This window comes from Paroedura picta, chromosome 5 (assembly GCF_049243985.1).
Source record: "Paroedura picta isolate Pp20150507F chromosome 5, Ppicta_v3.0, whole genome shotgun sequence".
Classification (NCBI taxonomy): domain Eukaryota; kingdom Metazoa; phylum Chordata; class Lepidosauria; order Squamata; family Gekkonidae; genus Paroedura; species Paroedura picta.
Window position 1 is genome coordinate 123127738 of NC_135373.1, and position 70908 is coordinate 123198645.

General features: G+C 48.0%; 1 protein-coding gene across 2 annotated transcripts; it reads left to right on the forward strand.

The window, feature by feature from the left end:
* Nucleotides 1-2845: 2845 nt before the first annotated feature.
* SFMBT2 (Scm like with four mbt domains 2) lies at nt 2846-59383 on the forward strand. 2 transcript variants are annotated; one of them, XM_077340311.1, is made up of 21 exons: nt 2846-2970; nt 9026-9184; nt 9437-9531; nt 10493-10733; nt 21753-21841; nt 24666-24912; nt 28717-28814; nt 30448-30546; nt 32403-32550; nt 38043-38125; nt 39662-39788; nt 42020-42133; nt 45274-45316; nt 46130-46200; nt 47721-47860; nt 48556-48665; nt 51231-51406; nt 53598-53764; nt 53984-54232; nt 55533-55661; nt 57738-59383. In XM_077340311.1, exons 2-21 carry the CDS (start codon nt 9079-9081, stop codon nt 57876-57878), a joined length of 2673 nt encoding a protein of 890 aa, XP_077196426.1. In that variant the 5' UTR covers nt 2846-2970; nt 9026-9078; the 3' UTR covers nt 57879-59383. The 2 variants fall into 2 exon arrangements, with proteins under 2 accessions (XP_077196426.1, XP_077196427.1); XM_077340312.1 differs by lacking the exon at nt 2846-2970 and adding an exon at nt 3315-3396.
* The last annotated feature ends 11525 nt before the right edge of the window (nt 59384-70908 follow it).

Below are 70908 nucleotides of genomic sequence, written 5' to 3' on the forward strand. Positions count from 1 at the left end.
CTAAATCCAGCAGGGTTCTGATGTTCTTAGGAAGCTGGACTAGATGGACCCCTGGTCTGATCCAGCAGGGCTCTTCTGATGTTCTTAGGATGCTGGACTAGATGGACCCCTGGTCTGATCCAGCAGGGCTCTTCTGATGTTCTTAGGATGCTGGACTAGATGGACCCCTGGTCTGATCCAGCAGGGCTCTTCTGATGTTCTTAGGATGCTGGACTAGATGGACCCCTGGTCTGATCCAGCAGGGCTCTTCTGATGTTCTTAGGATGCTGGACTAGATGGACCCCTGGTCTGATCCAGCAGGGCTCTTCTGATGTTCTTAGGATGCTGGACTAGATGGACCCCTGGTCTGATCCAGCAGGGCTCGATGTTCTTAGGATGCTGGACTAGATGGACCCCTGGTCTGATCCAGCAGGGCTCTTCTTATGTTCTTAGGATGCTGGACTAGATGGACCCCTGGTCTGATCCAGCAGGGCTCTTCTGATGTTCTTAGGATGCTGGATTAGATGGACCCCTGGTCTGATCCAGCAGGGCTCTTCTTATGTTCTGAGGATGCTGGACTAGATGGACCCCTGGTCTGATCCAGCAGGGCTCTTCTTATGTTCTCAGGATGCTGGACTAGATGGACCCCTGGTCTGATCCAGCAGGGCTCTTCTGATGTTCTCAGGATGCTGGACTAGATGGACCCCTGGTCTGATCCAGCAGGGCTCTTCTTATGTTCTCAGGATGCTGGACTAGATGGACCCCTGGTCTGATCCAGCAGGGCTCTTCTGATGTTCTCAGGATGCTGGACTAGATGGACCCCTGGTCTGATCCAGCAGGGCTCTTCTTATGTTCTCAGGATGCTGGACTAGATGGACCACTGGTCTGACCCAGCAGGGCTCTTCTGATGTCCTCCGGATGCTGGACTAGATGGACTCCTGGTCTGACCCAGCAGGGCTCTTCTGATGTTCTCCGGATGCTGGACTAGATGGACCACTGGTCTGATCCAACAGGGCTCTTCTTATGTTCTCAGGATGCTGGACTAGATGGACCCCTGGTCTGATCCAGCAGGGCTCTTCTGATGTTCTTAGGATGCTGGACTAGATGGACCCCTGGTCTGATCCAGCAGGGCTCTTCTGATGTTCTTAGGATGCTGGACTAGATGGACCACTGGTGTGATCCAGCAGGGCTCTTCTGATGTCCTTCGGATGCTGGACTAGATGGACCTCTGGTCTGACCCAGCAGGGCTCTTCTGATGTTCTTAGGATGCTAGACTAGATGGACCCCTGGTCTGATCCAGCAGGGCTCTTCTTATGTTCTCAGGATGCTGGACTAGATGGACCTCTGGTCTGACCCAGCAGGGCTCTTCTGATGTTCTTAGGAAGCTGGACCAGATGGACCACTGCTCTGATCCAGCAGGGCTCTTAAATTCATATGTATCATTATGCTGTTTTTTTCTGTCAATCAATACAGTCACTAGTGTTATATTATTGTTCACAATTGTAGGGTTGTCACAATTTTTCATGTCAAATTTCCAGGTTGCCGACCTCCATGTGGTTCCTGGAGTCTCGGATCATTTTCCCTGGGGGAAATGGCTCCTTAAGAGGGTGGACGCTATGGATTTCCCTCCTCCGCAAATAGTTTTGCCACCTCTGGGTTGGGGGATTCCTGGAGCTTTTAGGGTTGGTTACAGTGTCATAGAGCAGGGGTAGTCAACCTGTGGTCCTCCAGATGTCCATGGACTACAATTCCCATGAGCCCCTGCCAGCGTTTGCTGGCAGGGGCTCATGGGAAATGTAGTCCATGGACATCTGGAGGACCACAGGTTGACTACCCCTGAGCATCCATGCTCCTTAGAGGAACTGAGTGTTACCTGGACGCAAGTTTAAATTCCAGGAGATCTGCTGGCACCACCTGGAGATTATACTCAAACCTTGCTCTTCCTAGCCCCCGCCCCCCAATCCCCAGGTACTTCCCTACAGGAAGTTGTGAACCCTGATTTACCCACCTGTTTGTTCCTGTATCCTTTGTTTTCAAAGACCTCGGACCAGGATGCTGGGATTTAAGAAATGCCACAACATCCCAAATCCGCTAGGGTAAACGCCATCAGGGCCTGCAACAAATGATGCTTGTGGGGCAGGAACAAGAATGTTGAGCGAATGTTCAAGGACCGCCAGGATGCCAACCTCGAGGTGGCATCTGGAGACCCAACCCTGTCTTAGAATTCATTTGCATTTTTAAGTCCACCCTTCTCTGCAGACAGGCTCTGGCTAGTTTAGAACCTACCAAAAACTCTGGTTAAAAATACCATTAAAAAGAAAAGCAATACATGTCCCATGGTGCTCTGCTTCTCAGCCATTTGTCCATCTCAAGGCAAGGAAGGACAATTCCCTTGGGGCAAATGCCTGCTTGGGAGGAGGGGCGATTGGGGCTGCCAGGTTCCCCCGGACAGAAGCAGGAATTGGGGGGGGGGGCGGAGGTAGGGTCGCCAGACCCAGCTGGGAACCACCTGGAGATTTGGGGAAGGAGCCTGGGGCAGACGTGGGGTGCTTTCCCTTAGAGCCCCCCCCCCCCAAAAGCAACCCTGTTCTCCAGGGGAGATGATCTGTGCAAGTCCGAAGGTGAGCTGTCATTCTGGGGGATCCCCAGGTTTCCCCTGGAGGCTGGCAACCCTCCCCCGACATCCCTCCCTCCTCCTTTCCCAAACCAGAGCCGGCCTCTCCAGCCGCCCTGCGCTTTTGCAAAGTCCGCCCCGCGAGGAGGGGGGGGGTCTTCCTCGGGCCAGGGCGGGGGGGGGGGCGACACCCACGTCCGCCCCGAGAGCGCGAGCGAGAAGAAAAAGTGAAATTGAGCCTCGTCGGGGCATGCGCACTGGGAGGATGCCATATTGGAAGCAGCGGGCAGTCCGCGGAGGCGAGCGGGTCGCTGGTTCGCGGCCGGGCGGGGCCGTTTCGCCGTCGGGGAGGGGAGGAAAAGGCCGATCCCGGGCAGGTGAGAGCGGGGCGCGCCCGGCAGGGAGGGTTCGAGCCCCGGGTTGGGCGTTGTCGCGCGGGGCGGCATGGAGAGGTTTGGGGGTCCTTCCCTCCTCCTCCCCCTCCTCTTTTTTTTTTGGCAGGTTTAATAGCGGACCGCGGGTGGGGGCGCTTTGGGCGAGACCCCTCCCTTGCCCCAATTTTTTTTGCAAGTTCATTGCAAAGAGCTTTTCTCCGGCGCAGAAATAATAATAATTGCGCGCCCCGATCCTGTGCGCGTTGAGTCGGCCACGCGGAGCGCAAAGGGGGCTTCCCGGACGGAGGGGGAAGGGGAGGGGAAGGGGAGGGGAGGGAGCGCGCCACCCGATCCTAGCGGAGTTCCGCTTGGCGAGGCTGACTCGCGAGGAGGACCACCACGACTGGCCAGCTCGGGCAAAGGCTCCTTGTGAGTAGAACGCCCGTGAACGGGATCGGGTGTGTGTTGCCCGTCTGCGCCTCTTGCATTGGCGGATCCGAATTAGCAGAAAGGGGAGACGAGCCATTGATGGCTTAATTGATTCGAATAGGCGGGGGAAGGGGGGGTCTCCTTGCAAGAAATAGAGAAGCGAGGCCGGATCTTTTGGGATGCGTCCCTCTTGGGATGCTAAATCTCGTGCGCTTTTGGATCCCAGTTGCGAAGGCTCATTTTTGAAGAGTTGACTTCAGACGGGGGCGGCGGGCAGAGGGAGCTTCTGGCCACGGGACGCGCTTCAGACAGCGGCTGCCTTACCAACGTGCTCGGATCCGGCCCTTCCCGGCCTCCCCCCTGAAATTGCGGGGGTTTGGCTGGCGGCGAATGGCGATTTGGAGAGCGTGTCAATTTCAACATGGCGGGTTGGGTGGGAAATTGACACGACGCGGCGGATCGGGGCAATGCCCAGCAATGCGCGCCGACTCGTGGGAAAGCCCCTCTGCAGGACGGACCTCGGCTTGCTTAGGGCGAACCGCAATAGCAGCTTGGCAAATTTATACGCAACCCCCAGACCATGTGCCTCGCCCCAAACTTACTGGAAGGTCAAGCCCGGCGGGACTTTTATGCAGTTTACTCGCGAGTAGGAAATAGATGGGGCGGGGTACAGCGGGTCTCACTGGGCTTATTTATTTACTCCTTTATTGTATTTAATTTGTAGGCCGCCCCTCTCTACCCAGCGGGCTCGAGGCGGCTTATAGCGTTAAAATTGCGTACAATGGTTGAAATAATAAAATCCCGGGCCGTTGCTTCTCGATGCCCAGGTTTGCAAGCGGTTTTCTCGGAAGTAAGCCTGCAGGACTACTTAAGTGGAATGTTGGGGGAGGGGATTAAAAGTAAAAAACAAACAAACCCGAAAACTACGGCTGGAGTCCTAAGAACACTTTCCTGGGAGTAAACCCTGGTAAATCAAACGGGACTAACTTCTGAGTAGTCCTTCCGGGGCTTGCTTTGTACGTTTTCTCTGCGAGATCCATGCTCCGTGTTGTCTTTGCGGAGGGGTGGAGGCGGACACGCTCCAAAGATGGTGCTGGCGCGTGCAAAAAGGGTTTTGTGGACTTCGGACTGCAAACCGGTTTTGTTCTGCAGCGCCGCAACCGGAGCCCGATGCGAATTGTGCAAGCCGCTGGTCTTGGATGCGGACCGAAGGCGCGTTTTGTTCCTTTTTTTATGTGGATTGGACCGAAGCGCGTTGCCTGCCTTTGGCCGAGGCCGTACAGACGTGTTCTTTTCCGCAAAGACACGTGTTCCCTAAATTAAATGAAACCTGGGTCAGTGTCGGGTTGAAATAGCGCGTCCCATTGCACGTGCCTTGAATACTGGGCAAGAATTCCGCGAGACGCGTTGTCTGCCCGTGGTAAATCCGGTTCATACGTCCGCGGGTGATCCGTGTACGCTTCTTTCTTGGTGGATCGAGTCGTTCTCGGTTTTTTCCCTTCCACGCATGCCCCGGTGGGCTTTTTTGGGTTTCATCTGTACGGTGAGGAAACATTGGCTCCTTCCAGCAAGCGGCTTGCTGCGGCTACGTGCACGCCCAAGGTGTGTTCGGCGTAACGTGTGCACAGGGATTGCGTGTCCAGGCGGTAGTGCGGGGGATGTCTGTTCGGCAGCCCGATCAAAGCCTGCCTATGGTTTTTATCACTGTTGTCCTGCCCTTTTTCCCAGGGAGTTCAGGATGGGGGGGGGGGGTTTCGACCTCTCCCCTACTCAGAAGTAAACCCTACAGCTGTTCCATGGGGTTTGCTTCCTGTTAAGCTCGCCTGCAATTGCAGCGTGAGCCTAATCCTAATTCAGAGGTACACCCTGGTGATGATAGTAAGATTTACTCAAGTGCAAACCTACTACCAAGTAAACCCCAAGTTTAATCCAACGCAGACATGTTCCTTGGTCTTGCAAGCAAATCTGAGCCCCATGTGGTTTGATCTTGGAGAAAGCTGGCCAGGATCAGAATTACTCCTGAGTCAGCATTCCCAGGACTGGGCCTGCCACTTTATACGAGGCAGTGCCTTATAAATTATGGCGAAAATTTAGCATCCTGCCGTCTTCCTTCATTGTCCTGATGTATGGTGACTTAGGAGTCAGCACTTATTTGGACTTCTGAGTTAGCATGTTTAGGAGGATCTGGATCCAAAAGTGGAGTTGGAACTCCACAAAGCTTTTAATAAAAAAATTGCAAGAAGAAAAGCTGGTTTTATACTCTGCCCGAAGGATTCTCAAAGCGCTGCCCGAAGGATTCTCAAAGCGGCTTACTTTCCTCTCCCCACAACAGGTAACTTGTGAGGTGAGACTGAATGAGCTCTGACAGAACAGCTGTTTGAGAACAGCTCTAACAGGACTGTGAGGGAGTGTTCCTTTCTAACACTGGAGTGGGTGGAAGGGCCTTTGAGATTTAGGGTCATCCTGAAATTGCAGATCAGCAGGTTTCAAGGCAGGGTACTTCTTCGGTCAGCTCCTAATTGGGCAGTGGAACTCACATGACTGCTGTTAACTTCCAGCTTAGCCAAAAGCACAGAGCCTCAGGTAGAAAGCCTGCTACCCCCCCCTCGCCACCTCCTGCCTAGGGTTGCCATCCTCCAGGTAGCAGCAGGAGCTCTCCTGCTATTGCAGTTGGCTCTCCAGATGACCTAGATCAGAGGTAGTCAAACTGCGGCTCTCCAGATGTCCATGGACTACAGTTCCCATGAGCCCCTGCCAGCAAATGCTGGCAGGGGCTCCTGGGAATTGTAGTCCATGGACATCTGGAGGGCCGCAGTTTGACTACCCCTGACCTAGATCAATTCCACTGGAGGGTGGACCTCCCAGGCCCAAACTCTTCCCCCCAGGCTTGTGCCCCCCTCCACCCCCAAATCTCCAGGTATTTCCCAACCCAGAGCTGGCAACCCTGACCCCGCCCCCCAAAACATAGGTAGGAAAACCCATCTCTTTGGAAGTACAGAATTGCTAGGGTTGCTTTATCCTTGAAATGGGCGTCTCTTGATTTCTCTGTTGACTGTATGAACGGCTCCTCTTTGTGAGTTGGCTTTTATACCCCACTTTTCACTACCCGAAGTAGTCTCAAAGTGGCTTACAGTCGCCTTCGCTTCCTCTCCCCACCGCAGACATCCCTGAGAGGTCGGTGGGGTTGAGAGAGCTCTGACAGAACTGCTCTGCAAGAACAGCTCTAAGAGAACTGGAGGTGGCCCAAGGTCACCCAGCTGGCTGCATGGGGAGAGTTGGGGAATCAAAGCCAGCTCTCCAGATAGAAGCTGCCGCTCTTAACCGCAACACTAGGCTGGCTCTCCAGTGATGTGAAACTGGTTTGGTGGGGCCATTGACAGGTGCGCAATGTTACTTGCTTGAGTAGGAAATATGGGAGGGCTGTGGCTCAGTGGTGCAGCCTGTGCTTGGCATCCAGAAGGTCTGCATTTCTCTTGTTTATATTATTTTTATTGTTGATTTATTATTAATTGCTGCCTTTTTACCTGCCCTTCCCCAGAGGCCCAGGGCAAGTCATAACAAAGTAAAATAATCCATGGAAGGTTTTCCATGACATTTAAAAGCGTAAAATCATGGCCAGAAATTAAAATGTTTGAAAGAGGTAAAATAAAAGACACATCTCAGTGAAACGTCCAAGTTTCTCAAGACGTATGCAATTATTGTCTTAATGCTTAAGCCAAAATTATAACAAGGTGACTTACTCTGAAATTATTTATTTATTATATTTATATACCGCCCTCTCCGAAGCCTCAGGGCGGTTCACATTAAACAGGAACAATACAGGTAACTTATTTTTACAGTAATAAAGTGATAACAACAAACAACATAGAAAAGAAGAAAAATATAGAGAACATTATATTAAGGCAAACTGATAGCCCAGTGGGTTGGGCGGAGTTGTAGTGGGTGCCACAGGAGGGAGGCTCAGGGGGTTAGGATTAGGGTTAGGGTCAGGGGAGGGCCCGTGGGAAATGGTGGTTCCGGTCGACCTCAACCAGATGCCTGGTGGAGGAGCTCCCTTTTGCAGGCCCTGCAGAACTGTTCAAGTTCCACCAGGGCCCTGATCTCTTCTGGGAGCTCGTTCCACCAGGTGGGGGCCAGGATGGAGAAAGCTCTGGCCCTGGTTGAGATCAAGTAGGCTTCCTTGGGGCCAGGGATTGCCAGGCAGTTGGAGGTGGTGGAGCATAAGTCTCTTTGAGGGGCAGTTGGATCTGAGTTACAGAAGGTCCCGGGTTCAATCCATGGCATTTTCCAGTTATGAGGACCAGGCAGTAGGTGACGTGAAAGACCTCAGTCTGAAGTCCCTGGAGAGCAGCTGGCGGTCTGAGTAGGCAATATTGACCTTGACGGACCAATAGTCTGATTCAGTATAAGGCAGCTTCCTCTGATCGTTCCATTCAGGTCAGAAGCTGTTGCCCAGTGGGAGAGCCTCTGCTTGGCATGCAGAAGGTCCCAGGTTCAATTCCCGGCATCTCCAGTGAAAAACAACCAGGCAGCATATGATGAAAAGCACCATTTCTTGGAGAGCGGCTGCCAGTCAGAGTACAGTATCGACCTTGAGGGACCAAGGGTCTGATTTGCCATAAGGCAGCATTGTGTGCGCAAACATATTCAAATATGCATTCGTTGTGGCTACAGAGATTTCTTTGGAGAGGCAGCTGTCGATATTTATGACATTTGTGCTCCGTTGCTGTGCAGCAAGAGTACAGCTTGATCTAGACCAGGGGTAGTCAAACTGCGGCCCTCCAGATGTCCATGGACTACAATTCCCAGGAGCCCCTGCCAGCGAACGCTGGGAATTGTAGTCCATGGACATCTGGAGGGCCGCAGTTTGACTACCCCTGGTCTAGACGCTGGAGCCAGTTTACACATTACGAAGTCCTTGCACCTGCAGAGAGTCAGCAGAGAGTGCCTTAATTTCCAGGCGCACAGGGGGCATTTGGACTGGGCTGCAGGCAGGGGGGTTTCATCCTGTACTGTTTTCCTGACTGGGTGGTTCAATTTGTGGGGTCCCACAGCTGTTCCTGGTTGGGAAGATGATGCAACAGAGGCTGTAGAGGCCACAGTTCCGATCTGAATCTGGCCTGTGTGTGTCTGAGGATTAACTTCTGAGCATGATGAAGTGGAGGAGAGAGTGCAGTAGTGTAGTAGTTAAAAGGGCCAAATGAGTATCTGGAGGGCCTGGGTTCGAATCCGCACTTGTGTCAGCAAAGATTGCTGGAGCAGCACCTTGGGGAGTTGCGCATACTCAGTCTGACCCGCCTTGCAGGGTTGTTGTGAGAATAAAATGGCAGATGAAGCAAGCCACTGTGGGCCTTCATTGGAGAGATGTCTTACTCTAGTAACTCTGGGCCTCTGGCCATGGCTTATGCGCACTGATTAATGCCCCCCCTCCCACTTTGCAACTGAGCTCTATTTACAGAGCGTGAAATTGCAAAATGATCACAAAAGTGCATTGGAGGAGGGTTGAAAGTGCATTATCTCACATGTGTCAAAGTGCCTGCTTTGTCTCAAACTAAAGTGACGTCAAAGAAAGTGGGGGGGAAACGTGCTCCTGCCGGTGAAACTCTTGGTTTCTTTTCTCTCTGCACAGGAAAATTGCGTCCAAGGATGTGTTAGAAACCAGAGACCCCCTTTGGCTGCGTGATGGAGACCAGGGCGTCTGTGATCTTCAGCATGCATGAAACTCCGAACTTTGCCGAGGAGAAGAATCCCAGCCCGGCCAATGGGAATGAAGAACAGTTTGCGTCAGGTGGGCTAAAGACAGGGTCTGCTTGGGCTGCCAGGGAGAGAGTGGTCAAAGTGACGGACAAGGAACATCTGGTCCAGGGGTAGTCAACCTGTGGTCCTCCAGATGTCCATGGACTACAATTCCCATGAGCCCCTGCCAGCAAATGCTGGCAGGACACTCACAAGAGCAGCCCTGGTCTCCCAGCTATTGCTACAGGAAACATTGTCATTTGCAGTAACCTGGGTTTTTTTCTTTCTTCTGTGCGGTTATCAGATGAGAGCTCCGGTTCGGAGGATGTGGATTTCAGCTGGGACGAATACTTGGAAGAATCGGGGTCAAGCGCTGCCCCACACACTTCGTTTAAGCATGTATGTAATCTGTTTCTTTTTTTAATGGACCTTTGCTATCCAAGAAACAGAATTTGAAAGCAGGGAAGGCAGATGCCTTGTCTTCTATGTGCTGGAGCCTAGGGAGGGTTTGGAAATTTGAAGAGGGGTAAATTTTGCAAGCCCCCCCCCCTTTCCACTGAATCAGGGGAACTTTTCCAGGGGGCTGTGGCAGAGTAGTGATTACACCCTACTGCCTCTAGTATAGCAAAGCAAAAGAAACAACGGATCAGTCGTGTGGCCAACGCAATGAAGAAAGGGTGAAAATAGTCTCTTTATTGTATTTCCTTTGAAATACAATAGATTTCAGAGTCAGGGTCCACTTTCTGTTTCAGATACAAGGTAGATCCTTGTTCCATTTGTATTTCAGCAGCAGCAAAAGCCTCTGCAGCAGAGAAAACAGCTCTAAGAAGGAGCCAACCTCAAAGGGTTAGCTTGTCTTGCTTGAGCGATCAATTGAGGTCCTGCAGCCTGTAGTTCATCCGTCCTCTAGAATCTACCAGAACCTTGTTCAGCTCAGCTTTCAGCATCAACAACTCTCGTAATTGTTCAAAGGAAATACAATAGATTATTTTCACCCTTTCTTCATTGTGCTCCTGAGATATAACCGCATGATTTGTTGTTTCTTTAGCTTTGCTGTATTGTTTTCATGTTCTCCTCTAGTGCTTCTGTTCTGTCTCTAGTCTAGTCTAGGCCACAGGCCCTAATAATTTATCCAAGTACCAAACTTTTCTGCAATGTTCCCTCCAGCTCAACTCTGTGGCTTGCACCGACCACGGCCTAGTCTGCACACAATAGATAAATGCACTTTCAACGCACTTTAGAAGTAGATTTTCCTCTTCCGCACAGGAAGATCCAGCTGCGAAAGCACATTGAAAGTGCATTATATATTGTGTGCAGAGCCCTCTGGAATAATCCGCTTTGGCTTTTCTCCTTGCCCAAGGTGGAAACCAGCCTGCAGAGCAGCTTCCAGCCGGGGATGAAGCTGGAAGTGGCGAATAAACGCAACCCGGACACCTACTGGGTGGCAACCATCATCACCACGTGCGGGCAGCTCTTGCTGCTGCGTTACTGCGGTTACGGGGACGACCGCCGGGCAGATTTCTGGTGCGACGTGATGACGGCCGACCTCCATCCGGTGGGCTGGTGCACCCAGAACAGCAAAGCCCTGATGCCTCCTAGTGGTGAGTGTGGTGCATTTCCCCAAAGAGGTGTCCACGTGCTTGAATTCTTCCGGTGGGAGTTCAGAGACTTCCTAGAGCAGGGGTAGTCAACCTGTGGTCCTCCAGATGCCCATGGACTACAATTCCCATGAGCCCCTGCCAGCAAACGCTGGCAGGGGCTCATGGGAATTGTAGTCCATGGGCATCTGGAGGACCACAGGTTGACTACCCCTGTCCTAGAGAATGGTGTGAGGGGATCAAAGAAGCGTTTGCACTGTGCTTCCTTATTGCTGTCTAGTTGCCGTGGGAGGGGCAATTCGGACCGTGGCTGCAAAATGGGTAGAGGTTGAAGTCTTTCCCCTGCAGCTGTTCTCCAATCACAAGTGACCACCTGGAGATCGGCATAGCAGCGTGGAAAAATGGGGGCTGGGAGAAGTGTGTTTAACCCTCCTTCCGCCACCAGCCCAGGTCCCAACGGAAGGGTTTTGGTGCTGCTGTTGAGTAAGAACAGCATTTGGGAGAATGAACTTGAGAGAAGCCACGTTGGACCGGGCCAGCGGTCCATCCAGCTCAACACAGAGGTCAAAACCCAGGAGCCATCAGGGGGTCCCCCAGCAGGGCCAGAATTTCCGAAGCCCTCCCACTGTTGCCCTCCAAGCACCAAGAATACAGGGCGTTGCTGCCCCAGAGGTCATAACACAATAGCCGAATAGATGGATGGATTGAATGTTACGTCTCTCTTAAGTTGGCTTTAATGGTTTGAATGATGCATGTTTGTTTTGTTGAATGTTTACAAGGTGTTTTTACGTTTTACGTCCTACGTGCCTTGGTGGCGCTGATGAGGGTGTGTACATTCTCTGAATAATCCTTATTGAAAAATACAGAAACCATTTCCTGTTGGCAACAATGGGCTCTCTGTAGTCTTGCAAAGCTGCTGATCGGCCATATTGGCTAACAAACTCCGCCTCCGTGCAAAATGGCCGTCCTATGCCTTGATGAATTCCAATATGGAAGCTTCACGTTGAACTTTCCCTTTGAAGCTCCTTTTTTTTTGCCAGAGAATGGTTTCTGTGGGGGTTTTATTAAGTCTCTGTGTTTTAATATGCTTAGGTGACAGCAGTTTCATAGAAGCAAAGCATCAGGGTGTGGGGAGGAGAGCAAGTTGTTGAGTGTTAATGGCCTTGGCAGTCATGAATTTGACTGATTTCATGTGAAGTCCTTTTTTTTAATTTTCCTTTTTATGGGCCTCCCAAACCGAGCTTTTATGATGTGGTTTCTAATTAATTCTATCAGACGAGAGGAAGCCTGGATGGCCAGAGATTACGCCATGCTGTAAACCGAGCCATTAACTGGTGGGGTCTAAGGTCAAGTGTTTTTTATCATGCTTCGTGCTAGAAACCAGTGGTTGGTTTATAGCCTGAGTCTTTGTGAAGATGCTGAACTCTACGTAGCTTCAACTAGTGGCCCATTTATGCAATTCTCCAAGGTGTAGCGTGTGAGCAACCCGCTACCAGGACGAGTTCCTTTGCAGGAAACCAGAGATGGTATGTACTCGGTGACTTGGTGGTTGACATTGGGAAGGACCCGGGTCTAATTGATTTGTCAAGTTTCCATTTGCGAAGAGGTGCAGAGCGCCAAGCTGCTTAAACGAATAAAATAGTTTTATTGTGGACAGAGAAGAGAGAGAGTCTCATACTCTGAATGTCACCACTAAGAACGTTAATATTACATATTTTGGGGATTAGATCCTAAGTGCTTTGCCACTGTGGCTCAGTGGTATAGCCTCCGCTTGGCATGCAGGAGGTCCCCAGTTCAATCCCCAGCTTCTCAAAGTGAAAGGTGATGTGAAGGACATAAGAATAGCCTTGTTGGATCAGTCCAATAGTCCATTTAGTCCAACATCCTGTCTCAGTCAGTAGCCAACCAGTTCCTACGGAAGGCCAACAATGGAATGTAGAGGCAGAGGCCTTTATGAGAACATCAGAAGAGCCCTGCTGGATCAGGCCAAGGGTCCAACTAGTCCAGCATCCTAAGAACACCAGAAGAGCCCTGCTGGATCAGACCGGGGGTCCATCTAGCCCAGCATCCTATGAACACAAGAATATCTGATGTTCTTAGGATGCTGGACTAGATGGACCCCTGGTCTGATCCAGCAGGGCTCTTCTGATATTCTTAGGATGCTGGTCTAGATGGACCCCTGGTCTGATCCAGCAGGGCTCTTCTGGTGTTCTTAGGATGCTGGACTAGATGGACCACTGGTCTGATCCAGCAGGGCTCTTCTTATGTTCTTAGGATGCTGGACTAGATGGACCCCTGGTCTGATCCAGCAGGGCTCTTCTGATGTTCTTAGGATGCTGGACTAGATGGACCACTGGCCTGATCCAGCAGGGCTCTTCTTAGGATGCTGGATGGACCCCTGGTCTGATCCAGCAGGGCTCTTCTGATGTTCTTAGGATGTCGGACTGGATGTGAAGTAGTGAAGTAGTTGTGTCTTCACAGCTATTGATATCCAAATCAAATGTTGTTGCATTTTACTCGGAGGGTTATACATATCCAGCAACTCTTCCAATCTTCACCCCCCAAAATCAAACCTTGTCAGCCATTAAAGAACCGGTTCATGTACATAACATAATTGAGTTTGTATAACTTCCCTTTGTAGCCGGAAAAATCACAGAAAGGAAAATGTACTTCTCTCCTGTCTCTTCCTTAATGATATACAGATACACTCAGAGTTGCTCATTTGCAAATTGCTGTAATTTGAATTGCAAAAACAAGCAACTCTGTTTGCCCTGCGGAGCAAAATGAACTTTATTTAAATGAGGGAATATGCTGTTTGTTTCCACGAATGGATGTTGGTCGTAAGGCTGAATGAGAAGTTGTCCGTCTGGGCTTGTGTAGGCAGAGGTGTAGGCCTACCGACTCCAGCTTTGGAAAATGCCAACAGATTTGGGGATTCTGCTTTGCATGGATAGAGTTTGAAAAGGGTAGGATGGGGTAAGCATGGGAAGGATGCCATCCTATTTCTTCCAAGATTATCAGGAGACTATGTATTTTATTTTATTTATTTATTTATTTATGTATTTATTTATGTATTTATTTATTTATTTATTTATTTATATTTATATACCACCCTCCCCGGGGGCTCAGGGCGGTTTACATAAGAACAACAACAGTACATAGAACAATCTATAAACATGTGAATACAATAATAACCGTATAACAATGTAATAGTATAAATAATATAGGCAATACAACAATGCAACAATACAAACAGGTCCAGAGCATGTTGGTGGAATTGTGAGGGGGGGCAGGGGGGGGGAGCAGGGGCCTTCCAGTTGTTGTTGATTGTGTCTGGTCTCAACCAAATGCCTGGTGGAGGAGCTCCTTTTTGCAGGCCCTGCGGAACTGTTTAAGCTCCGTCAGGGCCCTGATCTCCTCCCGGAGCTCATTCCACCAGGTGGGGGCCAGGACAGAGAAGGCTCTGGCCCTGGTTGAGGCCAGGCGGACTTCTTTAGGGCCAGGGATCCTTAACTGGTTGGGGGCATAGGAAGGGAGGCGATCCCTAAGGTACACTGGGCTTACAATGAGTTGTAATTCCAGGAGGATTCCAGCCCACAACTCTGTTTTGGCACCGCTAACCTTGCTGTTGGCAGTAGAAGTAGTTTCGAATAAGATTTACTTTCAGTAGAAACAGTTAATGTGGAACCTTCCTATTTAAACCTTAACCTGGACGTGAGTAAACTTTAATTCTTACAAAAGGAAGTCCAAACATTTATTTCACAAGAAGGAAAACATCCAAGGCAAAACCGCGAGTATCCTCAGGGTTACAGCCGCATTTTCTCACCTCCTTGCAAATTCTGCCTGGGATGTCAGTGCAGGCTTAACAGTTTTCACACAGATTTCATCATATCCCAACCAAGTTATTTATAGAAATCAGGAACCCGGAGCCTAATAACATTCACAGTGGAAAACGGGGTAGAAAATGGGAAGGAAGCAGTTCCGTTCGAAAGTGGTTCAACCATGCTTTGTGCTAACCTGATGCAAGCCGGTTTGTACAAATGAGCAAATAAATTCGGCTAGCGGCTAATTGCTAAAAAAATGGGTCTATTTGAAATGAGAGGAGGGAAAAAACATTAGCAACCAGTTACTAACCTTGAAAATGGCTCTAGAATCCACCTTCCAGAGGGACCATTTTCTCCAGTGGCGGAAAGCTCTACCCCCTGGAGTTCATTAGTCCCATGAATTTTGGGCACCCCAGTTGAAGAGGGATGTAGACAAACTGGAGCGTGTCCAGAGGAGGGCAATGAAGATGGTGAGGGGTTTGGAGACCAAGAGGTAGGAGGAAAGAGGGGACATGATAGCCCTCTTTCAGTGTTTGAAAGGTTGTCACTTGGAGGAGGGCAGGATGCTGTTTCCGTTGGCTGCAGAGGAAAGGACACGCAGTAATGGGTTTAAACTTCAAGTACAACGATATAGGCTAGATATCAGGAAAAGAATTTTCACAGTCAGAGTAGTTCAGCAGTGGAATAGGCTGCCTAAGGAGGTGGTGAGCTCCCCCTCACTGGCAGTCTTCAAGCAAAGGTTGGATACACACTTTTCTTGGATGCTTTAGGATGCTTAGGGCTGGTCCTGCGTTGAGCAGGGGGTTGGACTAGATGGCCTGTGTGGCCCCTTCCAACTCTATGATTCTATGATTCTAGGAAAGGTTGGGGGAGCTTGGTCTGGTTAGCCTAGAGAGGAGATGACTGAGAGGGGATTTGATAAGCATCTTCAAGTATTTAAAAGGCTGCCATGTAGAGGATGTAGCAGAGTTGTTCTCTCTTGCCCCAGAGGGACAGATCAGAACGAATGGGATGAAATTAATTCAACAGAAATTCCGTCTAAACATCCGGAAGAAGTTCCTGGCAGTCAGAGCAGTTCCTCGGTGGAACAGTCTTCCTCGGGAAGTGGTGGGTTCTCCCTCTTTGGAAATTTGTAAACGGAGGCTGGAGAGCCATCTGACGGAGAGGCTGATTCTGTGAAGGCTCAAGGGGGTGGAAGATTACATGTTTTATAAAAAAATATTTGAGATCCCATCAAGTCCAGGAACTTTATTCAATTTACTTCTTATACTCTCTATAATCTCATTTACTGTAATAGGCCCATTTAAAAGTCTTTTTTGATCAATGGGTATTACACTGTGTTGACTTAAATAACCTTCAGTTCCCTATAAAAAAAGGTAAAGGTATCCCCTGTGCAAGTACTGAGTCATGTCTGACCCTTGGGGTGACGCCCTCCAGCGTTTTCATGGCAAATTCAATACGGGGTGGTTTGCCAGTGCCTTCCCCAGTCATTACCATTTACCCCCCAGCAAGCTGGGTCCTCATTTTACCGACCTCGGAAGGATGGAAGGCTGAGTCAACCTTGAGCCGGCTGCTGGGATTGAACTCCCAGCCTCATGGGCAGAGCTTCAGACTGCATTTCTGCTGCCTTACCACTCTGCGCCACAAGAGGCTCCTCTGATCCCAATTTGAAAAAAAATTGTACAAATCTTTCTTGAATATTTTTCTCTCCTGTTAATACTCTCTGTCCAGGTGGCAGGTGACAGTGGATGAGCGATAGGGTTGTGGGTGTCCTGCATAGTGCAGGGGATTGGACTAGATGACCCAGGAGGTCCCTTCCAACTCTAGGATTCTATGATCTCCAGCTACCACCTTCAAGTTATTATTTTGATTATTATAATTATTATATAGATCATTGGCCGCCCCCCTGTGCAATGAGCCATCTTGGATGCCGATTAATTCTCCCTCTTTCATCCTGTGTGTCCGATTGTTGGTATAACTAGGATCTTGTTCCGTGATTTCCACGCTAACGCGTCGAAATCCGTGTTTGTAAATCATGTTTCGTGTTGGCAGTTCATTCTCTCGTGATGTATGCACCCATCAGCTGTCAGTTAGACGTTTGAGATTCTCATAATCTGTCAGGGCCTGTGAATGATCGGTCGTCCCTGTTCATTTAGAAGCAGCGCGAGTCCAGGTTTAGCTAACCAGAAGCACCCGTTCCTTCTTTCCGCTTGCAAATATGGCTTTAATTAACTTGCTGTCATGTTTTGGGGGTGTAGGAAAAACACATTTATCCCTCTTAAGCAGCCAGGCGAGCAGGCTTTGAGGAGACAGTACTGGTGGGATGAGAACAGTAAGGAAGAGGAGCCGTTTCCACACGCAACCCCTCCGGCTACTGCTGCTCTTTATTATAAGAGCCATAAATTTGTTAATTCCTCCAGAGACGTTATTCAAAGATAGCATTATGTAATACTCAGTGGTTAGTTATTTCGTTTTTTGTTTTCAGGAGCGGCTTCTTGGCCGCCTTTTAATTTTGCTAGTTTAAATAAATTTGCGCGAAGCTATAAAACCCAAGACGGAAGAACGTGCGCATTTCAGAGAAGGTGGGTTTAAATCGGGTGACGTTAGGTTAATCGTTGCTTGGAGCCCCAGATGCAGAAAGAAAAATGACAGTTGCCATTTCTGGACGGGAAATTCCTGGAGATTTTTTGTGGGGATGAATAGCATGGGGAGGGCAGAATTTTTGTGGAGGGAAAGGACATCAGTGGGAAAGGACATCACCTTCCAAAGTTGCCATTTTTCCCCGAGGGAGCAGATCTCTACTGACCAGAGATGAGTTGTAATGGCGAGAGACTTCCAGCCCCACCGTGTACCTGCGGGACTGCCTCCCTGTGTACACCTCTAAAAGAGTACGCTCCACCACCTCCAACTTGTTGGTAATCCCTGAACCCAAGGAAGCTCGCTTGACCTCAACCGCTTTCTCCATCCTGGCTCTCACCTGGTGGAACGAGCTCCCAGAGGAGATCAGGGCCCTGACGGATATAGAACAATTCCACAGGGCCTGCAAAAGGGAGCTCTTCCGCCATGCGTTCGGTTGAGGTCCTCTAGCTCCGACCTCTTCCACTGGGCCCCCGAGCCTCCCTCCCGTGAAACTGTGAAACTAATGCCTGTACCGACCATTCATTTTTCACATTCAGAGTAGTTCAGCAGTGGAATCGGCTGCCTAAGGAGGTGGTGAGCTCCCCCTCACTGGCAGTCTTCAAGCAAAGGTTGGATACACACTTTTCTTGGATGCTTAGGGCTGATCCTGCGTAGAGCAGGGGGTTGGACTAGATGGCCTGTATGGCCCCTTCCAACTCTATGATTCTATGATTCCATGGGCCCATGAACATGGGTTAGTTATGAATTAATTGTTCTGCTGTTTTCCATTTATTGTTCCTTTGTTCTTTGACTAATGATGGATGACTTATCTGTATTTTATTTATTTATTTATTTTATTAGATTTTTATACCACCTTTCCATATGGCTCAGGGCGGTTTACATATAACATCCCGGGGGGATACATGGAAGGGCCTAACCTATAACATAGTCAAATACAACAACAATAATCTAACAGTGGTTCTGAACAACAAAATTTCAGTGATCTTAAACAACGACAATATAACAACAATAATATTTTTCCTGTTCCCATGTTCCATGTAAAAACCGTCCTGAGCCTCTGGAGAGGGCAGTATATAAATGTAATAAATAAATCTACTTAACACAGCTAGGGTTGGAGAGGGCCTCTAACTTGTCCTTCTCCCTGATGTTCCAGGAATTCTACCTGAGCTTCTCTAATGATTTTTTTGTGGTTCTGGGAGGCACACCCTGCCTAGCAGCTCATCTCTTATCTCCTTGCCAAACAGTCTCTTGTGGTTTGGGAGGTGGCTGAGCTCTTGTTTTCTTACTTAATGGTTTTCTTGGGGCCCAACCTTCATGGTTGCTACACCTTGCACAGAGGCGAATTTCTTGTCCTTCTTCTTTTTCCATCAAAACCATCCATCTTAAATGAGAAAGAGTGCAAAACCAGGTTAAGAGAAAAGAAGCAATTCCGTTAATCCCGTATTAAAACCATAATGTATATATCTTACCTTTGTCGAAGCAGAATAATTTGTTTATGTTTCGGATTTATAACCCACCGTTCTCAAAACCGGCTCACGGTGGGTAACAACAATAATCCAACAATAAAACCCCATTAAAACCCCAATCGGCAATATTACAACCCCAAACAGATGGCAGAATGCCAAGATCAATACCACCTGCTCTAGCATTGGCCCCAACCACATACCTGGCTGTATATGGTGCAGGGGGTTGGACTAGATGACCTAGGAGGACCCTTCCAACTCTATGATTCTAAGATACCTGTTTTGCAGACTCTAACAAGCAGTAGCTAAGCCACTGAGGAAAGCTGTGGAAACGTGGCTTTTAAGCGGTCCACGTTTTGCCATTATGTACTGATCTTATACTTCATCGGGGCCATTTTATCAGCTTCTTCACTTACATCCTCTGCAGCTACTGCCAGGTCATTTTTTTTCCTCGTATTCCCCACCTGGAGGTTGGCATCCCCCGGTGGAATAGCGGGCGGCCTTTTCTCCTTGCGAACAGGAGGACTACGAGTTAATTAAAAAGCTAATTTATAAGCGTTACATTGTGCGGCTTCATTAGGTCTTGTCACAGCGCTGGGCTTCCCCTTGCCGAGCAAAGGAGCTGATCGATGGTTTTTTTTTTCTTTTCTTCGTTGGGGAACATTTTACAACCTTTGACAACTGCCGTTGGGTGGATGGATTGGCCAAAAAGAGCTGGTGCGTCACATTGCACTGTGGGTTGTAAATCTTTTTGTTCCTCTTTTTAAACACAAAAAACAAAAAAAAAACTCAATAATGCCCCGAAAACCCTTTCCCACGAGATTACCCATGCTCTTTAAAAAGGACATCCTGTTTTTACATGCAGTTCTGGGATATTTGGAGAGCTGGTGGGATGTTGTAGTTAAGTGCTGGGCTAGTATCTGGAGAAGACTCTTGCGACTCTTGCGAGTCCCTTGGACTGCAAGGCGAACAAACCGGTCAGTCCTAGAGGAGATCAGCCCTGACTGCTCCTTAGAAGGCCAGATCCTGAAGATGAAGCTCAAATACTTTGGCCACCTCATGAGAAGGAAGGACTCCCTGGAGAAGAGCCTAATGCTGGGAGCGATCGAGGGCAAAAGAAGAAGGGGACGACAGAGAATGAGGTGGCTGGATGAAGTCACTGAAGCAGTCAATGCAAACTTAAATGGACTCCGGGGAATGGTGGAGGACAGGAAGGCCTGGAGGATCATTGTCCATGGGGTCGCGATGGGTCGGACACGACTTCGCACATAACAACAGTATCTGGAAGACCCGGGTGCAAATTCTGGTCGTGGAATTTGAAACCGTCCCGAGACGGTGTTGTGAATGAATGAATGAATGAATGAATGAATGAATGAATGAATGAATGAATGAATGAATGAATGAATGAATTTTGCTGGGTGACCTTGGGCTAGTTGCATCATCATTATCATCATAATTATTTAATTTCTAAACTGCCCTCCTGAGACCAGCTCAGGGCGATGTACCTATGTAGATAATAAATGACAGCAATTACAGCAGTTAAAACAATAAAACATGAAGACAATCCAACAATTAAAAACCTATTAGCAAGGTTGTAGCATCTGATTAACAGCACCCATTGTCTTTCCATCCGAAAGACTGGTCACTACTGGTGGGTCTTCCCAAAATGGGTCTTTGGGGGGGGGGGCGTCTTTTTTATTAGATGTTTTGTAGTCATTGGGGTCACCTTTCGCTTCCTCTCCCCACAATAGATACCCTGCAAGTCTGGTGGGGGGAAGAAAGGAAAAACCCAGACGTGACATCAGCAAGCTGTACCGGAAAAATCACCAGAAAAATCTATCGTTTTAACATCGAGTTTCCAGCAATTCCTAAAGCTACCAATTATCACTTATAGCCCCATTGGTAGACATCCTGAAGGGATCTGGGTTTTGGCCACTGTGTGACACGGAGGGTTGGACTGGATGGGCCATGTGCCTGATCCAACATGGCTTCTCTTGTGTTCTTATGGATCCTGCTACGCTCCCCATGAATTCTGGGAATTGTAGTTTAGGGGTTGTTGAGAATTCTCCCCAGCACAGCTGCTCCAGGCTCAGAATTCTATTGGCTCATAATCCCTGAGCAGATTGGCTACCGGTTATCTTCCGGATCAGGTTCAAGGTTTTGATTTTGACCTTCAAGGCCATCCGTAGTCTGGGCCCAGTGTATATGAGGGACCGCCTATCACCCCTACTCCCCTTGCAGGGCCTTACGCTCTGCGGGGGCTAACCTATTGGTCATTCCCAGTCCCAAGGAAGCTCACCTGGCCTTGACCAGGGCCTTTTCGGTCCTGGCCCCAACCTGGTGGAATGAACTCCCGGAAGAGCTGCGGGCCCTGCAGGAATTGTCATCATTCCGCCAGGCTCTTCCGCCAGGCTTTCGGTTGAGGCCGGGCAGCAAGAAGATCTAGCCCCTCCTCACAAATGGGACGGTTGCGTCTGTCATCTGCCCCCTCCCTTTCCCTTCTTAGGGGGTGTGGAATTGGGTTAGCTATATTGAATTTTGCCACCATTCTTGTCGTAACTTTTGTATTAATTGTATTATGTTTTATTGTGCTTTCATTGTTTTAGGGGATTGGTTTTTATGTGACCCACCTCCAGCCTCTGGGGGGGAGGCAGGATATAAATTAAATAATAATAATAATAATAATAATAATAATATCTCCACAATATAAAGGGATTTCAGAAATGTTCATCAGACATGAAGTGGCACCAGTGTTGTGTAGTAGTTAAGCGTGTTGGTTGAGCAGGTGGGAGACCCAAGTTCGAATCCCTGGTCAGTCAAGGAAGCATCCTGTGGTACCTTGAGTCAGTTATACTCTTTCAAGCTAACCTCCCTCACAAGGTTGTTGTGAAGATACAGTGGAGGGAAGAGGAACAATTAAAGCTGCTTTGGGTCCCCACTGGAGATAATGGGGGTGGTGGTCATAAATGAAATAAATAACATTAAAAAGGGGCTTCTGAAATGGAAAGGCATCCTACATGTTCTGTCCTTGGATATCTCTGTTCAGCCATTCAGGATCTTTGTCTTCTGCCAACTGTGCCTTCCTCTCATTGCAGCCATCAAAGAAAAATACACAGACTGGACGGATTTTCTTATACGTGACTTGACAGGCTCACGCACCGCGCCTGCTAATTTACTGGAAGGCGTATGTATTCCATTAATATCTTCCCCACTTTTTGTGTGTGTGTGTTTTTAAGGTTTCAAATTTCCTTTATTTCTGTATACATTAATTTCTGCGTCAAACAAGAAACTAGCATAAATTTCCATAACTCATTCCCATTATATAAAAATACGGGTATGGACTCATAAAGAGGGAATTTATATAGTATCAAAAAACTACCTATGACTTCCACCCTCCCTCTGTGTCTTCCTCAGGGTTTTTTGGGAATCTTTTTGGGACAAAAATTAGAGGTGGCTTTCCCATTCCTAACGCGTAGAGAAAAGGACCCAGGATCTCTTGCATAGCCCAAGGAAAACATGCAGACGTGTTTGCATGTCAAGAGGAGAAAAGAGCCACAGTGCGGGAGCCTCTGCTGTCCCCAATTACTGAACAAGATATAAACTTGCACCGTCTCCCAGGGCTGTAGCCAGTGAATTCATAGGTCCTGGGAGATTTGCGAGTCACACGATCCATCAAACTGTCACTTCAGTGACATGAAAATGTATTTTATTCCACAGTTTGGTGCATGAAATTGTTTTGATTTCCGTGCACCAAGCGGCTTGCACTTTAAGTCCTTGTCCTTCTAGACTGACTCAGCCATATGCGCCTGACTCAACGATGTGTTGTGTCCCCCCCCCACCCTGTTTATAGCTGTGGGGGGGCCTCTTTCCGTGTCTTGTAGCTTAGTTGATAGAATGGTAATGGCCTATAGTGTTCAATCAATAAGCCGGAACACAGGACCGTTCCCTCCCCCACCTGGACAGCTGCCAGACATATGTTAATTTTTTTTTCTTTTTAAAAGAAATTATAATCACTGCTTATTGATTTAACCATTGGGCCGCCCAGACTGGTTTACTGCTTTTGCTCTGAAAACTAATGTTCAGCGCAAAGCCCATTGTGAGCAAGTCGTGAGCGCATTAAGCTACTTTGCACTGAATCAGACCTGTGGCCCATCAAAATCGGTATTGTTCGCTCAGACTGGCAGCAGTTTTCCAAGGTCTCAAGCAGGGGTCTTCCCCATCTCCCACTTCTTGGTTGTTTTTAACTGGGGAAGCCTGGGATTGAACCTGGGACCTTCTGCATGCCAAGCAGAGACACTGCCAGTGAGCCACAGCCCTTGAACTGAATGAAACTTTCACTCTCCCGAATGAGACCCCTGGTTCATTAGGTCAGTATTGTCCATTCAGACTGGCAGCAGTTCCCCCAAGGTCTCAGGCAGAGGTCTTCCACATCTCCTGCTGCCTGGTCCTTTTGACTGGAGATGATGGAGATTGAACCTGGGATCTTCTGCATGCCAAGCAGAGGCTCTGCCACTGAGCTATGGACCCTCCTTTAACTGCCTTATGCTCAATCAGACCATGGACCCATCTAAATATTATCTACTTAGACTAGCAGCAGATCTCTTAAGGTCTCATGCAGAGGTCTTTGAAATTGCCTGTTGACTAGTCCTTTAAGTGGAGATGCTGAGGATTGAACCGGGGACTTTCTGCATGCCAAGCAGATGCTCTCCCACTGAGCCACATCCCATCCTCTCTTGCTTCTTCCAAGGCTGAGTTATCCCAGACATTTGTTTCTAAAGGCTTCTGATGTCAAAGACACTCAGGTGTCACCAAGGAACCGTCCTCTGCTTTCTTGTACGAGAGTCTAGATGTCCGCCCCATGTAGGGAATTCAGCACCACAAAGGCAGAGAAAGAACAGTGTTAAAAATGAATACAAATATTAGCTTATGTACAGTGCACATAAAAGAAAAAAATTTAAAAATAGGTTTTGTGAAACCCTGGGGTTTCTTGACGGCCTTGGAAAGGCTTCCCAAATGGGTGGGCGTTAATTAATGGTTCAAATATTTTTTAAATGTGTTAAAACACTTACCGGATGATATAACCATATATAGTCATACTGACCCCCCTCCCAAAATGACCAGTGATGGGCCTGGAAAAGGAAGGGGCTCTAAGTGGGAATGAGCACAGCTCTCTTCTGCACAAGCGTGCCACTTTTGGAGTTTCTCGAAGCCCGGAGAATGTTTCAGGGGTTTCTCAATGTTAAAAAAATTGAGAGAGGTTGTTCTAGATAGGAACCATTTGACTAAATAATCCTCAGTGTACATTAGTTAATTCAAATCTACTGTCTAAGGTTGATAGCATGCAAAGAGCCATCTTGGTCAAGCGGTTAGGAGCGCTGACTTCTAATCTGGTGAGCCGGGTTTGATTCCCCGCTCCTCCTCCACATGCAGCCATTTGGGTGACCTTGGGTTAGTCACACCCCTGATAAAGCTGTTCTCACAGAGCAATAATATCAGGGCTCTCTCAGCCTCACCTCCCTCACAGGGTGTCTGTTGTGGGGAGAGGAAAGGGAAGGCGACTGTAAGCCACTTTGAGCCTCCTTCGGGTCGAGAAAAGCAGCCCAACTCTTCTTCTTCAAATGAGACCACAAGTACAATAAACAGGACCAGATGCATTTTGGGCCAGATTGCAGAATCTGAATTGACCAATTCAGGCCTAAGCTAGTGAACTCTTTGGCCTCAAAGCCTGTATTGAAGTTCCCAATTCCAGCCCTGCGGTTTTTCCAGTTATGAAATTAATTTATCGTTCAGCACCACTGTTTATCTTCCTGTTGTTCCCACCCCCCTTTTTTTTTGCTTTCCGTGCTTTGAATTGCATGCCTGGGTTAAAATTAGGAGGACGGCGAAAACGTCTGCCGAAGAAATCCGCGACATATCTTTATTTATTTATTTAATCTGCTGCTGTCTGTTGCCGTGCGAAGACTTGGAACAAAAGTTTAAAATAAGGAGTTTTGCTTCTGTTCAAACAGCCTCTGCGAGGGAAAAATCCCGTAGACCTCATTACAGTTGATTCCTTAATTGAGCTGCAGGATCCCCAGAATCCCTTTCAATACTGGATAGTTAGCGTTCTTGAGAATGTTGGAGGAAGATTACGTCTTCGCTATGTGGGAGTGGAGGAGACTGAATCCTATGACCAGTGGTTGTTTTACTTGGATTACAGACTGCGGCCAGTTGGTTGGTGTCAAGAGAATACGTACAGACTGGCTCCACCTTCAGGTGAGGAGGGGAACTTCCGCAAGTGTATTTATTTTATTAGCTGATGACCAAGGCATTCTTGATTTCGCGGGTTTTAAACGCTGGGGGTTTGGCATTGTTGGGCATTTGGTGGCTCCTGGCCCTAAGGAGGTACGTCTGGCCTTAACCAAGTCCAGGACGTTTTCTATCCTGGCCCCTACCTGGTAAAATGAGCACATGAGGGACCTGCCGGAGTTAGCACAATTCCATGGGGCCTATAAAACGGAGCTCTTCTACCAGGCTTTTGGTTCGGGGCAAAATTTATGGGCCCGTCCGCCCATAGGTGTTCTGTGGGTGTGCCGTAGTGTCCATCTTCAAAAAGTAACCATTTTCTCTATTATTCTGCAAGATGGAGCTCTTCCACCAGGTCTATGGTTGGGGCTACTGTGAGGCTGGGGCTACTGTGGTACATCGACTGCTCTCCCCCATGGGCTTCTTCTTGAACACCGTTGACCTCCTTCTCTTCCACCCCCCCCTTTTTTTAGGAAGGGGGGTAGGAAGGGGATTTTATTGTGTCGCCATGCTGTGATATTTTTTAAGTCTTTTAATGGGGTTTTAAGACACTGTAACCAACCATGAGCCATTTGGGAGTGGCGGGAAATAAATTGAAATAATAATAATTATTATTATTATTAATTAATATATTGACTTTATTGCCCGCCACTCCTGGCAAGCTGGCCCATTACGGAGTCAGTGTATGTCTGGGGGGGCGGGGGGCAGGAGCTTTGAAGTGGCGTGGTATGGGGGGGCATACTGTCTTCTCAGCTCCTACTCTTCTTTCCAGCCTGAATGAGGCAGAGCTGCCATAGTAGTAGTAGTACAGGCAGGGGGAGGGAGCAAAAGGCAGGCTAAGGGTTATGGGTAGTGATGTCACTTCTGGAGGTGTGGCAGGGGGCGTGGCCAGCTGACATGACTTCCGGGGCTCCTCGAAGCCTGAAAAATTATTTCAGGGGCTCCTCCACGGACAAAAGGTTGGAAAAGGCTGCTGTAGATTCCAGGGGATCCCCGAGGCCCACCTGGCAGCTGGCATCCCTATTTGCAATCCACTTTTGAGTCCCAATACATAGCCTGGGAAACACTGCACCATGCCACATCGGCACATGACGTGCTGCTGACAAGATGGCGCACCTGCCAATAACTGCAAATTTAGCCTGGATAGATGAATGTTCTCCTTGAAATGTGCATGAACTCCTATTTACCCGACCCCTTTCTTTGTGCTGGTCTCCCATCATCATCAGGGATGCAGTCAGAATGTTTTAAAAAGCCCTCTTTAAACCACTTAGTCTTCCAGTCCTTATTTCGCAAGGTCTTAAATCTGTTGAGATTTGCATGTAAAATTGCCTTTTAGCTCAGAGCCAAAGGCAGTCGCCGGCAGATGTTTCCCTCCCCTCTCCCCCCACTCCTTAGAAACACCAGACAAAAAGTGAAAAATTCACCTCAAGGATTCGCGCACCTGAAATCCTTCCAGAGCAGCGAATGGCAGATTGGCCCTTGACTGCTGTGTAAAGCAACATGCCGGATGTATCCGTTTGTAAAGCAAACTACTGGGTTTCTCAGAGCAGCTCTGTTCTCCGTGGAGGAGGAGGTACCAACAGGTGCAGTAGCAAATTCACCTCAAGCCCGGTTTGTTAATTGCACAGAAAAGACGTTCCTGGTCTCACCTCCCCTTCCTCTCCTGTGATGAAAGCTGCAATTCAGCTCTGCAGTCAATAGAATTCTATTACCGTCCCCTCTCCTTCCATCCATCCTTTCTGCTCTCAGACTGGATCGTGCTAAACCACCACCATCCTGTACAGCTGTCTTTGGTGATCGGGTGTATTCTAAGGATGTGTGTGTCTAGCTTTGTAAATCTCACTTACTGTAATGTAAAATTTAATTGTATCCTGCCCTTCCTCGAAGGTTCAGGGCAGGTAAAAACAGAAGGAGCTCTTCCGCCAGGCATTTGGTTGAGACCAGGCATAACCAACAACATCTGCAGGGCCCCTCTTCCCTCCCTCCCTCCCTCCCAGAAATTCATCAATGCATTCTGCTCCTGGACCTGTTTGCACTGTTAGAACTGTTACAAATATTAATTAGTAGTATTAGTGTTATGGTTATTTACATGCAATGGATTGTTTCCTGTCTAGTTTCTATGTTCTGTGTAAATCACCGTGAGCCCCCGGGGAGGGCAGTATATAAATTAAATAAATAAATAATTAATAAAATAAAGTATAACAATAAAAATAATACAATAACAGTGAACTAAGCAACAGTTAATATTGAAATCCTAAAATATAGGATATATCCTATATAGCAGTGGCCCCCAACCTTTTTCAGGCTTGGGACCGGGGTGGGGGAGAGGGAGGTGTGGGCACTGGTGCTCTGGTGCGCAGGCTCGCTGTGCCGGGAGCGATCGGCCACATCCGCACTGCGGGGGGGGGGGGGGACATGTGGCAGGTCCGTGCCGGCGCATTTGTGGGCGCCTGTGCCCCCCCTCCCACGGCCCTATACTGTAAGTCTGGCAGAACCACTTTGTTTTACAGTCCCTGCAGACCCCCCCCCCCCCAGGTCCCTCAGGGGTCTGATCTCTTTGGGTAGAGCAGCCTTTCCCAACCTTTTGACTGTTAAGGCACCCCGAAACATTTTTCCAGACTTGTGAACGCCTCCAGCGCCAGTGCTTACCTGCACTACCCGTGAGCGCTTCACTCAGTTTCCGCTTCCAGAAAACACCCCACAGCACAATATTGGCCATGATGCAGATGAGCTCCCATTCCTTTTTGGGGCAGATCTTTCCCCTGGCGTTGCTTCCTGGCTGCGGGATTCAAAGGATTTATGCCTCTGAAGGCGGAGGTTCCCCTCAGCCACCCTGGCTATTAGCCATTGACAGACAGATCCTCCGTGAACCTATCTAATCCCCTTTGAGAGCTGTTTATTCTTGTGGCCATGTCATCTGGCAGCAAATTCCACATTTTAATCACACTCTGTGGAAAGCAGCATTTCCTTTTATCCATCCCGAACCTCCTGCCCATCCGCTCCACTCGGTGCCCTCGAATTCTAGTCCTTTGGGAGAGGAGGAGAAAGTTCTCTTGGTCAGTTCTCTCCACCCAGTGCATTATTTTGTAGACTTCTATCATGTCCTCAGTTCTCTTTTAGAAGCTGAAAAGTGAAACGTCTTTCACATCAACCACTGCTTTGTCGTTTGAACCTGGGACCTTCTGCAGGCTGAGCAGATGCTCTGCCACTGAGCCACGCCCTCTCCTTCCTTACCAGGCTCAAGGGAACCCAAAACTTTCAAGATAAGGGATGGGTCTGGAAAGGAGCTATTTGGTAGAATCCATAAGGATGTGCTTGCGAAAGATGTACTGTGAAAATGACCAGGACGGTATTACAAGCACAATGCCAGCGTGGCGTAGAGGATAAGAGAGGCCGCTTCTAATCTGGCAAGCCGGGTTTGATTCCCCACTCCTCCACATCCAGCTGTGGGGACCTTGGGCTAGTCACAGCCCTGATAATGCTGTTCTGACCAAGCTCTCAGACCTCACTCAGCCTCAACTACCTCATGGGATGTCCATTGAGGGGAGAGGAAGGAAAGGCAGTTGTAAGCCACTTAGAGAACCCTTCGGGCAGAGAAAACCAGAGTATTAAAAAAAAACAACTTATTTTACAATCCTTTCAGAAAGCCTAGCAATACTATATTGTTGGTACGTCTCTGTGACGTTTTGTTTTACTTTTATAACATTGAGATGAGATGTTCTTAACTCATTCATGTGGCTTAAATGTCTCCTCAACTTTTGCCGTTTCTTGTAGAAATCTATGCTCTGAAGACCGTGTCTCATTGGAAATCGGCTCTGGAAAAATCCCTTAGCGAGGCCACAAAGTTTCCCCTCCCGATGGAGGTGTTTAAGGTAAAATCTACTCATTCTTTCTTCAGCAGGCAGCTGCCTACGTCAATGTCTAGTTCTGTTCTCCCTGGGCTTCATGTGGCCACGGGCAGGGCTAGGTGGCTTCATTTCTTTACCAGGGTTATCCATCTAAAGCATCCTTGGATGCTTTAGGATGCTTAGGGCTGATCCTGCGTTGAGCAGGGGGTTGGACTAGATGGCCTGTATGGCCCCTTCCAACTCTAGGATTCTATGATTCTAGGATTCTATCTCTGGCTTTAAGGGAATTTTTTCCTGCAGCACTGTAGGATGCAAAGTTAGGTATGCAGGATGAAACTTTGGGAATGGCCTGTAGGTCCATGCTTGGCATGCAAAATGTCCCAGGTTCAATCCCCAGCATCTCCAGTGAAATAGGCCCAAGTAGTAGGTGATGGGAAAGACCTCTGTCTGAAACTCTGGAGAGCCATAGGAAGGGGCCGTGGCTCAGTGGCAGAGCCTCTGCTTGGCATGCAGAAAGTCCCAGGTTTGATCCCCAGCAACTCCAGTTAGAGAGGACCAGGCAGTGGGTGATGGGAAAGACCTCTGCCTGAGACACTGGAGAGCCATGGGAAGGGCCTGTGGCCCATTGGCTGATCACTTGCTCAGCATACAGAAGGGCAAAGCACTATATTTTTAGAAGTAGTTGCTTGGAGATCAGACGGCTGATACCGGAGTGGAATAGATGGGCTCGTTGTTCTTGCAACGCACCTGCTGGATTTATTCCTATTCTCCCGAGCCAGCTTTGATTTTTTATGAACGTTGCTTTTAAAGGACTATAGCTTTGGGAACTGAGCAAACAAACAAAGAAAAAAGCCTTAACTTTTACTCAAGGCCAGCTATAGCTCAAGTGAGATCATATCTTGCTCTGGCAGAACAGATTTTTTTTTTTTAATTTACCCACAGGTGAGTGCAAAAGGAATTAGGTACATTTCATCATAGCCGTGTGTCAGCTTGAGTCTAACACCAATTAAAAGCTTTTCTTCCACTACAGTGGAAACGTGCCTTTCGAAATTATGTAAATTAATTGGCGACTTGAAGGAGCAGCATATGTTGGAATCTCCCCAATCCCCTCTGCATTCAAATTGCCGTTCCAGCCGCATGGGAAGATCCTGGAAGAGGGGAGGAGTTCGGGGCTTTTGAACAGATGCCTGCAGCTTCCCTGCTCCTTGAATCTAATAGGGCAGGGGTAGTCAACCTGTGATCCTCCAGATGCTCATGGACTACAATTCCCATGAGCCCCTGCCAGCATAGCTGGCAGGGGCTCATGGGAATTGTAGTCCATGAACATCTGGAGGGCCACAGGTTGACTACCCCTGTAATAGGGAACTTCCCTTCCCGACCCTGGTTGAGAAAACCTGCCCTAGGGTTTGGTGTTTCCTTTGATAATCATTGATTCAGTCAACTCGCACCCTTATGCGTCTGTCTCCTCTGCAATCCATAAACATTCTCACATTCTTTTCATAATGCCCTTCGGTTCTGGTTGACAAACCGGTGATCGACACAGCCCCCTCGTGGCCGTGCCATTGAGCGAGGGAAGCAGAATTGCTCTCTGTCTTTCGATTGTGGCAAGAGTTTGCTCATCTACAGCTCCTTAATACCTTAATCTTTTGCTTCCTAGGATCACGCTGACTTGAGGGACCACTCGCTCGCCGTGGGGATGAAGATGGAGGTGGTGGATACTGAGTCCTACAGAATTTGTCCTGCGACAGTAACTAAGGTGAGGAATAAGAAAGGGGATGGAAGGAGAGTGCTGGAATTATTGGGGTTGGGCCAAAAGGGATTCGTTGTGTGAGCTTTTGGTTGAACACTTGTCCCCCCTGCAGAAAGCAGTCTTGTTTTACTGATCCCCCCCCAAGAATGCGGCAGAAATGTTTGCCAAACAAGGACAGAAAACATGACTATGCCAAGCCCAGCAAGTGGTGTCAGCTCTGAGAGTAGGTACTCGGGTGGCTGCAGCATCTTGTACACCACAGTGTCATTTCCAGGGAAAACTCGTAGCTCTAAGAATTGCTGGGAACTCTATGGTAAAAACCATAGGCATTTTGGATGGTTGCTAGAGCTACCCAAGCTACTACAAGAGCCTCTTGTGGTGCAGAGTGGTAAGCAGACATGCAGTCTGAAAGCTCTGCCCATGAGGCTGGGAGTTCGATCCCAGCAGCCAGCTCAAGGTTGACTCAGCCTTCCATCCTTCCGAGGTCGGTAAAATGAGCACCCAGCTTGCTGGGGGGCAAACGGTCATGACTGGGGAAGGCACTGGCAAACCACCCCGTATTGAGTCTGCCAAGAAAACGCTGGAGGGCGTCACCCCAAGGGTCAAACATGACCCGGTGCTTGCACAGGGGATACCTTTACCTTACTGTTTTATTATATTTCAATCAGAATTTTAGCATGACTATAAACTGCCCCGAGCCTGCTTGCAGAGAGGGACAGTTGGTACACTTAATGAATAAACAATAATAATTGTACCCATCTTCAAAAAAAGAGAGTGTATGGATCAGCCTTGAAGTTCTTGTGGTCAAATATCAGTGGCGTAGTTGTTTTAGACTCTGGACTTTGAGGGTCTTATGGGGGGTCAGGCCTTTGGTTAGTTAATGCAAACTTAAAATGCTAAGCTACCCCCTGCTGAGTCCATAATCTAGGGTCTTGGACTTTCGCCTCCCTCAGCCTCTCTCCTGGTGGCATCCCTGTCAAAGAGTAATCTGGTTTATTTCCTGGAGTTTATATGAACAGGGTTATTCCAGAACATCGTAGCAAATGTCTAAAAACTCTGAGATCCCAGAGCAATCTGGAAGTATATCTGAAAATGTCTAGTAGAGTTCTCAGTCAGCATTCGCAACTGCGCAAAGGTCACCTGGATTAATTTGCTTGATAAGAAAAAACAAAGAAACAGATTGTAAGTGGGGGACCAGCCAGAGGGTTTCTATCTGGATTGGACAGCATCCTCATGTGGATCTACATACCATCCAGCCACGATTCATTCCAGCCTAGCTGAAAGAGGTACATAGACCATGGAACGTAGATGAAATTGAAAGGGTACAGAGGAGAGCGAGGAGGATGATCTGGGGCCAAGGGACCAAGCCCTATGAAGATAGGTTGAGGGACTTGGGAATGTTCAGCCTGGAGAAAAGGAGGTTGAGAGGGGACATGATAGCCCTCTTTAAGTATTTGAAAGGTTGTCACTTGGAGGAGGGCAGGATGCTGTTCCCGTTGGCTGCAGAGGAAAGGACGTGCAGTAATGGGTTTAAACTACAAGTACAACGATATAGGCTAGATATCAGGAAAAAGTAGTCAAAGTAGGTCAGCAGTGGAATAGGCTGCCTAAGGAGGTGGTGAGCTCCCCCTCACTGGCAGTCTTCAAGCAAAGGCTGGATACACACTTTTCTTGGATGCTTTAGTATGCCTTGGGCTGATCCTGTGTTGAGCAGGGGGTTGGACTAGATGGCCTGTATGGCCCCTTCCAACTCTATGATTCTAATTTCTCAAAGCCTGAAGGATGTTTCAGGGGTTTCTCATGTATGTGTCTACAGAAACTCACTCAAGCAGTTAAGGCTCTGTTCCTTGGTTCCTCTTCAGGTTTTTAACCACCATTTTGTTCAAGTAACTATTGACGACCTCCATCCCAAAGCCAGCAAAACGTCAGTCCTCTGCCATGCTGATTCCTTGGGGGTCCTGCCAGTCCAGTGGTGCCTTAAAAATGGAGTCCATCTCACACCTCCCAAAGGTCTGTATTGCTTTGCATGGATCAAAGTGTTACGTTGGTTAGATGTGATTTCCCATCCTGTCCATTGATCCAGGATACCGCATTGGTCAGACCCCCACCTGGAGTCCTGTGTGCAGTTCTGGAGGCCTCGCTTGAATAAGGAGGTGGACAAAATGGAGAGGGGGCAGAGGAGAGCGGCGAGGATGACCCAGGGGGGACCAAGCTCTATGAGGAAAGGCTGAGGGACCTGGGAATGTTCAGCCCGGAGACGAGGAGGTGTAGAGGGGACAGGGTTGCTGTCTTTAAGTATCTGAAAAGTTGTCACTTAGAGGAGGGCAGGGAGCCGTTCCTGCTGGCAGCAAAGGAGGGGACCTGCAGTAATGGGTTTGAATTACATGTAGAATGGTACTGGCTAGATATTGGCAAAAATAAAATCACCATCAGAGTAGTTCAGAAGCGGTATCGACTGCCTAGGGAGATGGTGAGCTCCCCATCCCTGGCGGTCTTTAAGCAGCAGCTGGACAAATGGTTCTCATGGATGCTTTAGGCTGATTCTGCACTTAACAGGGGGTTGAACTAGATGGCCTGTATGTCCTCTTCCAACTCTATGATTCTATGACTAGAGATAGTGTTCTGGAAGTGCTAGAAAAAAGCAATAGGCTCTCACACATTCTCATTTTTGTCACTTTTTGTCCCTATTGCTTTGCTTTGGGGGGGGGGGTTCTTTTTTCTCCCTCAAATGGCCATTTTGATATTACATTGTTGTATCTCCGGCATAAAAACTTGCAGTTTGAATATGTAGGAAGATACGCTGGATGTATGATTATGTAATATAGAACTGACCACTAGGGGGGAGCAGAATACATTTAGAAAAGAGGGGGGTGATCCTGAAGCTGTAGGGACACACAAACAACAAAAGAGGTGCCCTCATTTCTTTTGCTTAACCAAACAGGTTATGTTGGTTTTCAAGGGTTGCAAAACCTGAAATACCTGTTTGTTTCAGACCACCATGGGATAAGCATTGATATCACAAGCACTAAAGACTCTTGTCATACCATCTTAAGTGCTTGGCTGGGGGTTTGGAGAACTTCTGCAGATTGGTTCCAGCTGGTCTATGAATTTCTCAGTAGGAGCTAACACTCACGCCCAACACCATATGGAAAACCTTTTCTGAAACTCAGTTAACTTTGTGAAGCAGTTTTGTTCATAGTGCGATGCTTCTGACTGTGGATCGAAAGGGGAGGTGGGGGGTGTTGAAAATTTCACTGGGAATATGCCTAGCACATTCCAGACTCTAAAAAGCAATTATCCTCAAATGGCAGATGATTTTCTTCCTATCGTGGTTTTGTGTCTGGCTTCTATTGTATTTACCAAACAAAAGGAGAAGCCCGAAAGGTACAGATATCCAGATGCATAACGAGATTTAATGTAAGAAAAAACTTTTGAACTATAGAATTTTGACAAGAACAGAACAGCTGCTACAGGTGCAAAGTGTTTGAGGCTTCTAAAAGCCTGATGGGAGCCAGGGTAAGCCAAAGAGCATTATGCGTATTAGATAGTGTGCGTATTAGATGCGTATTAGATAGTGTGATGGTCCTTAGCCACCGGAAACATCCCCTCTGTTAATAGCATGTAAAATAGCACAGTTGCAGTTATGAGGAAAGAAAGAGGGTCTGTAAAAGAAACACGAAGAGCCGAGCATTTGAGGCGTCTGAAAGTCCTGGCAGGAGCGATTGAAAGCCAAGAAAGCCCTGGTTGAAATATCATTTGAGCCATAAACTTCTAAGCATTTATATTGTTTCTGCTCGGGTGACACATACACTAGGTGGCTTCCCTCTAGGACAGAGCTGGCCAAACTGTGGCTCTCCAGATATCCATAGACTACAATTCCCATGAGCCCCTGCCACCCCCTCCAGGCCCATCATTGGCCATTTTGGGAGTAGGGGGGGGAGACAGGTCAACGTAACCATATATGGTTATATCACCCAGTACATGTTTAACAAATTTTAAAAATATATTAAAAAATTAACTCCGACCCATTCAGGAAACCTTTCCAGGGCTACCAACCCCCCCCCCCCCCAGAATTTCACAAAACCCTGGTTGAGAAAGCTTGTTCTAGATGTCCATTGGCCCCAACTAAGTGCCTGGTGGAAGAGCTCGGTTTTGCAGGCTCCGTGGAACTGGTTTATTTCCGTCAGGTCCCTCAGCTCTTCCGGGAATTCATTCTACCAGGTCAGGGCCAGAACTGAAAAGGCCCTGGCCCAGGTTGAAGCCAGAAGTATCTCTTTGGGGCCAGGGATTGCCAGTTTATTCTTTTTGGACTATCTTGGGGTCCTTTGTTCTTTGTTAGGATCAAAAGGAGACGAAAAGCACATCAACTGCTTTGGGTCTCCATTGGGAAGAAAGCTGAAATACCTGCTTCAGGTAAACAAATGCATAAAACCTACCACAATACCCACTTCCTGTCCGAAAAGACGGTCCAGATCGGCTGCGGGCAAGTTCGCAGCCCAATGGGGAAAACATGAAGACAGGATTCAACTCTGCATGGAAGCCAAGGTGGAGCGAGGCAGCCGTGTGGAAACAGCCTGAGTTTCTAATTTAAATTTCTTTTCTAATCATTGTAAAGGAAACATGAAAGCATGCCTTTGGGGAGACAAAGAATGTGCCGATTTCCCCAGACTTCTGATTCCTGGTTGGTGCCGGCCGACGAATGAACATCCATTAGCAGCTGCCATGTATACACAAGGAAGGAGCACTGTTTACGTGTCCAATGCCGAATTGATAGGCCTCTTTCCTTAAGCGTAATGGCAGCGTTGCTCTTTTGCAGGCTATTAAGGGGAGAGCATTTTTCCGTTGGCTTCAAAGGACCCTCACACTTAATACAATGCTCCGATGCGGTCTCTCAGTCTTTGGCTGCAGCGTACGACCTTACCCAGTCCGCGGAACAAAAGCGTTACATTGTTAGTAACGTCTTTACTTTTGACCGTAATAAATCAGTTATTGAGTGCAACAAAGTTCATGGATCAGGGTTACTGAAAGATGGGCTGTAATAAAATAGGTGATGAAAATACACCGCCGACGTTTGAGCGTGACCGCCACCCTACCCCCAAATTCTGTTTGCAGACAGAGAAAATCTGAGGTTCTGTGACGTTGGCAGCTACTCGTGTCTAATTAAAACTGGGCACATGTGGGCATGCCTGGGAGCTGCCTGCTGCTGAATCTGACGCTTGGCCCATCAAAGCCGGTATTGCCCACTCAGGCTGGCAGTGACTCTGCTGGACCTCAGGAGGGGGTCTTTCCTGTCACCTACCGCCTCGTCCCCTTTCTAGCTCTACCACTGACCCTCCACGTTCTACCTGCACACTTAATTCCGTACGAAATCTGTCTCTGGGAAGTTAAAAAACAGCTTTGACCCTTGAAAAGCTCATTCTCCGAAAATCTTGTTGAAAGGGATGTCACATCGTCCCCCCGGCTCCCTCCTCTTCCTCCCAAATCTCCTGGTATTTGCCTTGGCGGTGCTGGGAATCCCAGCTCCTTTATGTTCTTGCCAGCTTGGTGCTGTGGTTAGGAGCAGCAGCTTCTAATATGGTGAGCCGGGCTTGATGCCCCGTTCCCCCACATGCAGCTAGCTGGGTGACCTTGGGCTGGTCACAGTCCTGTTAGAGCTGTTTTCACAGAGCAGTCTTGTCAGAGCTCTCTCAGGCCCACCTGCCTCACAGGGTGTCTGTTGTGGGGAGAGGAATGGGAAGGCGATTGGAAGCCGCTTTGAGACTCCTTCGGGTAGAGAAAAGCGGCATATAAAAACCACCTCTTCTTCTTCAGTAATATCAGGGCTCTCTCAGCCTCACCCACCTCACAGGGTGCATGTTGTGGGGACAGGAAAGGGAAGGCGATTGGAAGCCGCTTTGAGACTCTGGGCAGTGAAAAGTAGGGTATGAAAACCAGCTCTTCCTTGTCTGTCTGTCTGTCTATCTACATCATACAGGAGAATTTTTGTTTTATCTGTCCTTCTGCAGAACAGCTAGATTTGCCTTCAGTAGCTCTTTGGAAAAGAAAATGGTGTTCAGTGTGTGAGCTTTTGAGAATTAAGGCTTGCTGCCAGAGTATCTAACCAGGGGAGTGATGCCTCTCCAATTGAAAATCTTAGTTGGTCTCAGAATGCTACCGGACTCAAATCTAGCTGTAAAATTAAAGGGTTACTGGCTGGTCTTCAGTCTCAGGTTCTTTCCGGAAAGAAAATAGTCCTGCTGGATGCAGCATTGGTCAGACCCCACCTTGAGTCCCGTGTGCAGTTCTGGAGGCCTCACTTCAAAAAGGATGTGAACAAAATGGAGAGGGGGCAGAGGAGAGCGAGGAGGAGGATACGGGGCCAGGGGACCAAGCCCTATGAAGATAGGTTGAGGGACTTGGGAATGTTCAGCCTGGAGAAAAGGAGGTGGAGAGGGGACATGATAGCCCTCTTTAAGTATTTGAAAGGTTGTCACTTGGAGGAGGGCAGGGAGCGGTCCCTGTTGGTAGCAGAAAACAGGACCTCCGCAGTAATGGGTTTAAACTGTGTACAGAATGGTACTTGGTAGATATTGGGGGGAAATTTCACAGTCAGAGTAGTTCAGCAGTGGGATGGGCTGCCTAAGGAGGTAGGGAGCTCCCCCTCACTGGTGGTCTTCAAGCAGCGGCTGGACAGAGACTTATCCTGGATGCTTTGGGCTCATCCTGCATTGAGTAGGAAGTTGAACTAGATGGCCTGGGTGGCCCCTTCCCACTTCAGGATTCTATGAAAATGGAGAGTGGCTGTACTTTGGGGACAGTGTTTACTAATACACAGGTGATAATATTGTTTGCCCAGCAGGCATGCTGGCTTATGGGGCTCGCGTCTTGCTGCAGTGGTTGGGGGGGTTCTCCTCCCCCTTTCCCTTCCCCCAAGGGCTTTTGAAAAAAATGTAACATTAGCAAATAGATATTCTTCTATAACAATCTGTCTTTCAAGTTCACTGGATTCCCGCCTGCTTCTTTTTAAGTAAGTTTCTAGTCCCCTTCATTGCAGAGAAAGGGCATTTCTGAGGATCTTCTTGTTCACATGGGTGCCAGCCCAGTTTTTCTTGAGATCTTAGGGAAAACATCACAGGAAATGTGTTTATTGACTTAATTTCTACCCTGCATTTCTTCCCTTTGGGGCCCCAAATTGCCTTACCTTCTCCTCCCGCCTCCACTTTTTATTATTAGAACAGCCCTATGAGGTAGGTCAAATAGCAGAAGACTGGCCCAAGATCACCGCGCTAGCTTCCATCGGCACAGTGGGGAATTCGAACCTGGATCTCCTAGATCGTAGTCTGGCCCTCTGACCATTACATCGCACCGGTGTGTTTTTGAATTAGCCCGTTTACTGTTATGGTCACCTGGACCTTATGCCTTCGTAGGAAACAAGCATTTTGTGAAGTGCTTTTTATTATCTCACTGTACTGAAAAGAGAGAAGAGTCTGATCAAGCTTTTTGCATTCTGGGTGTTACCACAGGGTATCCAAGCCAAGACTTTGACTGGGCAGATTACCAGAAGCAGTGCGGAGCGGAAGCGGCACCAGAGTCCTGTTTTAAAAACGTAAGGTTCTTTTTATCTTGTGGACTACATGATAAATATGAGCAGGCAGTGTGATGCGGCAGTAAAGAAGGCGAATGCAGTCTTGGGCTGTGTCAACAGAGGCATCACATCGAAATTGCAAGATGTCATAGTCCCTATGCTGTATACCAGGGGTAGTCAACCTGTGGTCCTCCAGATGGCAATGGACTACAATTCCCATGAGCCCCTGCCAGCATTTGCTGGCAGGGGCTCATGGGAATTGTAGTCCATTGCCATCTGGAGGACCGCAGGTTGACTACCCCTGCTTGTATACTACGTTGGTCAGACCCCACCTGGAGCCCTATGGGCAGTTCTGGAGGTCTCAGTTCCAAAAGGACGTGGACAAAATGGAGAGGGGGCAGAGGAGAGCGACAAGGATGATCCGGGGCCTGGGGTCCAAGCCCTAGGAGGAAAGGCTGAGGGACTTGGGAACGTTCAGCCCGGGGAGGATGGCTCTTCTGAAGTATTTGAAAGGTTGTCGCTTAGAGGAGGGCAGCAGAGGAGAGGACTTGCAGTAATAGGTTTAAACTACAGGTAGAACGGTACCAGTGGATATCAAGGGGGGGTGGAAATTTCACAGAGTAGCTCAGCAGTGCAATTGGCTGTCTTAAGAATCGTCTGCCACTTCTGAGGTTTCTTGAAACCTGATGTATGTTTCAGAGGGTTTCTTAGTGGTGAAAAAGTTGAGAGAGGCTGCAACTTGACAGCAAAAAAATACAGGCAAGAGATCATTTTAAGAGGGCTCGGAGAGAGGACAGCGTCTCCCATGCTATACGTTTACTGATTTCTTGCGTCCTCTTGTTCAGTCTGACCAAACAGGGCCTTGCAGTCATACAAGCCCTGGAAAATGTGGTTGCCCACCAGTGAAAATGAGATAAAGAATAGCAAAGCTTGTTTTAAAATGGCTTTCCATTCTTTTAAATTGAAGTTTAATTCTTTTAAAGTGAAAATTACTCCTTTTGTCCTATCTTGCTTTGCTCTGTGGGCTGTCAGGGACCAAGCTGTGTGTTTCCTTCTGTCAAGGAGATGCTTATTCCACAAATGCACATGTGCCAATCGTGGTGACGGCCCCAAAAGAGAGAGTAGTAATTCAGTCCAGAAAACCTTGATACATCAGTTCATTTCTAGCCAGCTTGGTGTGGTGGTTGAGAGCTGGCAGCTTCTAATCTGGAGAACCAGGTTTGATTCCCCACTCCTTCACATGCAGTCAGCTGGGTGACCTTGGGCTACTCACAGTTCTCTCAGAGCTGTTCTCACAGAGCAGGTCTCTTAGAGCTCTCTCAGCCCCACCTACCTCACAGGGGGTCTGTTGTGGGAAGATGAAGGGAAAGGTGATTGTAAACCATTTCGGGACTCCTTCAGGTAGAGAATCATTATAAATAACCAGCTCTTATTTTCCTTTCTCTTAGATAAAACACAAAACAAAATACCTTAGAATTAACATCTAACAAAGGATACAAAGCTAAGCCTGCAGAGAACACGGGTCCTCATTTCTATCACCCTGTCTCTTGTTTTTAGGGCTCCTTTAGCCGTGGCTTTACAAAAAATATGAAGCTGGAGGCCGTGAACCCCAGGAACCCAGCCGAAATCTGTGTGGCTTCCATCACCTCAGTGAAGGGGAGATTAATGTGGATCCGTTTGGAAGGTAAGCTACAGTCGTGGCTACATGGACTTTATTGTTTATGGTTCGGTATTCTGGGTTTAAAACTCAAAACGAATTTGTTGAAGATTTCAGGCTGGCCTGTGCGAAAACCTGAATTTGACCCCTGTGTTTTTCAGCATTGTTTACTGTCTGGGAAACCTCTTTATTTTATTATATTTAATGCTTTGGGCTCATCACACCTCTGATACGGCTGTTCTGACTGAGCAGTCCTGTCAGCCCCGCCTACTTCACAAGGTGCCTGTTACGGGGAGAGGAATTGTAAGGCGCTTTGAGACTCCTACCAGCAATGAAAAGCAGGGTATAAAACCGAACTCTTCTAAGGTAAACCTGAAAGTAATGGGAAGGCACTCTAGAAAATGTCAGAACTCTATGGAAACCATAGAGCTGGCGATTCCTAGAGGGGATTGGCATCACTGTCAGCTTTCCCAGGATATGATCTAGCAATGTCACACCAAGGTTATTTAAAAAAAAGATTTCCCCCGCCTGAGTGATGACAGATAACAAGAGTTGGGGGCGAGATATCTCCTGCCCGCCGCAGGTGAATAGAAGGCATACCTTTGATGGCCTATCCAGACAAAGACTCTAGCTGGCTTATGTGTTCCTTATTTTGAATTGTAAATCAGATTTTTCCTCAACTAGACCTGTAAAAACTAATTAGTTGAAACAAATAGACGGGAATGTGGTTTTCTGTCTCTATGTGTAGCTTTTGCATGTGGCCATCTGATAATTTTCCTTTGTTTCCTTTTGAAACCCAGCCAGGATTTTTTTTGAATCAGTGCCAAATTAAATGAGGACGATGCATAATTACTCCTTTTGTCCTGTCTTATATTGCTTTGCGGGCTGCCAGGGATGGAGCTTCATGTTATCTTCTCTCGAGGAGAGTCTTACTCCCCGCCCGCCCGTGCACACACACACACAATGGCACCAACGGGAGAGTCATAATTCAGTACAGAAAAACTAATGGGGCTTCAATTCATTTCCAGTTTGTCACTGCTAATAATCTCTTGGAACGAGGAGTTGATGAGGTGCTTATAGGCCTCCCGTCTCTCCAACGCATAGCCGAGTAGATGTTTGTCATTAAGCCTACTTAGTTGAATATGCAACTAGCTTAAAGTGAGAGGGGGGGGGGAGCATGTGTTGCAAGATTGCCTCCTCTATTTGGAATTAGAAGAGTATGAACTCCCGGAAATGCTGAGGGACCTGACAGAGCTCTCTGAGTTCTGCAGGGCCTGCAAAACGGAGCTCTTCCGCCAGGCATTTGGTTGTGGCCGGGTGGGAGCCCTGGGGTTTTCAGTCGGGTTCCCCCCGCTTAGAGCCCACTGAACGGCAGTATTAGACTGTTGAGGGGCAAAGGTTGGATACACACTTTTCTTGGATGCTTTGGGCTGATCCTGCGTTGAGCAGGGGGTTGGACTAGATGGCCTCTATGACCTCTTCCCATTCTAGGAGTTTAGTTCAGCAGTGGAATAGGCTGCCTAAGGAGGTGGTGAGCTCCCCCTCACTGGCAGTCTTCAAGCAATGGTTGGATACACACTTTTCTTGGATGCTTTAGGATGCTTAGGGCTGATCCTGCGTTGAGCAGGGGGTTGGACTAGATGGCCTGTGTGGCCCCTTCCCACTCTATGATTCTAGGGGCCTAATTTCAGCCTCTAGCCAGTTTTACTCCATTTTATTCCATCTTATGTTTTTATCAATGCCCGGAATGGGTGTCAAAGTTGCCTCGCTAGGGGACAAGGTTGTAGGGAGATCCCCGACACTGGCCTCGCCTGAAAGCCTGGCGGAAGAGCTCCGTTTTGCAGGCCCTGTGGAACTGCTTGAGTCCCAATAGGGCTTTGATTTCCTTTTGGAGCTCATTCCACCAGGTTGGGGCCACGGAGGAGAAGGCTCTGGCTCTGGTTGAGGCCGGGCAGACTTCTTTGGAGCCAGGGATCACCAGGTTGTTGGAATAGAGAGAGCGTATCACTCTTCTCCCCCACCCCAATTACCTAATATACAGCATGGACTTCTCATGATAGTAATGGTCTGAATATGGCTCAGGGCAGCGTACGAGATAAGATTAACGTACATTTTACATACATACAAGAGGGTCAAAGATAGAAATGTGCTTGCAGAGAGCTGATGCCATTTCCTGGGATCGTTTTTTAAAAAAATTAATGCATCTTCTGGAGCTTCTGTCCTGTTTTAAAAATTATATTCTACATTTCTCTTGATAGGATTACAGGGGCCTCCTTCGGAACACATTGTCGACGTAGACTCGATGGATATATTCCCGGTCGGCTGGTGCGAAGCGAATTCTTACAAGCTGTCTGCGCCGCATAAAGCAGCTTGTAAGTAATGAAAGAGTGACCTTACACTGTTAGGAGTGACTGCAGTATACCCTTGTTTAATTCTCACCTCACAGGAAGCAATGAGAACAGCAGCATCCAGCATCCTAAGAACATCAAAAGAGCCTTGCTGGATCAGACCAGTGGTCCTTCTAGTCCAGCTTCCTAAGAACACAAGAAGAGCCCTGCTGGATCAGACCAGGGGTCCATCTAGTCCAGCATCCTGAGAACATCAGAAGAGCCCTGCTGGATCAGACCAGGGGTCCATCTAGTCCAGCATCCTGAGTACATCAGAAGAGCCCTGCTGGATCAGACCAGTGGTCCTTCTAGTCCACCTTCCTAAGAACAAAAAAGGGCCCTGCTGGGTCAGACCAGTGGTCCTTATAGTCCAGCATTCTAAGAACATCAGAAGAGCCCTGCTGGATCAGACCAGTGGTGCTTCTAGTCTAGCATCATTTAGCCATTTCCTCTGGATAGCCACCAGCGGGACATAGAGGCCCATATCTTTCCCTAAGCTTGCTTTCTGGCTCTGGGATTCATAGGATTTGTACATCTGGCTATATGTGGAGGAAGGTTGGGGAATCAAACCCGGATCTCCAATCTGCTGCTCTTTAACCACTCCACCATGCTGGCTGTGTATAAAAGAAATAGGACTTTTCCCCACCTTTCCAAGCATGTGGGTTTTGCAAGATCCTAAATTGCAGCCGTGTGCAGTTTTTTTAACCCTCACAGGGATGATCCCTTGACTGTTAGTATGAAAATGGACGAGAATTCCTCAGGGACGGGAAGAAGGACGGCCAAGAGAAGCCAACTGGCTGAGATCTTTGCATTCCCAGGCACCTTAATTTTTATGATCAGCCAGCCAAGGTTGTTTTTCGTGTGCCTGGTGAATATAAATCGCATGTGCCCCACCCCCAAAAAATAGTTTGAGGTATGGGCAAGATCACTTGTCTATTTTCCATAAGTTCTGCAAGTCAGATTCTAAAACATGCCGCTCCTTTTCAAAAGACCAAAATCTGCTTGGTTTTAAAATCAAGGAGCCGTGCCTAATTTCGGAGAGCTCAGCTGAAGCATCGCTGTGCAGCGTCCCAGCTCTTAAGGCAGCGGCAACATGGCGGGTAATCAGATGTGCAAAATGTAATCACCCCATAGGAGTTTTTTTTCCTAAATGCAAAATGAATTTTAGTGTGTTGGTTACTCATATTTTTTAGGAAGGAACTCAGAAGTTGAGCTGCACAATAAAATAATGTAAAAATTTTGATTATTTATTATAGTGCACAATTAAAAACAATAAAAACTTCATAAAAATTATACAGAACCAACAGCACATAAGATCAAATATTTATCTTCCAGGATCCCATTCAAACACTCAGCTACACTTTATAATGAGTTTAATATAAATATAGAGTGTATTATCACAGTTCTGACCACTGAGGGTTGAAACGTGTTTGATCTTATGTGCTGTTAGTTCTGTATAGTTTTTATGAAGTTTTTATTCTGTTTTTAATTGTGCACTATAATAATCAACATTTTTACATTATTTTATTGCACAGCTCAACCTCTGAGTTCCTACCTGTTAAGGTTGGGTTGTGTTCCTTTTTTGGTTTTAGTTTTACTAATATTTTTTCCCAGTAAGATGACTGAAATGCAAGGTCTTGGGGCTCTCTATTTTACACCACCAAGTAGCAATGTAATTTCTGTTTACATGCATTTGCTTACAAAAAAAAGCAAGTGAGGATTTACTGTCCCAATGAGGGCTGGAGCAGCTGTGTGACTTTTTCATCGTAGAAGCCCACTAGAAGCACAAAATTAATTGGATTGGTGGCTTAAATAGAGCAGCCTTTCTTGACTTTTTTTATTGCTGAGAAACCCCTGAAACGTTCTTCAGGCTTTGAGAAACCGTACAAGTGACGTGATCGTGCAGAATATGGCTGGTCTGATCTAGGCCCTCCAGAGGAACTCATTGGCCATTGTGTGAGACAGGATGCTGGATTAGACGGACCACCGGTCTGATCCAGCAGGGCTTTTCTGATGTTCTTATGGAGACCTTGGCCTCTATGCCCTGTTGTTGTCCTTCCGGAGGAACTGATTGGCCACCGTGTGAGACGGGATGCTGGATTAGCTGGACCACTGGCTTGATCCAGTAGGGGTCTTCTGATAGTCTTACTAGTATAGCAATAACAATTAGGTGAACATCTAAATCTGCTGAGAACGCTCTTCCCAATGCTGACTGAACTTTGAACTTCTAAGATGGCTGGTTCACTCATGAATGAGATTTGGAGTTTAGGATATTTCCCATCCCTTCTCATAACCACCTCTCATCTCAGGCCTGGAGTTCTGTTCCTATTGGTGGACCTCCTGAGGGCACCTGGGCTTTGGCCACTGTGTGACCCAGAGTGTTGAACTGGATGGACCAACATGGCTTCTCTTATGTTCTTCTGTCTGGGGCAGTGATGCTCTGTATTCTTGGTGCCTGGGGGGGGGGGGTAAGAATGAGAAGGCATCTAGAGTTCTGACTCCACTGATGGACCTCCTGTGAGCACCTGGATTTTGGCCACTGTGAGACACACAGTGTTGGACTGGATAGGCCATTGGCCTGATCCAACATGGCTTCTCTTATGTTCTTATTCTACCACTTCTGCATTCCGTCACCTTGGCCCCATCTCGTTCTGGTGCGTGATGGGAGACCAAGCGTTGGTTTCCAGGTACCCCATCTATAAAGGATTGTAGTAAGATGCAGTTTTTCCAGCATTCCCGTGAATGACTGCTGCAAGACCCCTCCCCCATGCCTGGCAGAGAGCCATTTGTAATATTAACAATCTTGATAGTGACATGGAACCTCCACGTTCAGAAGAAGTGTACCTCTGACTGCCAGGATCTGGCAGCAAACATAAGGAAGGCTATCCCCACCACACCCTTCTTGTAAACTTCCCAGGTGCTTCTACCTGGCTGCGGTTGGAGAATAAATACCAAGCTGAATGCCTCTGAAGTCTGGCACATTTACCGAGTTGTGACAAAAAGCCATGAAGTTCTGATCTGTGTTGCTGTTTCCATCCGGATGGGGAGACTTGAATGCGGGAGACCCCTACAAACTTAGATTGCAAAATCCCATTCCTCTCGTTTCTTTCTCCTTTTTTTTGCAGTACAAAGGACGAGAAAGATTGCCGTGGTGCAGCCAGAGAAGCAGTAAGTAGGCACTTAAAATGTAAATAACAAAGCCGCTTTAATATGTAAATAAATAAGATTTGCTCCCCGGGAATAGAGTACAGCAGCGCGACTGAATAACTCGGGTGTTCGGCAGCTTATAATTTAGTATGTGCACGGATACCTCCTTAAAATGATGTGAGGTGCGTGGCTAGAATGCACATCGTCTGGCTGCAGCAGGCTTCCAGTTTCCCTCTGTGGATCTAAGGGACCGTCTCAAAATGTTAAGACTCTCTTGTGGCGGGAGAGGAGGAACTAGGATTCTTTCCCCCTGTCACTCAGCAGGTCAGCGTAAGAAAGCAAGGGATCCTCTGGGCACCGTCCCAAGAGATGGGTTCACGACAGCGGAAATGGTGATTTGCGAAAATCCACAAGCATGCCAGATATTTAAATCTAGAGTCCTGGGTGGGAAAGATTTGGCAAAACCCAAATTCATCTGCAGCCTGCATGGTGTGGTTAAGAGCGGTGGATTCTGATCTGGAGAACTGGGTTTGATTCCCCATTCCTCCTCCACTGGCAGCCAGCTGGGTGACCTTGGAGCAGTCTCTCTTAGAGCTGTTCTTTTTAGCAGTTCTTTTTAGAACCAGCAGAGTGCAGTCAAAAGGGTCGGTCTTGGAGCTAGGTCCGCGGAGTTGTCAGGAGCTGTCAGGAGATTAAAATGGGGGCGTGGCTTTTGGAAGAAGGCAAAGTTGCAGATCCAATGAGCACATAGGGAAGCGCCGTCTTGTTTTGAGTGGTTCGTCTCCTTCCCGTAAATGGCATAAAGGAGAAATGCCTTCCTCTGTTGTCAAATAGGCTTCCGTCTGGAGTGCCCGTGGAGAATATTCTTCACAACCCTTGCCTCGTCCCTCTGCCGGACACACTGGGTGAGTTTCTCGGAGGTTTCTTTGGAGGGGGCTTAAGATGTCTCCACTTTCATTAAAAGGCCATTGGAAGGGGTTGGGAATCGATTTCTTGCATGGAATGCTAAAGGGGCTGTTTGCAGAATCACTCAAACGTATTCCTCTGTACAGACCTCGATCGTTGTAGGAGAGATTCTCCGACCAACAGACTGACTGCCTCAGGTTCTCATCCTAGATTCCCTCCTTATGGAGGGACTGGATAATGACTCGCCTTGTTGCTGTGCTGCTAGCTTTCCGATGTTTTAAATCTATTTGCGTGTTTTATTGATTTACAGCATTTTGTCCATAAAACCAACATAGCATTAAAAATCACCTCCTATCCCCACCCACCCCCAAACGCCTCCCCTGCCAACTGCAAAATGGGTGCTAAATGTCCCTGGGGAAGGTGTAATAAATGCAGGTACCCTGAGGCACCCAGGAGGGCCAGATCTTCCACTTCATGGCCACAACCAAATGCCTGGCAGAGAGCTCCTTCTTGTAGGCCCTGCGGAACTGAAGAAGCTCCATCAGGGACCTCGGCTCTTCCGGGAGCTCATTCCACCAAGCAAGGGGCAGGGTCAAAAAAGCCTTGCTCTGGTCAAGGCCAGGATAACTTTGTGGAGGGGCAGGGATCTCCAACCTGTGGGTTCGAACCCACAGAGTTTGATTGTTATATTGTTGTACTTGGGCTGCCTCGAGGTGAGAGGCTGGTTATAAATGTAAACATGAATTCCGTGAGCGCTTGGAAAATAAAGCTAGACATATCAGAATTAAAATGTAATCGTAGCCAATATTTAATGGCTATAACCCGCCATGAGCCGTTGGGAGTGGCGGGTAAGAAATCTAAATAATAATAATAATAATAATAATAATAATAATAATAATAATAATAATAAAAGCCACATCTTGGTTTCAAAGAAGTCCGCCTGGTCTCAACCAGGGCCAGAGCCTTCTCTGTCCTAGCCCCCACCTGATGGAATGAGCTCCCGGAGGAGATCAGGGCCCTGACGGAGCTTAAACAGTTCTGCAGGGCCTGCAAAAAGGAGTTCCTCCACCAGGCATTTTGTTGAGACCAGACACAATCAACAACGACTGGAAGGCCCCTGCTCCCCCCCCCCCCCGTCCCCCCTCAGAATTTCACCAACATGCTCTGGACCTGTTTGTATTGTTGCATTGTTGTATTGTCTATATTATTTATATTGTTATATTGTTATACAGTTATACATTGTTATACAGTTACAGCCATTAGTTATTATCTCTCTTTGTATCTCTCATTAGTTATTATTGTAAAGTTATTCACATGTTTATAGATTGTTTTATGTATTGTTGTTTGTTCTTATGTAAACTGCCCTGAGCCCCCGGGGAGGGTGGTATATACATTAATTAATTAATTAATTAATTAATTAATTAATCCCTTACCTTAGAAACCCCATTGAGAGGGTCACAGTTTGCACCTCCTCCATGAAAGGTGAGCCTTACAATCAGCCCTGTGTTCTCCTCCGCAGGTCCCGTCAACGGGAGGTACAGTTGTCCCACCCTCTTTATCAATCACCGCTGCTTCTCCGGTCCCCACTTGAACAAGGGAAGACTGGCGGAGCTCCCTCGGTCCGTTGGGCCGGGCAAATGTGTCCTCGTTCTCAAAGAGGTGAGGATCGTGGTCACAGACTTTTCCTCCTGCGCGTCCAGAATGGGGGGGCCAGTAATGCGGTCGGGACACTGGCCTTCCCTCAAGGAGGTGGCTGGCTCAGAGACCTGTGACTTGGTGAAGAGAAACTGAGAAGAAAGTCTTCAAGATTCCCTTCCCAGTGGCGGCCACTCTTTGGGGGACTGGTGTAGTTCTTCCCACCACCACCACCACCCCAAACATCCAGATTGAAAGCTGAACTGTATCAGGATGCTGCAGGGGTGGCCCAAGATCATCACAGCTGATTGAACCATCCATGGGTCATTGACTAGGGTGCCAAGGAAAGAACGCAGCTCCCTGGCAGGGGCGCTTTTATTGCTGCAGAATGCAAACTGGAGCCCCCCATGGAGCGGAGAACCATCCAACTGGGGTTGCCAACCCCCAGGCGGTAGCTGGAGAGTTCCCCAACAGGGATCCAATGTTTCTCCCTCCTCTCCTTTTCATCATATGAGTAGCGTTACAGTCTTCAGGCAGTGACTTGAGATCTCTCCAGGTGACAGAGTTGGACGCTTTGGAAGACAGACCCCAGCGAAGGCCCTCCTCACCACAGACCCTGCCCTCCTCAGGCTACACCCCCAAAACCTCCCACCAGGAGCTGGCAGTCCTACATCCCCTCTCAAACCTGCACCCTTTTTTCTTTGCCCTCTTTTCCGCAGGTCCTCGGTATGGTCATCAACTCTGCTTACAAACCCGGGAGTGTTTTGCGGGAGCTGCAGTTGGTGGAAGACCCCAGGTGGAACTTCCAGGAGGAGATACTCAAAGCCAAGTAAGGGTTTCCTTCCAGGGCTCATGGTCTTAGATGGAATCAGAGCATGGCCAACGATAGCTGTAACTTCCGTAGGTGTAGGGTATTCACTGCCCACTCTGAACTGGGCTGAATCTGCACAGAGCTTCTATTCCAGTCACAGGTCGATTAAATACTGAATGCCATTTCCATTTTGAATTTGGGCGATTTGAATTTCCCATCTGCAACCAATCTGATTGAGCCACCATGTCCCTACCTTTCCCCCGCGATATCCCGGAGCAGAGAAAACTCTGTATAATTGATCAAGCCGCTTTGAGGGCTCCCAGTATTCAAGTCCAGATCTGAGTTTTGCCGAAATAACGTTCTCCCTGCTGAGGTAGAGAAGCAGTCTATCCCTGATTGGCTGGGCGCCAGTTCTAAGACTTCCTAGTTCCTGGTTGCATGATTTTTCTCCCAAGATTTATTTTTTTAATGGTTTAAGGTGACTGTGCTCCAGAATCCACACTTCTCTCAGCAGAGATTTGCCTCATTCTGTGAGAGGCTGCTGCTGGCTTGGCTTCCCCCACCCACACACTCACTCACTCACGAGCAGCCTTGTGCTCAACTGCAGAAGGGTTTTGAGTTCGGGGGGGGGAGGCAAACACAAATGGGTTCAAATCGATCTGAATTCAGCAGGATCAACAGCAGGGGAAAAAAAGTAAGTGCAGAATCAGCCCAGGATGGCCCAGGCTAGCCAAACCTTGACGGATCTCAGAAGCTAAGCAGGGGGCAGCACTGGTTGGGACTTGGATGGGAGACCCCAAAGAAGTCCAGGGGTGCTGTGCAGCGGCAGGCAATGGCAAACGTCCTCTGAACAGGCCTTGAAAACCCTACGGAGTTCTCACATCAAAATCACAAGATGTCATAGTCCCATTGTATACGGCACTGGTCAGACCACACCTGGAGTACTGTGTGCAGTTCTGGAGGCCTCACTTCAAGAAGGACGTAGATAAAATTGAAAGGGTACAGAGGAGAGTGACGAGGATGATCTGGGGCCAAGAGACCAAGCCCTATGAAGATAGGTTGAGGGACTGGGAATGTTCAGCCTGGAGAAAAGGAGGTTGAGAGGGGACATGATAGCCCTCTTTAAGTATTTGAAAGGTTGTCATTTGGAAGAGGGCAGGATGCTGTTCCCATTGGCTGCAGAGGAGAGGACACGCAGTAATGGGTTTAAACTTCAAGTACAACGATATAGGCTAGATATCAGGAAAAACATTTTCACAGTCAGAGTAGTTCAGCAGTGGAATAGGCTGCCTAAGGAGGTGGTGAGCTCCCCCTCACTGGCAGTCTTCAAGCAAAGGTTGGATACACACTTTTCTTGGATGCTTTAGGATGCTTGGGGCTGATCCTGCGTATGGCCCCTTCCAACTCTATGATCCTGTATGGCCCCTTCCAACTCTATGATTCTCAGAACTTGGCTGTGACTTGTGCCAGGCATGGAATAGAAAAGGGTCAGGCCGAAAACCCCTGTCCAAAGCAAGACCTTCCCCATATTGGCTTCTCTAAGCGTGTTAATTTTTTCCCCTTCCAAGTTCCCTTATGTGGGTCATTACCCCAGCGATCTTTGATCTCCGTTCCCTTTAGCCTCGCCGGTAATATGGTTAATTGGAAAAGCAAAATCCATTTCGGCCGAGGAATCTTGTTAATGCTACAATTGACACGGAGCCCGCTGAACTTGAAAGCCTTAACCGCGCTCCCGGCTAATAGGCCTGATGTCTTTTTATCACTTAAAAGAGAGCTGGCAAAACGAAAGGCTTGTTGGAACGGCAATTATGCTATTAATAATATGAATATCTGAGCGGGTAACGTTCAGTTCAGTGGTGCTTTATATTTTTATGGGATTGGACAACTCAGGAAGCTAGTTGAAAAATTGCAGGGGGGAACGGCACTTTTCAAGCTGTGTCCTCTTGTATTTATTTTAAAAAGCAAGACAGCAATATAAAAGGGACACGAAGAAGAGGGGTGGTTTTTGTACCCTGCTTTTTACTACCCAAAGAAGCCTCAAAGTGGCTTACATACCTTGAGACTCCTTCGGATAGAGAAAATTGGTATATAATGGTATATAATTGGTATATCTTCTTCTTCACAAATATCAGGGCTCTCTCAGCCTCCCCTCCCTCACAGGGTGTCTGTTGTGGGGAGAGGAAAGGGAAGGTGATTGTAAGCCGCTTTGAGACTCCTTCAGGTAGGGAAAAGTGACATAGAGGAACCAACTCTTCTTCATCATCCATGTTTCTGAAGCTAGACTCTCATCTGGAGTCTCATCTGGAGAAGTGGGTTTGATTCCCCACTCTTCCTATAAAGGCAGTCTGCTGGATGACTTTCGACCAGTAACAGTTCCCCCAGAACTCTCTCAGCCCAACCTCCCTTTTGTGGGGACAAAGAAGAGAAGGCAATTGTAAGCCACTTTGAGACTCCTTATGGTAGAGAAAAACAGGGTATAAAAATCAACCTGTCTACCCCAGAGGATTCCTGGTTTTCTTTTTTTTTTAATCTACTAAGTCCTTGATCGAGTCATACTGACCAAATTGCAACTTCCTGTGACAGATACCGAGGGAAAACCTACAGGGCAACGGTCAAGATTGTCCGTACGTCAGACCAAGTTTTGGATTTTTGCCGGAAGGTCTGCACCAAGCTCGAATGTTGTCCAAATTTATTCAGCCCTGTGCCAGCGACTGAAGGCTGTCCGGAAAACTGCTCCATTCACACAAAAACAAAATACAGTGAGTACAAGGGTGAAGCAAGCATGGAATCTGCTGATCGAAGGTTGTCGACTGTCCTGCTTCCAGCTGAGGCCAAACAATTTCATAACATTCAAGACAATTTCAAAACAGATTTCTGGGTATAGTCCGTTTCCGACATCTTCATCAGTGATTTTCTCAATGTTGTAATAACTCCATCTTCTCTAATAGTATTTTAATGATTGTTGAAATTAACCTCCTCAGTCTCTTAAAATGTTTTGGTTTATGTAGTTCAATCCCAAATTGGTCGCAGAATATCCAAATTTGTAGGAGTGTACTAATATTCGTATAAGATTGAGTTATGACAATATTGAGAATATCACTGATGAAGATGTCCAAAATGGACTACACCTGGGAATCCATTGTGAAATTGTTTTGAACATTAAATCACTTCTCCATTGCCAGATTGAGACCGTTTTCTTCTACTGTATTATGACTAACGGGTCTTCACCGGTTCCAGTTGAGGTCAGTTGAGACATTTTGCACAAAAGAAGAAGGAAGCCCCTGCTCTTAAGGGACAGCAGAACGATTTGGTGCCACCTGCAAGCCAAGAGTAAAAATAGTGCCCGATCATTTGGTTAGTACTTTCGGACAGGCTACAACAGGGATAGGCAAACTGCGGACCTCCAGATGTCCAGGGACTACAATTCCCATGAGCGCCTACCAGCATCCGCATCGCTGGCAAGGGCTCATGGGAATTGTAGTCCATGGACATCTGGAGGGCCGCAGTTTAACTACCCCTGGGCTACAGTAATGTGTTTTGTTTTTTTAATGTGACACTGGTGCTGTTGCTTGGGAACTCCTATGCCCCTCAACGGAGCCTACAGTCCAGCACACAAAACCTTCTCAAGGTCTCTGGTCCCAGAGAAGTAAATATGGCCTCAACCAGAGCCAGGGCTTTCTTGGTCCTGGTCCTGACCTGGCGGAACAATCTCCTGAGCGAGCTCAGGGCCCTGAGGGACTCAAAGCAGTTCTGCAGGGCCTACAGCCGAGGCCCGTTGAACACCAATGAAACTGGCCTCCGTACGCACATATGGAGGCATGTAGGTGGACATATTTAGTAAGATCTTGCCACCATGGCCCCAACCTGGTGGAATGAGCTCCAAGAAGAGCTGAGGGTCCAGATGGAGCTCTGAGTTCCGCAGGGCCTGTAAGATGGAGGGACTTGGGAATGTTCAGCCTGGAGAAAAGGAGGTTGAGAGGGGACATGATAGCCCTCTTTAAGTATTTGAAAGGTTGTCACTTGGAGGAGGGCAGGATGCTGTTCCCATTGGCTGCAGAGGAAAGGACACGCCGTAATGGGTTTAAACTTCAAGCACTACGATATAGGCTAGATATCAGGAAAAAAATTTTCACAATCAGAGTAGTTCAGCAGTGGAATAGGCTGCCTAAGGAGGTGGTGAGCTCCCCCTTACTGGCCGTCTTCAAGCAAAGGCTGGATACACACTTTTCTTGGATGTTTTAGGATGCTTTGGGCTGATCCTGCGTTGAGCAGGGGGTTGGACTAGATGGCCTGTATGGCCCCTTCCAACTCTATGATTCTATGACTAGATGGCCTGTATGGCCCCTTCCAACTCTATGATTCTATGGAGCTATTCCACCAAGCATTTGGTTGAAGCCAGGGTGGTGACCAGAGTTTTGATTTGTGGATTCTCCCCCCCCCCCCCCATTACTATTCCTAACTTTTAATGATAAAGACTCCCGGGGTCATCTTGTTTAGGGTCTTCAGCTGGGTCCTTTGGCTGGAACAGTGGATGAGCGAAAGGGTTGTGAGTGTCCTGCATAATGCAGGGGGTTGGACTAGATGACCCAGGAGGTCCCTTCCAACTCTGTGATTCTAGAATTCTAAATTCCATCTAAACATCTGGGAGAAGTTCCTGACAATTAGACTGGTTTCTCAGTGGAACAGGCTTCCTCGGGAGGTGGTGGGTTCTCCATCTTTGGAGATTTTAAAACAGAGGCTGGAGAGCCATCTGAAAGAGAGGCTGATTCTGTGAAGGCTCAAGGGGGTGGCAGGTGACAGTGGATGAGTGAGAGGGTTGTGAGTGTCCTGCACAGTTCAGAGGGTTGGACTAGAGGACCCAGGAGGTCCCTTCCAACTCTATGATTCTGTGAAATAAGCCGTAGGACAATTTGCATGACTTTGGGATCTCCTACTCACGTTCCATTCCAGCTTATTATTACGGGAAGAGGAAGAGAGTTGTTCAGCCTCCTTTTGGGGAGACCAGCAGCCGCGGCTTGGAGAGGAAACACAGCCAGCTGGCGAGGCGCAGGAAGAGGCGAAAAACCATCGTAACTCAGAAGAGAAGGCAGCTGTCAGCCACCGATCTGAACACAGAGGTGACGTTTGGGGTTTGATCTCTCTCGTTGAAACTTCCAGGACAGGACCGTTCCTGTGTAAAACCGGAACGGTTGGAGAACAAATAGCCAGTGCAGGGGGTCCCCGGCGTGGTGCCCTCCGATACCTTACCCCAGCAGCAGTGTTTAGTGCACCCTGGCCTTCAGCGGGCTCTTTTTACATTCTTAACGTAATTAGTTAATTGTGGCTCACCGCTGCAGGAGAGCGACGAAGAAGAGCCAGAGGGCCTGGAAGACGAGACGTGGAGCGAAGAGACCAGCCCGGGGTCCCACGATGATCACACAGACTTCTCCCCTGCAAAAGTGTCGTTGGCCAAACCCGGAAGTCCCATGAAGTTACGGAGCAGTGGCGATTCAGGCCAGGCGGCTCACACCGAGAGAGGGAGGCAAGCTCAGAAAGCGCTCGCTCTCCTGTGCGCTAAACGGGCAAAGAGGGATCCGATGAAGCAAGTAAGGGCCTCCGTTACTCTTTTTACGTGTGATCCGGACTGGGCCCATGGATAGCCCCCCTCATCCCCACCCCCACCCCCCACACACACACACCATTTGAGAGCTGCAGGTTGGCGGCCATCTTAGCCCTTTATAAGGCATGAGGCCCAGAGGAGAAAGAACGCTTTAGTGCCACACTGTTCGTGGCATTTGACATTTTCTTTAGCATGGGGCTGGTTTCTTCGTGGTGCCCATGAGGTTGCTGTCACCTCTGGTTTGGCCTTAGGGTAGGATACCCACTCCCCCCCAAGTACCCTTCTCTGCTCAGCTGTGACATTAATTAGGCAATTTCCCGTCAGTTTTCACTAATAAATTAGTGTCATGAGGGCCACAAGAAGAAACAGCTTTCAAATGGGCTTAGATAGATTAGTGGAAGATCCGTGTATTGATGGCTAGCGGCCACGGTGGCCGTGGGGAACCTCCACATTCTGAATCCCCAGAAGCAGGAGGGAATATCGGGGGAAGGCTTTGGCCTCTATGCCACATTGTTGGCCATGCAGTAGAACTGATTGGCCACTGTGTGAGACAGGTTGCTGGACTAGACGGCCCTCTGGTCTGATCCAGAAGGGCTCTTCTGATGTTCTTAGAAAGGGCTCAGCTTCTCTGCCCTGTAGTTGGCCCTCCAGAGGAACAGGTTGTCCATTGTGTGAGATGGGATGCTAGAATTGATGGACCTTTGGTCTGATCCAGTAGGGTTCTTCTTAGGTCCTTATGAAGACCTTGGCCTCTATGCCCTGTAGTTGGCCATCCAGAAGAACTGGTTGGACCCTGGTATGACAGGATGCTGGACTAGATGAACTATCGGTCTTACTCAGGAGAGCTCTTCTGATGTTCTTATGAAGGCCTCAGGCTCTCTGCACTATTGTTGACTGTTTAGAGGAGGGAATCCTAACCAGGGGTAAGTGGGAGCTGTGAAGTGGTGTGGTAGGGGGTGGATGGGTCTGGTCTGTCTTCTGAGCTCCTCCTCTTCTTTCCGGCCTACATGAGTCAGAGCCAACATAGTAGTAGTAAAGGCAGGGCGAGGGAGCAAAAGAAGGGCTAAAGGTGTGGATAGTGATGTCATTTCTGGGGGCGTGGCCAGCTGATGTCACTTCCTTGAAGTCTGAAAAATTATTTTAGGGGCTCCCCCATGGACAAAAGATTTTAAAAGTCTGGTCTAGAGGAACTGGGCAGGCACTGTGTGAGACCGGATGCTGGACGAGACAGACCATTGGTCTGATCCAGCAGGGCTCCTATGTTCTTAATATATTTGCCCTTGTAGGAAATAAAGCAAGACCCCGAAAAGAAACTCGTCCTGGAAAGCAATCCACTGGAGTGGACAGTGACAGATGTCGTGAGGTTCATCAGGCTGACAGACTGTGCTCCTCTTGCTAAAATATTTCAGGAACAGGTAAGGCCGGTTTATTTTCCCACCTTTTCTCTTCCAGACCTGACACAACATGGGGGTCTAAGACCGTGATGGGGAGGTCCCTGGCTTAAATCCCACAACTGCCACAAGATGTCTGGGAAACTGTCAACCTGCTGTGTTTCTCCACGGGGAATAACAACGAAGGCCCAGCTTAATCTGTTACAAAGATTTCAAGAAGAGAGCCCGTATGGCATAGTGGCCAGAACGTTAGACTAGGGCTTTCTCCACCAGGATTTTGTGAAACCCTGGGGTTCCTCGACGGCCCTGGAAGGGTTTCCCAAGTGGGTGGGAGTTAATTTTTAATATTTTTCTAACGTGTTAAACGTTCGTTCGTTCATTCATTATTAGATTTCTATACTGCTGCTCTCCAATGGCCTCGCGGCACTTTCTAACATGCATAAATACAATAAAACATCCCATAAAAACAATTACAAGTTCTCACAATTAGACAGATGACGAATCAATCATATAGGCGCCCTAACCCTCTCCCCCACCCAAGGGTCACTCAGCCCAAGGGTCAGTTCTCGTATACTATAGTATCTAGTATCGTATCGTATGTATAGTGTATAGCAGTGGTCCCCAACCTTTTTATCACCGGGGACCACTCAACGCCTTTTACTGAGGCCCGGTGGGGGGGGGGTAGTTTACTCCTCTACTCTCAACCACTGCCCTAACGCTCTCTGATCGCTATGGTAATGTTTAAACATCCCTTCAAAATAAGATACAGACACGCCACAACAATGAACATAAGGAACATTTTATTTTCATGGAAATTTTAACTCATGACAATGACAAATCAATGGGAACCCTGAGCTTGTTTCTCTGCGACGAGATAGTCCCATCTGGGAGTGATGGGAGACAAGGACACCCGAAGTGTGTTGTAAAGGGCCGGGGGGGGTGAAGTAAAGGGTTGGAGGGGGGGAGAAAGCGTCCTTCGGGGCCCACCTCCAATTAGTCGAAGGACCACATGTGGTCCGAGGCCCACAGGTTGGGGATCGCTAGTGTATAGTATAGTATAGTAATAGTATAGTAATAGTATAGTAATAGTAGGAGCGAGGGCCAGATCTAATCAACATGGAGGGGGGATCCTCCAATTAAAATATCCGCCCTGGCCTCAACCATACGCCTGGCGGAAGAGCTCCTTCTTGCAGGCCCTGTGGGAAGCTGGCAACTCTGGCAGGGCCCTCCGCTTTTATCAAGTGATGTGACCATATATGGTCATGTAGACAAGACCCGCCCACAAGATGGACAACGATGGGCCTGGAGGAGTTGAGAAGAGGAGGAGCCCTGGGTCGGCATGTCCACAGCTATGCTTCCCAACCATATTCTGCACAATCAGGCCTCAATGCAGATTATGGCAAACCCCCTCTGCCCCTTGCCCCGAAAACCCTACAACAGGGGTGGCCAAACTGTGGCTTTCCAGATGTCCATGTGTTGGTAGGGGCTCATGGGAATTTTAGTCCATGGGCATCTGGAGAGCCACCGTTTGGCCACCCCTTTCCACTACCACCACCAGCAACATGCTTGGTCATAACTAGAACAGAAAACAATTCCTGCTTTCCCCGGTGAGCTTCGATGCTGATTTCGAGTATCTAGTGCTCTGCAGCGAGTCTTCGATATTCTCTCTGGTTGCTCTGCAGCAGGCTAAATAATGCAGTCTCGATTTGCTTCAGTGGCCGTTTGCAAGTGGATTTTGTCGTTTCGTCCAGGAAGACCCAGTCGCAAAGTGCATTGGAGGTGGTTTAAAGTGCGTTCAGTCCACTTCCAATGCACTTTGCCTCTGGGATCGAAACAGCACTACTGTGCGTCTGTGAAAGGGTCCTGAAACATTCCAACGCCAAGTCCCTCTCCCTTCCCCCACATAGAAACCCATAAGGAACCCCCATCCCTTAGGTTGCAAGTGAAGAAAATGCTAAACCTTCGGAATGGATAGATCTCCTGTCTGCCAACAGGGAGGTCCCCTTATTCCCTTGGAAGTTGTCTGCCTCCCTCCACCAACAGCCGTTCTTGCCTTGCGCGATTCTCAAAGCTCCCCCATTCTTTCTGTCTCCTCTGCAGGATATCGATGGCCAAGCTCTCCTCCTGCTAACTCTCCCGACAGTCCAGGAGTGCATGGACCTGAAGCTCGGCCCCGCCATCAAGTTGTGCCACCAGATTGAGAGGGTCAAGCTTGCTTTCTATGCCCAGTATGCCAACTGATGCCACTGTTCTGTGCTCCGCCTTCCCTTTCCTTCAACTCTAAGGAGGTGCTGGGACTGCCAACCTCTAGGCCACGTATTCCCAACCAGGCGTCCACAGGATCTCCGGAGGGGTTCCCCAGCCTTTCCTCTCCTGCACCCGGGAAGGGGGCGGAGCCTGTTATGTCTACTCCCGCCTTCAACCGCCTCCTGTCTCCTCCCATCAGTTCTCCTCGAGTCCGCCGCTTAACACAGGTGGTGATGTCACTTCCAATGCCATGTCATTTCCAGGGGCGTGGCAGGGAGACATGGCCAGCTGACATCACTTCCAGGACTCCTCAAAGCCTGAAAAACCATTTCATGGATCTTCTCCGTGGTCAAAAGGCTGAGAAATACTGCTCTAGGCAGGACCTGGAAATTTCCCAGAATTAAAACTGATATCCTGATGCCAGAGATCAATTCCCCTCGAGACAATATGGCTCCTTTGAAAGGCAGAGTCTGATATTTTACCCTGCTGATGCCCCTCCCACCCCCACGCCCTGCTTCCCCCCAGACCCAGCTCACACATCTCAACGAATTTCCCAGCCCAGAGCTGGTAACCCTATGAGGGAGCCTCTATTGTAGGCCCTCAATCTCCCCCTCAGAGGCCTGTGCTTCCCAGAATTCCTTGCAAAGTAGAATTGGGTACCTGGAGAATATTCCCCATTGCCCTTGGATTCCCACATCTCTGGCCAGAAATAACCTTGTGAGGAATAACTAGGAAAGGAGACTCTCAGGTGAGTCCCAAGAAGCATTTATGCTGTTGTTTACTCCTAGCACTCCGTGGAAAGTTCTCCCCAAGGGTCACAAAAGGATTGTGCGGGAGCAAACCAGTGAAACAGGTAGGCCTTTAGGAGAAACCGGAACACAGTGCAAGAAAACCCACGCAGAAAATGTCCGACTTTTGCCGTTTCAGGCTCCAGTATCTGTATCCCTGGAAAGGATGGGGCCTTCCCAGTTGAATGTGTTTTCTGTCCGTTTAACTGCTGTACCTTCCCTCTCAGAAAACTGAGAGCCAGTTTGGGGTAGCGGTTATGAGTGCGGACTTCTGATCTGGTGAATCATAGAAGAACCAACTCTTCTTCTTCAGTAATATCAGGGCTCTCTCAGCCTCACCCCCTCTCACCCCTGCCTTGTTGTACGATCAATACCTTGCAATTCTTTGGATTATAGTCAAGAAACAAACCCAGTTACGATGGGAGAGCATTTTGAAAGAAGCAAAATACTGCGGAAGTCTTGCGTGTTACGGGACATGGGGGCATATTGTTAATTCTCTTGTATAAGATTTTATTAGGTATGTGTGCATATATATATATATATATATATGTATATGATTTCCTGTAAATAGTGGACAAAAAGAATCTATATTCAAGAGTTATATTTTAATTTTTATTCAGAAAAAAAGAAGAAACAACCCCATTTTTACTTGAAGAATTGTAAGCCAGGTTGTCAATAAAGTCATCCGAAAGCTTCTCTTTCTGGCTTTTATGCGTTTTGTGTGTGTGTGTGTGTTTTATTTTTTGTCTACTTGTTTCTGACTTAAGGCATTAGATAATTCCATCAAGGATTATTGGTCATGAGATCTCCATATTATTAGCCATGAGATCTCTGCTTTAGGATGCTTTGGGCTGATCCTGCGTTGAGCAGGGGGTTGGACTAGATGGCCTGTATGGCCCCTTCCAACTCTGTGATTCTATGATTCATACTCAAAAACCGCTAACGATTGGTTACTGAGGAGCAACAGAAGTTCTGCCATTGTTCTTCTGCTTGGGAACGCATGAAGCTGTCTTCTGCTGAGTCCGACCCTTGGTCCATCAAGGTCAGTATTGTCTACTCAGACTGGCAGCAGCTGTCCAGGGGCTCAGAAGGAGGTCTTTCTTGTCACCTTCTGCATGGTCTTGTTTAACTGGATTGAACCTGGGACCTTCCCCATGGCAAGCTGATGCTCTCCCACTGAGCCATGCTCCCTTGGCCTGAACAGAATTGTTACAAGCTACCCTCTACCGAACCAGTTAGTCCAGCAAGGTCAGTATTCCTATTTGGACTGGCAGTGGCTCTCCAGAGTCTCAAATGAAGGTTAGAATCCTAGAGTTGGAAGGGACCTCCTGGGTCATCTAGTCCAACCCCCTGCACCATGCAGGACACCCACAATCTTATCACTCATCCACTGTAACTTGCTCACATTTATTTGTTCGTTCGTTCCGTTTGTATACCACTCCTCACTTGACGTCTCAGGGTGGTGTCATCTACTTCCTGGTCCTTCTAACTGGAGCTGCTGGAGATTGAACTTGGGTCCTTCCGCGTGGCAAGCAGATGCTCTTCCGGGAGCTCATTCCACCAGGTTGGGGCCAAGACTGAAAAGGCCTTGCTCAAGGCCAGGCATACCTCTCTTGGGCCAGGGACCATCAGCCTGTTTAAACTCGCAGAGCACAGAATTTGCTGATATCCCGGCATTACGTAGTGTTCTTCTACTTTCAGCAAGTCCGACTTTTTCTCCCCATCAGTAAATTAACTAGATAAACGTCCTTCTCGGTGTTGCCTCTCATTAACAGGTCAGTGACTTAATGAAGCTTCGAGATTAAGTCAGGATTTTTTTTTTTAATGCTGTTAAAAGGACTCTCCCGCTCTGGCTTTGTGCGATCAGTGTACATTAAGCTTTGACAAGGCGCCCATGAATCACTTATTCAAATGCACCGTTCTCGGCAGCTAAATGAAATGACTCAGCCAGGCGCCGGGTTTATAAGAAGTGACGCCTTCCGTTAGGCTGTTTTTTGGAGCTGCTGGGTGGGGGCTTTGCGGGCCCTTCACCAATACCTGGAGCCTCATGGACACACAGGACATTCCTCTCCAGGTAGCTGTCCCTGTTTTTTTCACGCAATGGATGTCAGCTCTGTGTGTCAGGGAGCTGAGCGGCTACCGCAGCAGAGTAGATCATATGCGTGCCTTGATCAAAAAGCATGCATTTGAATCATAGAATCATAGAGTTGGAAGGGGCCATACAGGCCATCTAGTCCAACCCCCTGCTCAACGCAGGATCAGCCCTAAGCATCCTAAAGCAATTTTGATAGATCTGTGGGCCAAAACCCATATAGTGTTGTGTTGGTCATGTATCTTAAGGTTGTCAGCTCTGAGCTGGGAAATACCTGGAGATTTGGATGAGTTTTGGGGTGGGAAAAGACCTCAATGTTGCATAATGCTGTAGGGTCCACCCTCCAAAGCAGCCGTTTTCTCCAGGGGAACTGATCTCTTTAGTCTGGAGGTAGCCCGTAATTCCGGGTGATCCCTGGGATCCCTAATCTCTAGGAATCTCTCGACTTAGAACTAGTAAAAATAGGAGCGTGTGATTGTCCTGGAGAAAAATAAGACCTCAGCTACTTGTAGGAAGTTCTGACCATAGAGTTCCTGACGCTTCCTAGAGCTACCCAGCAGTGGGAACGGTAGCTCTAGGAATCACCAGAAACTCTATGATTGGATCTTCCTGTAAATAACCAGTGCCATATTTTTCTGTTTTGTCTCCTGGGGCACTGTCTTCCCTGCAACCACCTCACTGGTTTCCAGGAAAAGCCCACCTCTGATGTGCAGAACTTCTTGGCAGGTACTAACCACAAACCAACCGTCGATGTCTGAAAGTAGCTCGGCCCTTCCTGTAGCGACGACCCTTCGAAAGGCGCTTCCTGCTTCTTTCTTTTCCAAGTCATTTGCTTTGCGAGGGAGTGCATTTGAGCAGGCTAATGGTAAGGAAGGGACGAAGCTGAGCGTATTTAAGTTGTATGGGTTTTTACGAGCATTAAGCAACCCGCTCCTGTAATAAACATCTCTGCCAGAGCTAATTCTCAATAAACAGGATGGTTTAAAAGCAATTAGGGACTTGGAATGACAAAACAACATCATTCAGCACAACCATGCTTTTCGGTAGAATAAGCCGGCACAGGGTGGTAAGGCAGCCGACATGCTGTCTGAAGCTCTGACCGTGAGGCTGGGAGTTCGATCCCAGCAGCCGGCTCAAGGTTGACTCAGCCTTCCATCCTTCAGAGGTCGGTAAAATGAGTACCCAGCTTGCTTGCTGGGGGGTAAACGGTAATGACTGGGGAAGGCACTGGCAAACCACCCCGTATTGAGTCTGCCATGAAAACGCTACAGGGCGTCACCCCAAGGATCAGACATGACCCGGTGCTTGCAGGTAAACTGCCTTTACCTTTTTAACATCACATTTGGACCTTTCTGGTTAGAGTTGCCAGCATTGGGTTGGGGAATACCTGGAGACTTTGGGGGTGGAGCCATGAGTGGGCGGGATTTGGGGAGGGACCTCAGTGGAGTACCATGCCATAAAGTCCCCCCTCCAAAGCTGCCATTTTCTCCAGGGGAACTGATCTCTGTTGCCTGAAGGTGAGCGATTATTACAGGGGGTCCCCACGTCCCACCCAGGGACTGGCATCCCTACAAACGAATACTGGTGAGATCAGGGCCTTCCGGCACTTTAAGCTGGCAGAACAGCTCCATCTTGCAGGCCCTCTGGATCCGCCTCAAGTTCCAGCGGGCCTGCAAAATGAAACTGTTACGCCAGCCCTGCAGTTGAGGCCAAGAAATAACACCAAAAAGTTTCTGTGCTCCCTGCCTAAGAAGCCATCTGCCAATAAAATCCCTCTGAGCTCTGACCAACCCTTCAGAGAAGTTAAATTATTCAGAGGAGGTGGTTTTTTAAATGTTTTAATATTTGAATTTTTGTATGCCTGCTTATTAGAAGGCCAGATCCTGAAGATGAAACTGAAATACTTTGGCCACCTCATGAGAAGGAAGGACTCCCTGGAGAAGAGCCTAATGCTGGGAGGGCAAAAGAAGAAGGGGACGACAGAGAATGAGGTGGCTGGATGGAGTCACTGAAGCAGTCGGTGCAAACTTAAATGGACTCCGGGGAATGGTAGAGGACAGGAAGGCCTGGAGGATCATCGTCCATGGGGTCGCGATGGGTCGGACACGACTTCGCACCTAACAACAACAACAAATGTTTTAAAAACTGTTGTCACCCGCCCTCATCTCACCAGGGAAGGGCAGAATCCGAAATAATTTATTATTATTATCATCACCATCATCTGGAGATCACCTGTAGTAGCAAGAGACTTTCTGGTCCACCCTTGAATATCCGTTCAAGAATGAAATGAGTTGGGCATGGAATTAGGGTCACTGTTGTGAATCCCCTGCATTCTGCAGGGGGGTTGGACTAGATGGCCCTGGAGGTCCCGTCCAACTCTATGCTTCTACGACCACCATCTCATTTTCAATCATTTCTGCTCCCCCGCCCTCTGTCCGCTTAAGTATTCTTAAGCAGATGCTAAAAATGCAACGGCTTGAATTATTCGTTGCACAAAAACTCAAGAAAGTTCTGAGATGAATAAGAGGGGACGTTCTTTTCTGCCCCCGGCAAGGAAATCGAGATGAGAACTATCATTTCCTGTGCCTTTCTTGAGGTGGTTTTCTTTTCCGTTTCAAAACAAGTTCTCTGGGGGGGAGGGGGGGAGAAAAGGTTGTCAGATGCAGGCAGGGTTCGCTTAGAAGTTCTCTTGCAGAGCTGCGAATGTCGCCTCTGCCCGAAAAGAGGCCGGCGATGAGCATCGTGAAGCTGCCTTGACATGGCGTCAAACCGCTGGTCTGAATTGCTCAGACTTGTCTGCACTGGCCGGCAGCATCCCTTTGGTCTCAAGCAGCGAAATACCGCCCAGAGCTGCAAAGAATGGGCGGTGTAAAAATCCAAATTGCAAACTTAAATGGACTTCGGGGAATGGTAGAGGACAGGAAGGCCTGGAGGATCATTGTCCATGGGGTCGCGATGGGTCGGACACGACTTCGCACATAACAACAACAAAAAATCCAAATAAATAATAATAATAAATAATAATTTCCCCAGCATCCTTTAGCTGTTAGTGCCAAGGATTGAGAAGCCAGACCCCTCAGTGGAGCTGGGAAACTCCCACCCCCCATACACACTTTAGGGGTTCAAAAAAGCAGGGGAATCGTCGAAATCGTCCCTACCTGAAACTCATGGACCCCACCACACTCAAAATTTGTGGAGCCTGCTGTTGTGTTGGTATCTGGCTTTTTATTCCTGCAGGCAGGGGGAACATCATTTAATAGCAGGCGAGTGACAACAGCCGGCATGATTGGATAATGAAGTTCCAGAGAATGCATCCTCCTGGACTGAATCGAGACCTGGGGTTTCCTATCTCATTACTAGTGCTGATTTCCTCGTGCCTCCTACCCCTCTGTATATCGCATCTCAACCTGCTATCAGGCCTGCTGTCGTCATTCGCCTGCTGTTGTCATTTGCCTGCTCGTGTCATTGAGCATCTGATATCATCAGTCCACTCTCCCAAGACATAGATATCTTCTACCCATATCTGAAGAAGTGGGCAGTGGCTCATGAAAGCTCCTCTCCTGCCACCAACATAAGGTGCTACCAGACTCTTGCTCTTTCTGTGTCTACAGACAGACTAACACAGTGACCTCTCTTGAGTTTGTGAGGAGCAGCGAACACCCCCAGAAGATAGAGTTGAATGAGATCTGAACATGCTGGAAAAGTGGCCAAATGAGAACAAGATGCAGAGTTCTACATCTGGGTCACAAAAATGAGAAAAATGAATCCTGGATAAAGGATACACTTCTGGGTTACAGTGTATGTGATCAAGATCTTGGGGTCCTTGTGAACTGTAAGCGAAATATGAACAGACATTGTGATGCAGTAGTAAAGAAGACAAATGCAGTCTTGGGATGAATCTCATCAAAATTGCAAGATGTTGTAGTCCTGCATTGGTCAGACCACACCTGGAGTCCTCTGTGCTTTTCTGGAGGCCTCACTTCAAAAAGGACGTGGACAAAACAGACAGGGATCAGAGGAGAGCGATGAAGATGACCCAGGGCCTGGGGACCAACCCTGTGAGGAAAGGCTGAGGGGTTTGGGAATATTCATCCCAGAGAAGAAGAGTCTGAGAGGGGATAGGATGGCTTTCTCGAAGTATTTGAAAGGTGGTCACTTGAAGGAGGGCAGGGAAAGGTTCCTGTCGCCAGCAGAGGAGAGGACCTGCAGTAATGGGTTTAAACTACTTGCAGTACAATACTGGATAGGTACCGGGGGGAAATGTTCACAATCCAAGTAGTTCACCAGTTGAATGGGCTGCCTAAGGAGGTGGTGAGCACTGGCAGTCTTCAAGCAATGGCTGGACAGATCTTTCTCCTGGATGCTTGAGGCTGATCCTGCACTGAGCAGGGGGTGAGACTAGATGGTCTTTGTGGCCTTTTCCCACTCTAGGATTCTAGGAGTCTAGTTCAGCAGGGGAAGGGGCTGCCTAAGGAGGTGGTGAGCTCCCTCTCACTGGTGGTCTCCAAGCAGTGGCTAGACAGATACCTCTTGTGGATACTTTAGGCTGATCCTGCATTGAGCAAGGGTTGGACTAGATTACCTGGATGGCCCCTTCGAAAGCTATGGTTCTATAATCTACCTGAATAAATGTAAGTTTGCAAATTAGTTCTTGGGAGATTTATTGACTATGTGCAATATCACCCTTTGGTGACAGGGCAAACTCTGCTGTATTAACCAAGCATCCCAACAAATGACACCTGCTTTGTGTCCCACAGTCTGAAAAAAAAAAATCTCATTCCTGATTGGGGGTGGGAGGGCTTTAGAGAGGCATTCTTTGTATGACAACTTTGGGGGGAAATAATTTTTGGCTTTGCCTGCATGTTTGTACGTGTATTCGTTGCTCCAGGGAGTTTGCTTTAAAAAAAAATCCCATCCCCGGGAGAAGGGAGAGGGAGGCAGGTGTGAAGGTGGGACATTGGAGGTGGAGATAGCGCTTCTTTGCCTCACATTTCTTTTGTTGGTGGCCTGCTGGTTGCTCTCCGCTAGTTGGCACTTTTAGGGTGGGGAATCCACTTTATGCTGTTCCCCAACTAGTGCTTTAAAATGAAGGATGTAGCCAGCTGTTTGCTGCCTAGACACTGGATGTTGGCAATGTCATGCAGAGTGGCCAGAATATAACAACTGCCTAAGGTAAGGATTTCACTACATTTAACGGGTGTGGAAAAGCCCTTAGAGTTTGTTGTACCTTTCTCTCCGCACTCCAGGATGTGTTCTCCAGACTGCGTTCCCCTGTGCAAATGTTCATACCTCATTAGTTTTAATATGACAAGTAGGGTGCTCAATAAGGCTGGGAAGAAATATCGCTCAGAGAGCACAGCAGACCTCATGCAATGGCTAAGGCAGCGGTACTGTTTTGCTGTCGGCCTAAAAGCCAGCTGGCTATTTGCATCCATTTTTCATTTTTAGACGTGGCCGGTGGTACCTTAGAACAACATTGCAAGCTCCATAAAAATGTCATCGATGTACAGAAGTCTTCCCGGTGCAAGATTCACAAAGCGCATTTCTGTGCCTTATGCTCCACAGAAATTATTTGCCCATCCCTCCTGCCCTCAGGCCATCCTGTTGTGGATGAGAGTTGGCTGGAATGTCTTGGGTTCGAATCTCATCTCAGCCAGAAGAAGAAGAGTTGTTCTTTCTACCCTACTTTTCACTGCCTGGAGGAGTCTCAAAGCAGCTTACAATCACCTTCCCTTCCTCTCCCCACAATAGGCACTTGGTGAGGTAGGTGAGCTCGGACAGAACTGCTCTGTGAGAACAGCTCTAACAAGACTGGGATGAGCCCAAGGTCACCCAGCTGGCTGCATGCGGAGGAGCGGGGAATCAAGCCCAGCTCTCCAGATTAGAAGATGCCGCTCATAATCACTACACCCTGCTGGCCATGAAACTCTTCTGGAAAGTCATGGGTTGTTTTTACACATAGCAAGTGAGAGTGGCCAATTCTGGATCGGGTCCTGCAGATTTGCGGTTACAGCCTGGGGAAGCTGAAGTTTGGGGAGGGAGGAGCATCAGCAGGATAAAACACGATCTAGTCCACTCTTCAAAGCAGCCATTTTCTCCATGGGAACGGATCTCTGTCTTGGTGCTAAATCTTCCCTGCTCTCCTCTCCAAAGGAAACTGTCCGTGGAAATGTTCCCATCAGGAGAGGAAGGTCCGTAAACGAAAGCCAGGCCTGCTCTAAATCCATTTTAATGGGCTACTAAATGGAACCCAGATAGCAACTTGGAGCTTCGCTCAGGGGTTGGAGAGACCCATAAAGCACCGGGCATTGGGGGACCTTCATGGTCCTTTATTCTCATAAACTCTTATCGCCGTCATGGGTTACGCTTTGAGGGCTTGCCCCCCTCCTTGAACCTTCACAGAGTAGATGGGGCCCACGTGGTTGCACTTCAATGGGCAATGCTTGAGCTGCAGCGGTGGCCATGTAGAGCTCTGGCTTAGGTTGCAATTAAGGAGCGGCTGGATTTCACCTTGGACGTTGGTTCCTGGCTGGCTCCTACTTCAACGAAGCTCTGCCTGATTGCTTCCCGGCTTTCGACTCCTGCTTTGGCTCCTGGACTTTGGCTCAGTACTTCGGACCTTGGACTTTTGACCCGGCTCCTGACTCAGCTCCTCCTTTGTTTCCTGTCTCCCTCAGCTTGACCCCGGACTTGGACTCCGACTACCCTTTTGCCTCACCCTTCAGGCTGTGGACTGCTTGGCTGGTAAGAAGACATGGACTGGATTGGACTAAGCAAGTGAAGGGTGGTTGGGTCTTGGCTTCCCAGATGAGGGTATAGTTACTCAGATTCTTGGGGTGTGACCTGAGGGGTGCACAGCACCATTTGGGGGTGAGGAGCTGAAGGCCCAGTGACAAAATGTGCCCTCTTGAGAGATGGCACTGGGACCTTTGGTTGCTAACCTCCAGGTAAAGAGGCCGGAGGAAAACAATAGTTGGCGAATAAAAATTGCTGGCCAATGCCCTGTTGGTGGCTCTCCAGAGGAACTGGTTGACCACTGTGTGAAACAGGATGCTGGATAAGATGGACCACTGGTCTGGGCCACCATGGTTCTTCTGAGGAAGGCCTCAGCTTCTATGCCTTCTTATAGGCTGCCTGTAGTAACTAGTTGGCCGCTATGTGAGACAGGATGCTGGACTATTGGTTTGATCCATCAAGACTCCTTGGTCTCTCTGCCGTGTTGTTGGCCCTCCAGAGGAACTGGTTGGCCACTGTGTGAGACAGGAGGCTGGACTAGCTAAACCACAGGTTTGATCCAGCAGGGCTCTTCTGATGTTCTCATGAAGGCCTTGGCCTCTCTTCACTGTTGTTGGTTCTCCAGAGGAACTTGTTGGCCACTGTGTGAGGCAGGAAGCTGGACTATATGGACCACTGGCCTGATCCAGCAGGGCTCTTCTGGTGTTCTTATGAAGGCCACAGCCTGTCTGCCCTGTTGTTGGCCCTCCAGAGAAGCAGGTAGGCCACTGTGTGAGACAGGATGCTGGTCTACATGGACTGCTTTTCTGATCCAGAAGGGCTCTTCTGATGTTCTTAGATTGCTAGACTTAGCTTAACCATGGGTCTGATCCAGCAGGGATCTTCTTATGTACTAAGCTGACCAGAGCTGTGCCAACTAAGTATTAGTCACGCACATAAAACCCTCTCTCAACCATGGATGTGTTGCAAATTTTTCTATGACTTTTTAAACATAAAAAATGCCCCATGTGTGGAAAGCAAGCCTGTCTCAGAGACGAGTTTAGCCAAGCCTAATCCTTAAGGTGCCAGCTTTTCAGAGGCAGGTATGTTTTGACGTGGTCCCCACGATCAGTTAGAATGTTCCTGAACATTCTGTGGCATCACACTGTTTAGTAAACGCCAGAAGGGCTTGTGGATTGCAGGCGGCCATCGGTTTTTAACCCAGAATTTATACGAGCAAGGAAAACCGCTTCTCTCTGAAACTGGGGCCCTTGTCTTCATCTAACAGACAAAGAACAAAGAGAAGGGTCTTTCTATCTCTCTCAAGGTTCCCTTTCATATTGTGGCCCCTCTTGAATCTGTTTTAAATGATCCACCCCCACCCTCGGCCCCCCTTCCTCCTCTGCAGGTTACTTGCTGGAAAATGTGCTCCTCCCCCCCTCCCAGGGGGTGCTTTCACTCCTGATAGGAAAAAACACAAGTTATCTCTTTTCCCCCAGTGGGAGTAAAGGCAGCTCAGAATGGACTTTTTCTGCCAAAGATGGAAAGAGTTGAAACGCGCCTCCTCCCCCAGGGACAGATTCACTTTTTTAGCAAAGAATTATCATGCTGCATAATTTGGATGTTTGCTACTCATTTGCTTTCTCTTTATATCTGGACTCTTATGATCCTTGTTCCATTTTGTCTGAGAAGGAGTGGATAAATGCAAAAGCTCACGCCTTTAATAAATCTTGGTTGGTCTTAAAGGTGCCATTGAACGCCATTATTACTATTACTATTACTATTACTATTACTATTACTATTACTATTACTATTACTATTACTATTACTATTACTATTACTATTACTATTACTATTACTATTACTATTACTATTACTATTACTTAATTTATTACCCGCCACTCCCAAGCAGGCTTGTGGCGGGTTACAGAAGCCCAGTTAAAACCTCCATTAAAAACCCTATTAAAATGGACAAAAAATACAGCTATAGTAGTACATCAACCCAACAACTTGGCAAAACCCCCCCATCCCCAACCCCTCCCCCTACCTCTAGAGGGAGGAGGCAATTTTGTTGTCCTTCTTCCCTTTTGGGGGTTTTAAACTCGCCCCTAGTGCATTTTTTTATTTCAGAATTTTTCTTCAAACGTTGAGCTTTTCTCATGTTTGTAGAAATGCCTGTCTCATCAGCCCCAGTCTCTAGATTTACATATCCACACATAAGGCCATTGTGAGAATTCAATAGAACGATCAGTCCTGACGCAGCGAAAGGCCAAAGCCAGATTGCTCGGGCCACAAGATGAAGAAGCTTCTGTTATTAAAGAGCCAGACTGGTCTATAAAATGTTTTAAAGAACTGCGAGGTGCTTGCAAGAGCTGCATCTTGATCGTTTTCTGCTGGAAAAATACAGTATTTATAATCCTGACATAAGGTCGTTAGAAGAATTCTAACCAGCGCATTTATCATGCGGAGCGCCGGTTAATCCAGTTTATGGATCTATCGACCCCCGCCATCCCATCACCCTCAACCCACACGCGCCACAATGTGCTGGAGACACAGCAGTAAACACATATCATGTTATTAGATTTCATAGGATAACGCTTCCCAGAAGTCTTCATAGCTTACAAAATATCTGACCCATCGACCTTTCTCGCTCTTGAAAAGAATCCATTTTCCACGCAAGGAAAAGACCAAACAAAACTCGCAGCCACTGGAACGTGCTTCAAGGTTCATTCTGCAAGGAGAAAGATTGTTTTAATGCTGTTTTAGCAGTACGCCGAGTTGAAGTTTCCCCATGCGTGAGATTCGGAACGGTTTCCTACATGGTGCGTTATTTTGAATTTATGTGATCTTTATTAGAATCAAAAAAATCATAGAATCATAGAGTGGGAAGGTTATCTCCAGGGTCATCTAGTCCAGCCCCCTGCAGAATGCAGGAAATTCACAACTACTTGCCCACCCATGGTGACCCCAATTCCATGTCCAGATGATGCCCCCCCCCCAAAAAAAACACCAGAATCCCTAGCCAGTCCGGTTTGGAGGAAATTTAAATATTTAAGCTTGCTATTTATTTACATGATTCATTAAAATTTACATCTGGTCTTTCACATTGTACATAGCAACTCAAGACAGTGTACAAAACAAGTTGAAGCTCACATCCAAAGTTCCAATCCAAACAAACATTAAGTCAATGTATTAACAAAACAAAGCAAAACCTGTGGAACCCACGGCTACAGGAAATAGCGGCGGCCACTTTTAAAGATGGCTTTTAAAAGAAATTGGACACACTCATGGAAGGGCTGCCAAGGCAGCCCATGGAAGTACTGGGGTGGGGACATTTGTAAGTGGGTCACACTGGTGATGTCGCTACGTTTTACCATAGAGTTTCCAGCAATTCCTAGAGCTACCAGAAGTGACATAGCGATGTCATCAA

Bases quoted from the DNA above. Each gene is read 5' to 3' on its own strand.
- SFMBT2 (XM_077340311.1), top strand. From the start codon at position 9,079: ATGGAGACCAGGGCGTCTGTGATCTTCAGCATGCATGAAACTCCGAAC. The intron at 21,842-24,665 runs GTATGTATTCCA...CTGTTCAAACAG, and splicing joins CTGCTAATTTACTGGAAGGC to CCTCTGCGAGGGAAAAATCC. The intron at 51,407-53,597 runs GTGAGTACAAGG...GTTCCATTCCAG, and splicing joins TCACACAAAAACAAAATACA to CTTATTATTACGGGAAGAGG.